Source organism: Protopterus annectens, chromosome 10.part0 (genome assembly GCF_019279795.1).
Source record: "Protopterus annectens isolate FY-2018-M chromosome 10.part0, PAN1.0, whole genome shotgun sequence".
In the NCBI taxonomy this organism is placed as follows: domain Eukaryota; kingdom Metazoa; phylum Chordata; order Ceratodontiformes; family Protopteridae; genus Protopterus; species Protopterus annectens.
Genome location: NC_056744.1, coordinates 77,156,937 through 77,229,025, shown reverse-complemented (window position 1 = coordinate 77,229,025; position 72,089 = coordinate 77,156,937).

The window sequence follows — 72,089 nt, the reverse complement described above, 5'->3', positions numbered from 1 at the left end:
GGAACTCTTATCTAACTAGTACATCACACTACGGCATTACACAGTTATAGCATGCTTCATATAGATTATTGGGCTATTTTTCCCCAGAGGTGTATTTCAAGGTGAGTGACATCAGCAGGCTTGACAAAGAAGGGCAATGGATGTTGTATTGACTGTGAATGGCCTCATAAACATTGCTCCCTACAAAGCCAAACATCAACACTTGCCATGTCTGGGAATAGAACTCCTACCTAACTAATATATCACACTATAGCATTACGCTGTTATAGGGCAGACCACAAAGATTCTTGGCCTACTTCTTCCCCAAAGGTGTATTTCAAAATGAATGACATCAGCAGGCTTGCCAAAGTAGGACAATGGAGGTTGTATTGATTGTAAATGGTCTCAAAAGCATTGCTCCCTACACAGACAAACACCCACACTTGCCATGTTTGGAAATAGAAACCCTACCGAACTAGTATATTACACTATAGCATTATGCCATTATAGGACACCCCACAGAGATTACTGGGCTACTCCTTCCCCAAAGGTGTATTTCAAAATGAATGACATCAGCAGGCTTTCAAAAGTAGGGCAATGAAGGTTGTAGTGAATGTGCATGGCCTCAAAATCATTGTTCCCTACACAGACAAACAAACACACAAACATCCACACTTGCCATGTCTGGGAATAACTCCTACCTAACAAGTTTATCACACTACAGCATTGTGCAGTTAGAGGACACAGCACAGAGATTATTGGGCTACTCCTTCCCCAAAGGTGTATTTCAAAGTGAATGACATCAGCAGGCTTGCAAAAGGGGGGCACTGGAGGTTGTAGTGACTATGAATGGCCTCAAAAGCATTGCTCCCTACACAGTTAAACTAACACACAAACATCCACACTTGCCATGTCTGGGAATAGAAATCCTACCTAACTAGTTTGTCACACTACAGCATTATGCAGTTATAGGATGTGCCACAGAGGTTACTGGGCTACTCTTTCCCCAAAGGTGTAGTTCAAAGTGAATGACATCAGCAGGCTTGCCACAGTAGGAAAATGAAGTGAATGTGCATGGCCTCAGAAGCATTGCTCCCTACTCAAACAGACACACACAAACTTGCCATGTCTGGTAATAGAACTCATACCTACCTAGTTTATCACACTACAGCATTATTCAGTTATCAGACAAGCCACAGAGATTAATGGGCTACTCCTTCTCCAAAGGTGTATTTCAAAGTGAATGACATCAGCAGGCTTGCCAAAGAAAGGCACTGGAGATTGTAGTGACTGTGAAAGGCCTCAAAAGCATTACTCCCTACACAAACAAACTAACAAACACACAAACATCCCAACTTGCCATGTCTGGGAATAGAACTCCTACCTAACTAGTTTACCACACTACAACATTATGCAGTTATAGGACACCACGGAACTCATTGGGCTACTCTTTCCCCAAAGGTATATTTCAAAGTGAATGACATCAGCAGGCATGTCAAATTAGGGCATTTGCAATTGTAATGAGTGTGACTAGCCTAAAAAGCATTGCTCCTTACACAGACAAACACACACAGTTGCCACGTCTGGGATTAGAACTCCTACCTAACTAGTTTATCACACTATAGCATTACGCAGTTATAGAATGCATCACAGAGATTACTGGGCTACTCTTTCCACAAAGGTGTATTTCAAAGTGAATTACATCAGCAAGTTTGCCATAGTAGGGCAATGGGGAGGGCAGTGTGTCTGCATGGGCCATAACCCATTCATCTAGAGGCAGACACACCACACACAGGTTTATATTCCACAGGTACGTGTATACAACTGCTAGATGACTACTGCCTTGTACAGTCATTTTGCACAGTTAGCACTTATACCACAGAGTCTATAATGCTGAGGGATTCCAGAGGCAAATGCTTACGCTGAGTGACATTTTACACATCATGTGGTTGTAGCCATTTGGCTATGTGCTGGGTGGGACAGGACTCATGATGGAAGGCTCTTTGTCACTGCCACTCTCTTCCACACATATATGTATGTGTACTTTTGGCATATTATAGTGTGTTGTCCTTGGATATATTTGTGTATTCCTATCCAATGTGTGTGCAAAGTATGACTGGTGCATACTGAGGAGTGTATGCACTAACATCTGCAACTGTCAGATATGTATGGTGTACTGTTGTTGCCAGACATGGGCTTCATTTCTTTGTGTGTGAGCATGCCTAGTATGATTTTTCAGTATTTTGTTGTCTGACATTGCCTTCATTTATCTAAGTGTGGGAGCATGCCCAATATGTCCTTCTGTATTGAATGTCTGAATCCATTCTAAGTAGATTGTACTCCACTGCAAACGTTTGTGTTCTACACCTACAGCTAGCAAACTGTTTCTACAGGATATCTTTAGATCAGTTGACAATATGGGTTCAAAATGGGCAAAGGATAGTGGATTACTGTAGGTAATTGTGTCTATGCTGCTTCTGCTACATGGTCTTGGTGTTAGCAGAGATATTCAGACACGTGTACTGTTATACAATGTGATATTTTATGTCATCAAGTACTGTCAGGTAGACATATTTGCTTGCAGTGATTTCCTGGGGAACACAGGGTGAATGCAGCTGTGTTCAGTATTGTGGTCAAATGCCTACATATTCTTGAAAACTCATGCCATTCTGGAGGGGGAGCTGCAGACACTTGCTGCTGGGTCTGTGTAACTGGTTCAGCACCTTGGTATAGTGGTGGCAGAGGATCCCGTACTTGAACATCCATCGACGTGACAGTATGGCCTTATCTTGCTGTGGCAATGCCTCACAGCTGTACAGATTCACACGTTACCCAGAGGGAGGGGTCATAAGTCAGGACATTACCCCTGCACACTGTAGCCACCCATTCTTGTGTTTGCAGCCAGGGATAGTATGTGCACACAGCTGTGTTTCAGACTTCACACACTCCATGCTGCCCATGCTCCCACCCCCCCATTATTCTATCCTCTTCCATACATTATGCAAACATTCTCTGATACTTTCCCTATAGTTATCAACTCATTACAGCAGTATATTGGTGTTGGTCCACAGTTCATGCAGTAGGACATGGTGGACATGTTACTGTGGTTTGTCCACATGGCCTTGCATATGGGTTCTGTGGACTGTGTTATGTTGTTATTTGGGAGTCCATGGCATAACATACATTGGCAGTACGGGTGAGACACAGGCCTTTGGCAGAGGACTGTAGGCCATTTGGTAGTGATGCAGGCCAGCTATAGCAGGCCGTTGCATTCTGTCAGTCCTACAGTCCCAGACTGCAATACAGTATATTCCCTGGGGTGACAGAGTAGGTGTGAAAGGTGTTCATGCCAATACTTTCTGTCAATATTGATCCAGTGGTATGGATACTGGCAGGGTGCTGCTTACAGTTAGGGACACACCTGCTCTGCGTGGTGCATTCTTTCGCTATTGCCATACACAGGTGGGGGTCATAGTGTACTAATTTCCAGCAGCAGGGATAAGACTGGAGAGGTACCTGTGGGTGGTGGTTGGGTGAGCTGGGTGCATGTGTGCTATGGACACTACTTACAGCTGACTCACAGATATGCATGGGGGCATTCCACTTATGCTGCCTTTTGCAGGGACATCAACTGTTTCTCAATACATCATTCCTATGATTGTTTGGCCAGATGACAATGGTATTCCCTACCCAGATAATGTGCTGCAAATTTGTATGTACAATTCCAAGGGTGTGTCCATTTGATAATTACATATTATACACTGTCCGTCTGGAGTACTTCCCTCTGTGTACTGCTTATATATCTGGCCTGACAGTCATGCCATGTCCATCTTTCAGATTGTGGCACATATTACTTCCATACATTTACAATGACTTACTGCTAGAATGTGTTATACTGGGAAGCATTGTGTTTGACACTGCAGTTGTGAGTACTTAGCCCTGTCATTGGCAGAACTGGGCAATGTCCACCAGGACAAACCTCATCATGTATACATACTGACCACTCTCACACAATATACAACACACACCAACCTAGCACACTCAGACCTGCATATTGTACACATACTACAATCTGTCCTGCTACCATGGCCAGCTCAGGTTATCTGTGTTCCACTGTTATTGCACCTACACATACATGTTACTACATTACTATAGGAGTGGGGGGCACACCTGTGTTACTACATGTCTACATAGGACTGGGGGCACACGTGACTGTTACTGCATTTTTACATAGGATTGGGGGCACACCTGACTGTTACTACGTGTCTACATCAGATTGGGGGGCACACCAGACTGTTGCTAGATTTCTACATAGGATTGTGGGGGGGCACACCTGTGTGTCACTACGTATCTAAATAGGAATGGGGAGCACACCTGACTGTTACTACATTTCTACATAAGATTTGGTGTGGGGCACACCTGACTATTACTACATTTCTTCATAGGATTAGGGGGGCACACCTGTGTGTTACTATGTGTCTACATAGTAATGGGTGGCACACCTGTCTGTTACTACATTTCTACATAGGATTGGGGGGCACACCAGACTGTTACTACATTTCTACATAGGATTGGGGGGGCACCCCTGTGTGTTACTATGAGTCGACATAGGAATGGGGGGCATACCTGACTGTTACTACATTTCTACATAGGACTGGGGGGCTCACCTGTGTGTTACTACATGTCTATATAGGAATGGGGGGCACACCTGATTATTAATACATTTCTACATAGGATTGTGGGGGGTACACGTGTGTCACTACGTGTCTACATAGGAATGGGGGGCACATCTGACTATTACTGCATTTCTACATAGGATTTGAGGCAGGGCACACCAGACTGTTACTACATTTCTACATAGGATTGTAGGGGCACACCTGTGTGTCACTACGTGTCTACATAGGAATGGGGGGCACACCTGACTGTTACTACATTTCTACATAGAATTTGGGGCAGGGCACACCTGACTGTTATTACATTTCTACATAGGATTTGGGGGGCACACCTGTGTGTTACTATGTGTCTACATAGGAATGGGGTGCACACCTGACTTGTTACCACCTTTCTACATAGGATTGTGGGGGGCACACCTGTGTATCACTACGTATCTACATAGGAATGGGGGCACACCTGACTGTTACTACATTTTTACATAGGATTTGGGGGGGGGCACACCTGATTATTACGACATTTTTACATAGGATTGCAGGGGCACACGTGTGTTACTATGTGTCTACATAGGGATGTATGGGGTGCACACCTGACTGTTACTACATTTCTACATAGGATTGGGGGGCACACCTGACACTTGTACACATTTGCTATGACTGTACTGGTATGTCAGGTATTTCTTTTCATTCTATATTCTAACCTATCATGCTGACTAGAGGCGTATCAGTGTACTACAAGTCTTAGGTTTGATTGACCTACATATCAGTTTCTGACTTCTTACTCTTCAGAACTAGCACCACACTGCCTGACCTGTTGTAGTCTGTCTGTGTAGGCTCGGGGGAGAGAGGCTGCCCATAGCCATCATTCAGTGGCCTTAGCACAGCCTTTGCTTGTGTTTGTCTGCACCTATCCTGCTGGCTGAGACTATTGTTGGGTATGTCAGCCTTCCTGACTGGCATGTGTGTTTCATATGGACACACGTGGCCCAGCACATTTCCTGCAGTGGGCGTTGTCACCATGTGTAGTACTGGCTACTATGGTGACACCAGTATTTGTTACAAATCTCATGCTGCCACTATAGGTGTCTACTATCTGCTGGCATCCCATTCAGCCACCGATTCCCTTGCATGCTCACATCCATACCATACATACAAGTAACAACACATTCTACTCCATTCGGTAATTGGTAGGAAGAGTGACTTACCCTGAGGCTGTGCCAATATTGAGGATGGTGCTGGAGGGCTGCCTATGTCGGATGCACATACTACACTCCCTATACATGGTTGAGCAGAGGTAGTATCATGTTTGGCATCCCTTTTACTGTATGTGCTAGTCAGAGAGAGGTGTCATTCCCTAGGTCCCTAATGTGTCAGTGTATAGTTTCATAGTTTCATAGTTTAGTACTAGGCTACCTGCCCTGGGGCATTTATAAGCCTAGCCATAGTGATGTGGCTTACGCCACCCCATGTAATGCTACAAAGTGTACAGAATAGATTTAGAATACTGTGCCTGTGTCTAGTAGTGACACAGTGAAGACCCCCTTACATAATAGAATTAGTTTACTGTGCCTCTGTCTAGTAGTGAAAAAGAGATGACCCCCGGGGTAAACCTACGATCTCCCATCCACTCGTCAAGATTTCTCTTGAAGAGAGTCAGTGAGGGGCTCTGCCTAACATGAACTGGGATTCTGTTCCAGAGTATGGGAAGCTTCTGAGTTATGAATCTGTCCCTCCAGCATATCCTATTCATATTTGTGCTGAGGTTTAAATCTTTAGCTCTCGTGGTTCTGATGGATTTGGATTTTTTGAGGTGGAGCATGTCCATCAATTCCTGATTGGACATGGCCTTGTACATCAGGCACAGATCACCTCTGAGTAGGCGGTATGCTACTGAATAGAGCTGGAGTTTCTTTAGTCTGGCAGCATATGACATATGTTGGAGACCCTTGATCCTCTTGGTGAGGTACTTTTGGGGTCTCTCCAGCTGTTGCAAGTGCCGGGTGAGGTACATACCAAATGGGGCATTGTACTCAATCATGGGCCTGATAAGGGAGGAGTACAGGGGTACAATGACCTCCTTTGATCTGGATGTGAATCCCTTCATGATAAGGTGGGCAAGGTAGAAAGTCTTTCTAACCACTTTGGCAATGTGGGTGCCAAATGAGAGGTCACTATCGACTTGGGTCCCCAGGTCTCTGATTACTTTTTCCGTACTCAGTGGGTTACTGTTTATGTGATAATTTGTGGGTACTTTGTTTTTCCCAAAGGTGATGACTATACATTTTTTGGCATTTAGTTTAAGGCCATGACTCCGGCACCAGTTGTCTGTTTCAGTGAGGCCTTTCTGTAGGATGTATGTGTCAGCTGGTGTATCGACTATGGCGCCTAGTTTGCAGTCATCTGCGAACTTTGTCAGCCACAACCCTCCCATGTTTGCTTTCACATCTGAGAAATAAATGCCGAACAAGTATGTGCCACGCATTGCCTCTTTTCCAAGGCCAGGGCATACTGGGCACACCTCATTCTGCCTACTGGGGCAGGCTCATGTTGTTCCTCCTCTGATTCACTCTGTGCCTGTGCAAGCTTTGGCAATGCTGGGGGGCTGTGTGGCCCCTCCCCATGCTGTTCCTTCTGCAGCTGTTTCCACAGGATCATATTGTGTAGCATGGCACATACGATGACAGTTTGAGCACATGTAGCTGGTGCATACTGCAAGACTCCACCGGATGTGTCCAGGCACCCGAACCATGACTTGAGCATCCCAAACACACACTCTATTATGTAAAACAACCAAGTACTGAGCAGGAGTGAGAGTGAGAAAATAACAGAAGATAACAATCCAAGATGTAAAATCCACGTAGTTTATTGCAGACAAGAACAAACGGATAAGCGCTTTCACTGTATCAGCTTCAGATCCATGAAACAAACCTCCTAACACAAACTTGTTATATATTAAAAGCACACTGAGACAATTAAATAATTAACCTATCAAGAAGATGATCCAACACAAACCTCTATTTAAAGGCATAGCAAATTGCAAAGGACAGAAAAAGAACAGAAAAAAAGCTCACTACAAGAATATAAATGCATAAAATAACTTAAAACATCCGTAAAATGACTTTAAACACTCCATAGAATATATAAAAGATTTTCCAAAACACATAAACTAATACATGAAATTTTTTTTTATATATAAATACATAAAAAACTTTGAGACATAAGGACATAATGTAGGCATACGCATATAAGTAATTACAAATAGTCACTTTACATGTCTGCGCTGCCTTAGGCAAGGTTTTATGGATGCCCTTTCATTTAAACCCAGTCCCCTATCAGCCCTTAAAAGTGTTATCCAGTCACTCTCTTTTCCTTCAGTGTATATCCTAACATCACCACCCCTCTGATTTGGGGTGATGACCTCTAACACTCTAAACAAAAACTTGTGGTCATGACCATGCGTGACCACGTGTTTAGCTAAAGCATTATGCAACGTACCCTTCCTAATGTGGTAATTATGCTCTCTCATCCTATCTCTGAGTGGGCGGTTGGTCTTACCTTACCTTACACTCTATTGTAATTCTGGTCTGTGCGTGTGCCTCATTATGGAGTTCTTGTTTGGGTGTGTGTGCATTTCTGATGGGTGTTATCAGCCACGGCTCCAGTGTATAACCAGCATCCCCCACTAGGTGACGGTAAGGGATGTCTCCATTGGCAAATGTCTGGTACAGCTGTGTCAGATGCCAGATGTGGGAGTTGTGATAGCTTCCAGGGCAGCCAGCATATACATTCATTATAATGCCCTGGGTTTGCACATGATCTAGCAGTTGATGGAGGGGAAGCCCTTGCAGTTGATGTAGACCCTATCCTATTCACTGGGTGGTGATTTGATGCATATGTGCATGCAGTCTATAACACCCACTACATCAGGGTATTCTGCTATTTGGTGGAAGAGATGCATATTGCTGGCCAATGCCTCAGGGGTGTTGGGGAAATATATGTGCTCACCGGCATGTGCTTACATGGCATCTGGGAACTGGTAGAGTACCCTGGATGCTGATGCCTGTGAGATCCCCATGATATCCATAGTTGGCCTTTGGAAGGTACCTGTGGCTAGTACTCTTAGGCCTACACATACCTTGATATCTACTGGGATGGGTTCCCCTCTGTTAGTTCTGTGTGTCAGTCATGGCCGACACAGCTCAAAAATTTGCTGTAGAAGGTCCCTGTCCACCCTATAGCGCTCCACTATCTCCAGCTCATGTAGCCCCTGATAGGTTACCCTGGGTCTGTACACTCTTCTCCATCTCCTCACTCTCGGTTGGTCAACAGCATTCTCATCCTCACCACCCTCAGCCTCTTCCACATGTTGATGTATGATAGCTGCTGCAGCCCCTATCATTTTGTTGTTTTTATTTGTTAAAATTTAGAGTATGTTGCAAAAACCAGAGGGGAAAGGTGTTTGCATAGTTTATAGTAGTGTTATGGGCTGGGCTGGACTGCTGCCTGTGTACTTGGCTGATTCTGATACATTTCACCTGCCAGCTATGCTAGTTCTCCTTGATTACCTTCCTACTGCTGTTTTCCCTTCCCATTGCCTTCCTATTTAAGCCCAGGGGCAAGCCGTGCAAACACAGTGCTCAAATATGCACAGAGTTGCTATTTCCTGGTTTACTTTTTTTTTTCATTTAAAACCCGGTGTGTGGCGCGTGCGCCCACTTAGGCAATGTAAAGAGTGCTAGGCAGCCTCAGACACACCCCCTTGCTTAACTCTGCTAAGCTAAGGGCAAACGCAAGCCACTGGACTCCAACCATCTTACAGTATGCTTGACACACACACCCCTATGATGTCAGCTAACTCTTAGGCTTGAACCATGCTATTCCTGCCCTTACACTGTTAGGTGCTGACTAGCATTGAGGGGAAATCTGGGATTCAGTATCATTCCCCTCATTTGCATAGGATTGCCTGCTAATGCATAGTTACAGATCCCACATTGAGCCTCCCCCCTTAGCAACCACTATTCACTGGCTGTGTTTTCTTCTGCTTGCCATTGAGTATAATGGCAAAATAGTGATTTTGGTTAGAATGCTTATTTCAGGTTATTTTTAATATTTTCGGCTCGATCCCATTTGCGCACAGCTGCCCTATGCTTAAACAGCTAAAATCGTCTAAAAAAAATAAAAATTATTTTTGCAACTGTTTTCCATGCCAATGGTCATTGGCATGGTTTCCATATAATATACACACTTTATTTGGAGCTGTCACGGCTCCATTTTGTAGTTTGCAGAAATATACTCGGTTACTAACCGAGTACATTTCTAGACACTACACTAGTCCTGCACGGCCAGCTGACAGCTTCCTGGATCACAAATTCACCTTATTTGCATTGTTTTTACCTGCAAATGGGATAAGTTGCATACAGGAACTGTGGCCATGCAGGAGCGCTCGTGCACGTCCCTGCAGTTTATTCCTGGATTGCATGGCAGCCATATTGCCTCCCGAGCTTCTACACTCTTCCTGCGCACCGGTCAGAGCTTGCTGAATCTGGGGGGAGTGTCTGTTTCTATAGAGGGTACCTAGTTTTTTATGCACTTTCTTAATGGTATGGGCAATGTGTATATCGAATCTCATGTTATTGTCAATCTCGACTCCAAGTAGTTTAGTGTCAGTTGTGGGAGAAATAATAGTTTTGTTAGTGGACAAGATATTAAAGGTGGGGTCGGTGGAGGTAGATCGAGTAGGTTTGAAGAGTAGTAGCTTTGTTTTGCTAAGATTTAGTATAAGTTGAATTTTGGCAAGCCATATTTTAACTGAGAGGAAAGATAGTTGTGTTAGTATGTGGTGTTCTTGTAATGAAGATGCGGCACAGATTACAGTTGAATCATCTGTATACTGAATGACAGATGCATAAGGAGTAGCAGTGTACATGTTATTAGTATAAAGCAAGAATAGTAGTAGACCTAGGATGGAGCCTTGAGGTACTGCAAGAGTGACTGGCAGAAGAGGAGACAGTTATTGCTGCCAGCCTGTTAAATAGCTTTGGAACCAGTTTAAGGAGGACTCACCCACACCTAGGCTGGAAAGTGTTTTGATCAGTTTACTATGTCTAACCACGTGAAAAGCCTTTGACATGTCCAGAAAGGTAGCTGATACAAATTTGCCATTATTTCTGTAGTAATTAACTATATTGGTGAAGAACATTAGAGTGGTGGTGGTGCTATGAGAGGTGTATTAACTATTTTATCACTAATAACATTATAGGTAGTTACAAAGAAAATATTACTCACACATTCAGCAGAAGTATTATAGAAATTATAGAAATTGTCATCAAGCCAAGAATTCATTCTACCCCTCATGTTTCCAATCCTCACATTATTTTGGGCATTGGGACACCTTAAATTCATAACCCTAACCTTAGCTTCTTTAACGATGTCCTATTATAACCTCTATTTAGGAACATATTTTCTGATTCCAAAATTTCTTGTATAAATATGTCATTCCTATTAAATAGTCTATGTATCCTTAAAAATTAATTATAAGTTAGAATCTTTATTAGATGGTCTGGATGCCAACTATTATATAAACAAATATTTTTATATGTAAACTTATGTAGCCCAGTGCTCAATTGGCTGAGCTTAATATCTAAAAAAATAACTTCTGCTCCAAACTGAATGCCATCAAATTTTGCTGAATGTGTACTTAATAAGGAAGAGAATTTGAGTAATATTTTCTTTGTAACTACCTATAATGTTATTAGTAATAAAATAGTTAATACAGCTCATCAATTTTGGCCCATGTTGCTTAGAGACAAGGAGTTAAATAAGTTGCTGCCACAAAGGTTAAAAAATTCTTATAAGAGGGCCAGAAACCTTAAAGAAATGGTTGTGCATAATCAATTTGAACTACCTATAATGAATGTTAGTGTTGAGATACCTATATTTAAAGGCACCATACCATGCAATAAATGCTCCATATGTAAAAATGTGATTAATAGCTTTAAGTATATTAATGGACATCAGTTCCTGGTCAGGGGGTAATTTTAATTGTAATACATGTGGGGTTATATATGCTCTTAGATGTAGTTGTAATAAATATTACATTGGTGAGACAAGCAGAAGCTTTAAAGTTCGCTTTCAAGAACACCTAAGAGATATAAAAAAATGCTAGAATTGATAGCCCCCTTGGTAGTCATTTTTCTGAATTTCATAATTGTAACCCTAATCATATTATTGGTTGTGTCCTAGAAAAGGTTGAGGTATCTTTGGGGGAATTAGTATGTTAAGTTATGTAAAAAGGAAACACTATATATTTTAAAGTTTAACACTTTGGAACCCTTAGGGTTAAATAAGGAATGTGACTGGAAGTATGTAATTTCATTTGATTTAACTTAATTGATTAATTGCAGTGGGTGTGACTTGTAAATTTTGTGTGTATATAATCTTGATGTTTTTTATGTTATTTTACTCTTTGAAGGCTGTATACCCGAGGCGCTAAGTAATAAAAGGTGGGACTGTTCGTTGTCTTGGTGGTATAGTTTTTTAGATACTTTATTTATTCTGGTAGGAGTTTGGATAGCTTATGCAAAACCATGAAGGTTAGTATCATTTGTGGGGATGTGTGAGTTACAAGTAAGCCAATCAATATTAAAATCTCCCAAGATAATGGTTTCTTGTTGGAGTGGTGTGCAGGACCAGTCGAGAAGGTTCTCAAGGGTGGTTATATTATTTCCTGGTGGCATTTAGCATCCCATAATATTTATAACCTTTTTGGAGTTGAGTTTAAGTTAAGCAGCAATTACTTCTGATTTGTCAAGATTAGGAAGTTTGATATTTGATGGCTCTACAGTAAGGTGACTTTTGAATAATATGGCTATACCTTGTACAAGGCATGTAATTTAATACAATCAGGAAGGTGAATCAAGGAACACATGCATGTCTTCATGGACCTAAAAATATGTGCAAGGGGCCTATAATTTGAAAACAGTCCAACGGTAAACTTTATCCACCACTGGCCAGATGCATTTTCTTTGAATGTGGGTTTCAATGCTGTTTCAATGATTGTGAATTTTAAGGGCAAATAAGTTTACTTTTAATGCTAAGCCTGTTTTCATTGTGAGACTGTATTGTTTTGTTTAGCAAATACCTATCAATTTTCCTGCTATAAAATTTGGAATGAACGCTTTAAATTAAATCTAAATATCTGTCATCATTGTAGAAGTAAAGAAAATAGTATGTACACTGACAGGTTTGAACAATGTTTATGGTAACTGGGGAGAAATAGCTAAGTAATGGGATACTGTAATGTCTGCGGTGGGGTGGGGGGCTGGTGTGTGTGTGTGTGTGTGTGTGTGTGTGTGTGTGTGTGTGTGTGTGTGTGTGTGTGTGTGTGTGTGTAGGATGCCCCGAACCATTACCCTGCCTAGGGCCCTATTTGATCAAGATCCAGCTCTGATTTCATTACAAACCATTCAAGCAATATAAGCAGGGCATTCAGCTACAAAACACATCTAAGACTAATTCTAAACTTAGAGCCTCTAGTGCAGTATACCTCTGAATCTTACTTTGCAGTTTTTTTTTTTTTGTTTTTTTTGTTTTTTAACCGGTGAAGAACACTGATCACAGCATTTTTTACCAGTGAAGAACACTGATCACAGCATGACTAATTGCAGGCTAACCCCAGGTTACATTCAAAACAGTAGCAACAAGATGTAATTAATACACTCAACAGTGGAACACATCAGTAATATAAACTGGTCAAAAAATAATGCTACGTACAAATTCTATATTATGTTCAATTACAATTTTATGAATTGACAGTTCAGTTCAGAATTATTTTATACCATTATCGCAGGCAGCATTTTGGCCAGAAGTTCAACACAGCACCCAAAATGATGACCATGCTTAATAAATACAATATGTCAAATTCCGACAATAAAGGTGCAAGAGCTAAAGCCACTGTGGCAAAGACCATTGTTGTCTATCCTCCAAAACTAGCATAAAAATAAAGTACTCTGGTAAAACACAACCCCATAACTGCAAATCTGTATATATATATATCAAATAACTAACACTTTGAATCCTGAGCTTAGTGTTTCTGGGGTTTCATTTCCCTGTAATCAATAGAATGGACCTGGATTGTTACCAGCAGTGACAATGAGACCTGATTTAAGGGTTCCTTCACCAGCGGAAGTTCCTGGCAGGATTTTATTGGGCAGCACCGATCCACAGGAGCAGCCAGTTAAGATCCAATGGCGTGAACAACGCTAAAAACAGCATTTCGAAGAGGGACTTTAATTTTGCATCATGGACAGAGAAGCAGTTCCTTTTTAAACAAGGTACTTTTGCTGTTAATAGCAATGTGGACAATTGTGCTGAGCATGACTTTAAATTTTTAAATGACAAGTTGTATGCATACAAAAGCACGCAACTTGAGATAGACTATTTAAAGGAATGCTTGCGAGTGCAGCATGTCCCGAAAGGGTTACGCTGCTACAAATTTCCCAACAATGCTGTGGCTGGCTCTTCCCTATACAACAATCTGGTAAAGATTTTTGACAAAGCAGGACTTGAAATGTTACAGTGTATGGTTAAGGATTATGAAGAGAAAGCTGCGGTTCTGCTTAAGGAACTAACATTACTTAACGACTCTGTGATTAAGAGCAATAATTTTTTGAGTGTTAAGAGAGAATATGATAGTGTTTTCAATTAAGTGGACCAATTTTGTTTGAAAATTGTGAACCGTAAAATTAGGAAGTTGGAGCGTGACCTTTTCGAATATAGTGAGGGCGCTACTTATCCACTGATTGGTAGAAACAGGCAGGACACTAGACAGAGCATTGACCAAAATAATGAGGCAAGCTTTAATGACAATGTTGCTAGTCCGGCCTTGGATTTGCCAAGAAGGAGTGAGAGGCTTGCTCAAAAAAATAATCAGAATGGTTAACTGGATTTTTATTATCCCCCGGGCAGACCAGGGGGGAGGAAGGTCACCTATCAACTGCAGGGTTGGAGCAGGACACACAGATAAAAGTTTTAAATTGTATGACTGATTGTAGTTCTTCTAATGATTTGTCTGAAGATGTTCATGACAATTGTGTGGTAGTAAAAAAGGATAATTTTATTATTTATAATAGGGTCACCAACCATTTTTTTGAACTTTTCACTAGAGGGTTTCAATTTGTGCCTGTACGCAGTGTCAATTTAAGCAATATTTTAGTAGATTTAAAATTATTTGTTAGACGTTTGTATCTTGCCTTGTATTTTAAAGGTCAAACTCAAGTCATTGACAGTCTTTCTAGATCTAGTACATTTAACGCGCCTTTAAATCCGTTGTTAAAAGTATTTGAAGACCTGGTTGAAGCCGATTTAAGGAATTATTGCTCTAGTACAACACACATCCCATGTCCAAATTTGAAGCAGGAGTTGAGTCAGTTAATAAAGAAGTTTAAGGAGGAAGATGTCCGGGTAATGAAACCAGATAAAGGTGGGGGTACTGTCTTAATGTACAATATGGTGTATGATACCTATATTTACAATTTGCTGCAGGACACTGAACGATACGAATTGATTTCTAGAAATGAGTTAAACTTAGCATACTCCAAGATCAGCTTTGTGCTTACGGATCATTTGTTGCAGGAGCTATAAATGAAAAATTATTTAATTACCTTTATGTTAAAAACCCAAGGATCCCTGTGATATTTGGGATCCCTAAGATGCACAAAGGTTTGGCTCCATTGAATTTTAGACCAATTGTTTCTGGGGCTGGTGGCATAACAGAAAAACTGGGCAAATTCATTGATTTTACCATCAACAAATTTGCATTTTCTTTACGGTATGTTTGCAAAGATTTGTGGAATTTTCTTAAAGGCATACAGCGAGGACTGTATAAGCCTGACCTACTAATGGTTACAATTGATATAGTTGAGTTATTTCCCAGTATTCTGCATGGCTTAGGTTTGGAATGGTTTAATGATATTCTAGTAGCTGACTCTGGCTTAGATTGTAACACCATTGGATTGTTAGTAGAATTCATGGAAATCGTATTAGAAAACAATTTTATTTATTTCAATGGTGAATTTTTTAAGCAAAAGAAAGGTGTAGCAATGGCCACTGCTTGTGCCTCCAGCTATGCCAACATTGTTTTGTACTACTGGGAAAGTAAATTTATTTTTTCCACACATTGGGTTCAGTACATTACCCACTATAAACGATACCAGGAGAATATTTGCCTATTTTGGGATAGCACTTTGGACCAATTTATGGATTTCATGAATTATATTAACGCCACCACCTCCTTTTTAACTTTCACTTACAATGTTAGCAATGATTCTTTGAATTATTTAGATGTGGCTCTTTTTAAGGATGTTAACAATGGCACTTTTCAATCTAGAGTATATAGGAAAACCTCTTTTTCTAATTCCTATTTACATTTTGATAGTGGCCACCCTTTCCACCAGAAAAAAGGCATAGTTAAGGGGCAGTTTATACGTGCATCGAGGATGTGTAGTACAAGGGAATACTTTTTGGAAGAGGTTAATTTCTTGAAGCAGCTTTTTAAAGAAAGGGGATACCCGGTGCACTTGGTTAATGACTTTGCTCAAGAGGTTATTGTTGGTAGGGAGGGTGTCTACTCCCCCTTGTTGGGTAAAGCCGCAACACAAGATAATCCAACAAAATCATTAGAGCAGCTTGATCTTCATAACAGTTTTGTTTACACTTTTTCTGAAGATTTTTTTGCGGGTGGAACAGTCAATTTTAAGACATTGGCCTATTTTAAAACAACATGATGAGTTTAAAAAGATTGTTAAGGAACGTCCCTATTTTGTTAGAAGAAGAGACACTAACCTCAAAGGCCTTTTTGAAGGAAGGCCTAGGGTTGGCAACAAGCAGGTTTGCTCCAGACTTGGAACTTACAAGTGTGGTGCATGCAAACAATGTTCCTATGTGCTTAATGACAGCTCACTATTCATTCCCTCTAGAAGGTTTAAATTTAGGGCTGAACATTATTACAATTGTGGGATGAAGGGTGTTGTTTATTTAGGTTTGTGCACCCAATGTTCCAGTTTTTACGTAGGCAAAACTGAAAGAACCCTTAGAAGAAGGATATATGAGCATCTCTACGACATTTCTAAGAAGAAAGACACTAATGCCTTTGTTAAACATCTTGGTTCATGCCCTAACATGCAACTTAAGTTTATGGTTTTGGAGCAGGTTTTACAGGATAATAGAGGAGGTGACTGGGAGGCTCGGCTTGAGTACAAAGAATTGTTGTGTCAGCTTAAACTGAATGCAAGTCCCCTGGTTTGAATGATGGTATTAGTATTACCAGTGTTTTGAGATTAAGAAGGGCTAAGCTATGATTTTATGTTTTTAGAGTTTAAACTGCATAGAGGCGGTTGTACTTTTATAAAATGTTCACAAAATGTCCTTGGAAGTTACAGAAAGCTTTTAAAAGGTTTTGTATTAACCTTTAAATTTCGTTAATGACATTTTTTAATATGGGACATTTTTAATACGGGTTATTTTCATGTCCTTTAAACACATTTCAAATGCATTTTATTTGGAATATCACCTATAATTTGTTTCATTGTTTAAGATTTGTTTTTATTTAGGCTGTAATTGGTACTTTAATAATTTATTAGCATATTTAATTAATTAATTAATTAATTAGTGTATTTGTCACATGATTTTATTCAGTGAAGTATTTAAACTTGTAATTTCTCAACTTGGTTATCTTGAAAAAGCCTGGTATTCACCCAGGCGAACACGCTTGATGATATTTTTATTTTCCGAATAAAGTCTTTAGTGAGCTACTTTTGAACTGGTCCATTTTTCTCCAAGCCTTTGGACTTATTGTGTTTATTGGTCTGGATTTTGTTTTTCCTGGTTACTTGGATATATATATATATATATATATATATATATATATATATATATATATATATATATATTTCTATGTATGTTTTGCTAGTGAAATACATAAAATTATTTCTGACATAAGCAAAATATATTACACATATTCTGGAATAGCTTTACCCCTGCTTTTTGTGCAAAGTCAGATTACATCTGATGAAAAAAATAATCAGTAAAATATTTTACTACCAAGATAACCAAAGACATCTCATAATAATCACATCAACAAATTGTAGCACACATCACAGATATAACACACACACACACACACACACACACACACACACACACACACATATATACACATGCACGTGCATAACCATCCAGACCCCAGCACACCTGCACACAGAGAAAGACAAAAATAAATATAAATTAGATGGGCTGATTTGGAAATGGAATTCACAATGACTCTAAACTGAATAGGGCTATACCATATTTTATGTTATGCTGTTACCCTTCAAAATTACAAAAGTATCTTTCCTGCAAAATATCCAGAGGAATTTCGATAATAATTATCTGATCAAGGAATTGCAGAAGATATAGATATATTACATAGACATACAAAACAAATATTATTGTACCTTCCAGCATAAATAACACAAGGAATCTCATAATAATCATCATCAACTCAACAAATTGCAGCATACTGACACACAATACGCAACAGAAATAAATTAGCATTATGAATTAGCTTCCAAAGCAGTCATTGAAATGAAGCTGAATTCAAGATGACTCTAACTTCAAGAGAGCTCTACAGTGGATTATAAGGTGACTCCTTCCCAACAAATATTACAAAAAGTGCTGGATTCCCAGCCAAATAGTCATTGATCAAATCAACAACAAACTGTAACACTCATCACAGATACAAGCATGCATACTGTACACCTATAAACATTATTATTGCCTCTCTACTGAATAACAGGTTAACAACTTTCACCAAGCAAGAACACTCATCAGAGGTGCTCCTATATGCCTAGGCAGGCTAATCTGCTTATCTCATGTTCCTTAACTAATTGGAACCTCTGAGCTATGGAATGTCATACCCCTAGCAGCTATACTCATCCATCCATTGCAGAACGTTGTTGAAAATTAAATTAAAAAAGCATAATAAACAAATGTAAATGTTTTGTGAACAATAACGTTATTAGAAATGTGCAAAGCAATGTTATCAGTAAAAAGCCTTATTTTCAATAGCAGACAGAACATTTGCAGTCTTTATACAAGTGCTGTAATATATTATAATACATACAAATTCGGAAAGCAATTTTTCTCTGAAGTTTCACAAATTGTCATATCATAGAAACTATATGTCTTACACTTATATTATCAGTGCAGTTTTGTTTGCCAGCTGTGAGTTCTCACATGACAGTAAGAAAGTCTTCTGTGGATGCTTGTTTATTGAGATATTTACAAATGTATGAGAAAATATACTTAATTGTATTATTATAAAGTATGCTTAATTGTATAATTAGCAATGCAAACATAAAATATCTTTACAGATGTAGCACTTATACTACAAATATCAGTAACAGCTTCCTTCACTCATCTTAGGATTCTCTAGATGTCATGTGATAGCTTGTAAGTTATTTGGTTTTGGAAGTATGAAGTCCAGATGGAAATATTTACGTCTTCACTACTAGCAAATAGCAATGTCTCTGGTATAATGCACTACAAGTGGACACTACTAGCAAATAGCACTGTCTCTAGTATAATGCACTACAAGTGGACACTACTAGCAAATAGCACTGTCTGTAGTATAATGCACTACAAGTGGACACTACTAGTAAACAGAACTGTCTGTAGTATAATGCACTATAAGTGGACACTACTAGCAAATAGAACTGTCTGTAGTATAATGCACTACAAGTGGACATTACTAGCAAATAGCAATGGCTATACTATAATGCACTACAAGTGCACACTGACAATACATTTGTCTGTCCCTCACCTTTGCATTTCACATACCACTCAACTGTCCCTGATTTTGACTCAAATTTTAGCTCTGTCCCTTTTAATCCCTTCTGAAATTGGTGACTTTTGAGGAAAAGGTTGTGATTTATATTTAATAAATAATGACACTAATTGGAGTTCTTTTTACTTTTGGAGAAAAGGTTGTGAATTACATGTAATGAATAATAACAATAATTTGAGTTCTTTTAGTCTTTAGACTTCTTTTACTTCAACCATTATAAATAAACATCCATTATCTTGTTATGTCAATGTCTAAAGCTAATAATATTTTAAAAGTGTCTGATTATTTTTGGATTTGTCCCTGATTCTATTGGGATTTGTCCCTGATCCTTTGAGAGCTATGTTTCACACCATAGCCCTCAATTAAATGTAGCTCACTCTCAGTTTTTAACATGTGAATAACAAGTAGCCAATAGCATGATGACATTTTCATTACAGGATATTCTAGAGTACGGATCTTTGTATCATTTTTGTCATTTATACTTTCGGTTCCGAATGCTGCCTGTTTTTAAATGATAGGTCTGCCAGTTAGGGAATCCAGCCTCCCCAATGTCAGTATGCCATAAGGATCTTTGAGTTCCAAACTGCCTCTGGCATTTGGGAACTGGGTACATTATCTGTGCAATCTACACAGAAAAAAAAAAAAATACTAATAAATAAATAAAATCTTGCCCCCCCCCCCCACAAGAAGAGCAGCAGCAGACAGACAGACAGAGCACCAAAATCTAGCAGAAACACCAGCATGGAGAACAGACCTAACAAACTTCAGAATGTATTGGTAAATGGCCTCTTCAATCAGTTACAAATGAGGTTTGGCAACAAACCAGGTTGTCCTGGGACATCTTCAAGAAGGGTTATACGGATATATTAGTGTGAGTTAAGTGGGTTTGGGAGGCGAAAGGGTTAAATGGAATAGGGATGATTGGGAAGAAATGAGATAAGGGTTGAGAGGGGCTTAAGGGGTTTAGACAAGTGTAGCTGGGTAAGTAATCACATTTTGGCATGAACTTGCTACAGCAGACTCTCATCCGTGACAACCTGAAGGTATGAGGGGTCTGGTAGGCCTTAGAGTTGTGGGATATGGAGGCGGTGAGTGAGGCTCAATTGCAGAGGTTGGTGGTAATGGTATGTGTTCAATCCAGTCCAGTCATGGGAGAGGGTAGGGGCTTGCTGTGTTTTCATTTGCACAGTTTAAAAAAAAAAAAAGCCTTGGGTTGGCAATGTGATTTCTATTATTGATTGCCGATGGTGTTCTTGTCTCGTTGGTGGTTGCGTGTTGTGGGTTTTCAGGACTGTGGTGGCTGCATTGGGCTCCCGGGAGTTGCAGGTGATGGGCGGTGCTGTTTCACGGACTTCTGGCATGTGGGGGACTCACTGTCTCATTGGGTGGAGTGTCATTTAAAAAAAAAACAAAAAAACAACAAAAAAAAAAACAACTTGAATTCTCGTTTTAGGAGTGTTGGCATGGTTGTAGGTCTGACTGTTGGTAAGGTTGCTGTTGGTGTCTGCACGCATGTTGTGGACATTCATGCTGGGGATATTTTGTATGGCTTCTTGCTTGCATAGGAGGAACAGTGGCAGCATTTGGGAACATATTGGCAGGGTATTGGGCCATGGGCTTTACCATGGTGGTTTGGAAGGGTGGCATTTTGGGTCTTGGGAGGCATGCTACTGCACATCCATTGATTGCTGCCTGGAGTGTTGGTCGTTGAGTTGATGGGTGTGCTGGGTCTGTGATGGGGATGCGGTTTTGGCTGGATAGCAAGTGAAAGAGAGACAATGTCACATCCAACTCTTAAGGCTGTGGTCCCAGTGGGTGATTTGCACTGCTTTAAGAGGTGACATTATCTTTGGTGGGTATTTTAGGTCATTTTGTGGAGAGGAGCACCACTTTCAGGTTCCCCACTAGGGTTTGGGACTTCGTTGGTGGTGGTGGGGGGGTGGGCTGCCTTGGCTGGATGGCTTTCCATGGGCTTGGGAGTGACGTAGTGTGATGCCGGTCATGGTACATGCGCTGTTGGAACTTGTGGTGCATTACTCATGGCAGGTTTGTATAATGGAAGGAAGGTGTTTCAGATTTGGAAATGGTGGTGGATAGGTTTGTGTTGCTGCAGTTTGCCACATGGTCCTGGTGGTTACGTGAACCCCAGTGGTTGCAATGGTGGCATTTTGATGAAGGGTGTGTTCTGCAAGCAAGTGCTTCTTGATTTCATGGAGGGTGGCATTTGCGGAGTTGAGTGGTTGGTGGTGAGCAATGTTGGTCCTCGGGCTTCTGTTTTTGTCTTCGTCAACGTTGTCAGCTGAGCACAGGCATGAGGTAAGTGGCACAGCATTTCTTTGGAAGCTTTGATCTGGTAGCTTGGCACTTGTTCGGACTTTGTGTGGAAGTCAGCCATGTTGACTATGGGTATCAGTGGAGGATTTTATTGAGATCTCAGTGTTCGGGGTAACATTTCTGGTGTCGAGGTAAGGATCGGTGGGGTTTACACCAAGAGCATTTTGTTTTGGGTTTTTTGAGGTCCCCACATAATATGACACTGTGGGAGCACAGAATTATGTCAGGAGAAATGAAAGGATTGCATTAATTGGGAAAGATGTGGGGGGCAAGGACAGTGCACAGGCATCAAACTATACTAATTCCTCCTGAGACCTAAGGAAGTATTTCTTTACAGAGAGGCACTTCAAGAATGGATAATGGATAAATAATACATTTAAATATTTTAAAAATCATGAGATTCATTAAACATTGGGTAGAGAACTAAGGGACAATTTCCTAAGAGCTTTTCTTTTGGTGGTTAGGGGGTAGGGACATGCCAGATCGACTAATTACCTTCTGCCAGCAACTGAAACAAAGTGAAATAGCAGGTATTCATTTGGTTAATTAAGTAGCTTTTCAGTGAACCTGTTGTGTGTCTGCTCCATTGATTTGGCTCAAAACTACTAATGCTATAACTTTTATCATTTGACCTATGAGCTAGTTATATTAAATAAAGGGATGCAGGAGGAAATACATCCTGCCTGGGGGTATAGTAAGCTTATCACATGTAAAATTTTGTTGAACTTTAAGTACATTTGTTAGACAGTAATTGCCTTTTTTGTGCTGGTACTATAGTTGAAACACTATTTTATTGGCATTATTAACAATAGCACAATTCAGGGTTTCTTTTCTCAGGTAAAATTACACATAATGAAAAGAAGAAAGTTTTATTGCAGTACATTTGTAGACAATACCAGTGCTTTTACATTGAAGTTACTTTTTTGTAGCAGAGTATGTACCTCACTCCCTTCCAATACATTACTACATGTGTGGCATGAGTCAATAAATTAAAAGCATTATTACTCTGAAGGGGAATGTTACTGTGTACCCTGAAAGGGAAAGGATTATTTGCAGAGTTTATGGTTGTACTGATTAGTGTTCAATTTTAGAACTAAAAGTATGACAATTAATATATTACTTAACTGGAAAGGCAGTTGATGAAAAAGGTGGATAGCACTCCAGGTTTAAATGATATTGGGTTGATAGTACTATTTTACAACTGAAGCAGCACATGTTATATCTGTTATCAATTGCTTCGTGTCCAGGAGGGAAGCATTTTCATTTTAGATGTTTAAGGTCGCACTCCATGTTGTATTTTGTTACATGTTCCCAGTAGCTAAGCATGGCGAGGGGAAGAGGTTTTCTGTAGGGTTCTACTTGGTTATACTTGTTTCTTTGCTGGTTGCTATTCCAGGGGTGGTGCTCGTTGCACTAGTTTGCTAGTTTGTTATGGGTACAGTGGTATGGAGGTGTTTAGGGGCTTGGGAATGGCCATTCATGGCTGTTAACACACAGTTGCCAACATTGGGGTTGACTGTTGGTGTCAGTGCTGTCATAAGGGGATGTGGCCTCTCAGTTTGTTTCTTAACCATACAGAAGTTTCCAGAAGGTCCAGACTTTTGCCTCATAATTTTGGCTGTTTTAATAACATTGTGATTTTCTGGCAATGAGTGTCTGGGGGAGTCTATTTTGAGACAGGACAGTCTCTGAGAGATAACCTTGTCTCCTCAGCAGTTGGGGGTTAATGTCATATAGGAGATTTAAGCCTTTTGTTACTATGAGAGGAGTTAGACTTGTGGATATGGAGCATATCTCTTAGTTTATATAAAAGGGGATTTTGGAGTTGAACAAAGGTAGGGATAAAGTGGTAATAGCTGAAGGGGATTGGGTTAACGATTAGCTAAGTGAGCTTTGGGGCAAGAGTGGGGGTCTTGTAACCTGTCACTTTCCGTTTGTAGTATAGACAGGTTTGAAATGGGAGTTTGTAATTCTGTATCAGTCAATTTGGTAGGCATCCTAGTTTAACAGAGGGAGTTGGGGGGTGGGGTTCATGTTCATTTGTTGATATGACAGTGGGTGCCAGGTTGGGTTAGTAGTATTACATGTATACTCCAGGGCCCTGAGGTAACCTATATAAGTGACGTGTGGTAGCGAGGTTGCATATGAGGCTAAGGAGACACTCACTTGTCTACACATCATCCTTTGGGATCTGCCATTTACGGCATAAGTACATAATAGGTTATGGGGTATGGGCAGAGCTTTTCAGTATTGGTTATCTATCAACATTTTCAGTTCGGGTTAGCATGCACTTTTATTTGGTAGGTATTGGCTGCTGGGGTGGAGGCCAGATTGAGGAATGGGAAACAGGACGTTAACAAGTTTTGCTTTAGTTTGTCAAGGTTGTAGATTGTGTACAGGGAATTAGGGGGTTTCACTGGGGGGGGGGGGGGGCTCAGGATAGCACTGATGGGTCTGGTTTTGTAATCGGCCGTGTCAACACAACTGTGGTCTGTTTATTATTCTTTGCCTTGATGATAGGTTAATAACTTTATCAAGGATGCTCATAGGATGGTTAAAGGATGATGTTTTATTATGAATAGGCTTTTTAAGGGAATGATTCTGTTTATTTCACACGTCATCAGTTGTAGCTTTAATTGGGATGCGTGTGAAACTTTAAGGGGAAGTATGTTAAGTCTTTTTATTTTCACCAGGGTTTCACTCTCTATTTTTGGGTGCATTTAGGGACTTTGTGCAAAAACTATGCTCTTGGTGGTGTATAATGTCATTAAGAAGTTTTGTTTTATGCATGGGTGGTGGAATTACAGTGCTCTCTTTTACAGATCACACTGAGGCCACAGATAGGGAGCTGCACAGTGTACAGTAGTTTGGGGCATGAAAGAATGTGGAATCAACAGGTGACAGAGGAGTTTGTAGGAATGTTGGGGGATAGAGCAATATGAAAATGTCAGTTTCCAACAGTGCAGCCGAATATGAATTTGTTGGTTTGTGGGGTTTTCCTTCCCTGCAGCGACAAGGTAATGTTTTGATTAGTAGATCTTGGGCTTGGAGCATCAGGCTTGAATGCTCACCACATTATTGGCAAGGGGGTGGGGGGGTCTTCAGAGTACTGGGCAAGTGGGCATATTACCAAGGGAATATACCATTTGGGTAAGGGTTGGGCATAATTATAGCAGTGAATAATGGGTAAGAGGTGATGGTTAGTGATGACATATACTATTATAACTAAGCTAGTGCACTCAAAGTCTTGGTGAGAGGCGAAAGATTGTGGTCTTTTCCTGGCTGGGAGTCCTGCAGCTTATGTGCACATTTTAGGTCATTCATTTAGTTGGTGGGATTGGGGACTACTACAGTTCACATAAATTGTTGTACATACTTCAATGGTTAGCTTGACATGTCAAGACAGGACATTAATATTGGTTTTCTTCCAAAGTACATGGCATCTGTGATAAACAGCCCCTGTTAACAGGGGCTTCACTAATCATGGGATAGTTGGTAGGGTGATTAGGTTGAGGTGGGGAGCTAGGGCATTTTAGCAGGGGTAGTTTAACAGCGGGATGTGCTTTGACATTGCTTAATGTTATTAAGAAAGTTTGATTGGTATATGCAGAAAATGTACATTGTTTTTCTTTTGCAGGTGGCAGTAGTTGGGCGCCTGACAGAAGTCGCATGGAAGGTGATGGAGTTGGCAGGGTGGTTGTTCCTGCTTTTGACTATATTGGTCACAGAACAGGTCCTGGTTACCTGAGTGATGCAATGCAGTCAGAGTGTTGGTGTGGTACAAGGGGGTCACAGGTAATGCTATTTTATTTAGGTTCATAAAGGCAAATTTCAGTACTGGTATGTTAGGGCTTTGGGGTTGATGATAGAGATCGGATTTGGTTTATAAATGGTTACACCAAATGATGTTTGGCTTAACCCCTCTTTTATGGGGGTAGTTGGTTAGAGATTTTGGTATGTGGGTTAGAGATTTTGGTATGTGGGAGGGGGAACAGCCTGGTCAGTCTGGTTGGTGGAGAAGAGGGACAGGTTTGCCCTCTTCTGTTTCCCTCTGGTGTCTGGAGGTTCATTTCAAGGATTTGGGGAAAGGAAATGAGCAGCTGGAGGAAGTTTGCTGAATAGATAAGCAAGCGGAGGTAAGGATGCTGCGTACTTGGTTGGAAGGTAATTCAATGGATGGTTTATGAAGTGAGAGGGGACACTGCTTCATAAATGGGATATGAAGTGAGTCTTGGACGCTGCTTCACAAGTAAAGTAAGTGAATAAAGGTATGGACGCTGCTTACCGGGGCAGGATGAGCAGGTACGCTGTCCTGATTAACATTACAAGGATGTTCATACTGTGTTTAGAAGCAAATATACTATGTTCAGTTGTAATTACTAAATGGTGATGATCAAAGCTATGTTATGGAAGCTTTAATAAAGGTCATCAAATGTCATTCAGTGTGATATGTTTATTGAAGGGGACTGGGACAATAGACAGGATTGTAATAAAACAAAACCTAACCTGCAACTCGGAAAGGTGATATCCATTTATAAGTACATAGAGGGATGATGTGTAAGCTGCAGTTGCATTTAAGGGAATTAAACAGCCCACCAATACTGCTGCAGCTAATAATAAATTTTTTTCTAAAACATTGGAGTCATACCCTGCTCCCCTGCATACAAATAGTAACACTAGCACTAGCCACTTGTGGTTCCATGTACTTTTTGCTTGCTGCCTGCCTCCAACTCACAACCACAAATAGGCCAAGCCTGCTTTACTGAGACAGTCTGCTCATACCATGCAGAAAAACGAATTACAAATAAAAGATATGTGAGTAGAGTTTGCTCAGTTATCTTTTCCCCTTAAACAAAAGTGTTAACTACCAATTGGAGGTGGGGGTGTGATTAGCTGACAAAATGTTTATATGAGGAGAGGAAGATTGAAAAGAACTTCAGTGTTCAGCAGACAGTATCCTTATGTGGGTGGTCAGGATTAAGGAGAAATATAATGCTTAAAGTTTTTTCTTGTTTATTTACTACCCCAGGCTAAGCAAAAGTACTCTGTGATGTACATAGTGTATGCCTGCTGGCGTCCTTGCTTGTAAGGGGCTCATTTCAGTTAAAGTACCACAGATTTTTTTTTTTTTGTAAAACCTCTTGTTCTAAGTAGAAAGTCTAAAATTCAGAAACAATAATATGATAAAATGATACAACAAAAATAAAGATAAAAACCTTGGGCTCAAAAGAGAAAGTCGAATCAGATCTTTTAGTACAGCTGACTTGCCCTCAGAAGTAAATCTGCATTCTAGATGAAACCAGTAAAAAAACATGGGCTTAAGTGGCTTTCTGGTGTGGTATCAGTGTACCAAACCAAAAGGGCAAAATAACTTTAGAAAGGCACAGGGACATGGCTAATAGAAAACCCAGGGCCTTAATACCACTGTCTATAGAGTGGACTAAGCTTACAACCTTTTGGACAAAATACTAAGTTGGGTTGGACTTATAATTTGGGTTAGGAGGGCTCCCTTAGAAAGCCTGAGGTCTCAGGGAAGCATGGTGCTTCAGTGGCTTGTTTTCAGGTCTTTAAGCTTTTCCACCCTGTCCTCATTCCAGTTTTCCAGGGTCTGATGTCAAGATCAGTTGAAAGTAAAAGGGACAGATTATTCAGGCCTTGGGTAGACAAAGGGTACTCTCTACCCAAGAATTCTATGCTTTTGGGTATCCCCAAACCAAATAAGAATCTCCTAAATCTCCCCTTACAGGCCAGTAGTGCCCATGGAAGTTTCATTACAGAGACTATCAACATATAACTGGATGCCCAAATAAAACCACTTACTGAAGCTAACAAATCTTTTATTCTGGGTTTTAGATTTTTTTGGAAAAATCAGAAATATCCCTCTGGCAATCCACAAGCAACTGAAATGAGAAGCACTCCTTGGGCTGCATGAAATATTCCAATAAGGGTCTCGACCCCAGGCCCTGGGATTAGTCCACTTATTTCCTTACCTTTTTCTTTGCCACCACTCAGCATCTTTGGACCCTCCCATCTATGGTCTCAGAATGACTTTAAATAACAGAACTTTAACTGGTATAACATCAGAACGAGAACACTTGTCCATCAGCTCATTTAACTGGCTTGAATAAACTTAAAAAAAAAAAAAACTTTTAAAAATCATCTTCAAAGCATCTCATTCATCCTGTTGGGAGAAGCATTCACCTAGCTCTATGAGCTAAAGTGGTATCTTCTGGGCATAACCTTGGTGCTTTTTTTTACCATCAGAAAAGGTCTGTATACCTTGTTGCACATCTAAGGGGGAGACGTAATGAACTAAGATTAAAGTTAAGCACTTTTTTTAAATTTTGGCCAACAACTTAACTCCCAGGTTTGTGGTCTCATTCTTAACAGGCACGAAAAAGCCATCAATGTGTTCTAGTTCCAAGCTAGTATGAGCATTTAAGAGTATATCCAGATATTTATTCTGGCTAACTGTTACCCTGAGAGATTCCAAAATTGCTTTAAGGCGGACAGCAGTGGAATGATAGTCAACGACAATTCTGGTAACCTCACCAAGTAGTTGTCCATGAACCAAGAGGAAATTTCTTGCCTTAATTCTTATTTGCCAACAACATTGCCTTTCAGTATTTCCTAGAGTGCAAAGCCAGCTACTATGGTCACCAAAATAAATAACAGGGGAGAGACAAGACACCCTAAAATCTTTGTGAAAGGATGTTGTTTGAATTTCTAACTGATAAAGTGAGAACATATAAGAGCTTACATACATCTATATATTTCTTTGGAATACCAATTGGCCTCATTGTTTACCATAAAATAAGCCATTGAACTAAGCCAAAAGCCTTGTTGAAATCAACCCATACCTTTAATTATTAATGAGACTACATAGAAGGATTTCTTAACTATTGCTGCTACATCTTGGTCATAGAGTAGGACTTGTTAATGAAGATCTATGACAACCACTTCATTTTTGTGTGTATGCACTATGTACCTAATCATGGTACTTTACCAGCTGTCTTACTTTTCAAGCAAGGAAATGGTGCTAGTCTGTTTCTAGCCACACAAAGTAATTTATTGAAGACGACAACCTTCCCAGTAACAGATGTTTAGAAAAATAATATCGACCACTGTAAGTTCACTACATGCAGATTCTTTTTTTTTCAGTGTTTGAAACTTCTCAATAGCTTATTTTGATATTTTGTATCAATAAAGTTATAATACTACCAAACTACAAATGGTAATGCTGTCATTTATAATATTGAATCCTACAGGGTATAAACTCTCACAATACATTTTTTTTTCTTTATTAAGACATGATTCAGTAATCACAAGACCATTAAAAGCCTTGGTTGTAGCCAAGCTAAAAACATTTCAGTCTTTGTCTACAAACTCTGAATGGTTAATATAACATATGCATTTAACCCACTGACTAGTAACATTACGGAACACTTATCTTTCTTCAGTTTTGCCTACTATTAGGAATTTTTAGAACTGAGTGGAAATGTGCCACTCATGCATACATCACAAAAGAGCATGCTCTACGGAATATGTTGTGTACACCCAAGTGAAAAAAGCACTGTCCAATGAGACACAAGCTGTGACCCTGGATAACAGCTGAATGTAATTAAAGAAAATACAGAAGGTTGTCATCTCTGACCAGTATGTATTCCTTTGTAGTTTTAAACATAGTCTCAGGCAATAATAAGATGTTTTAGTGTAGACTGCAAAAACAATAGAATTACTGGATTAAAATGCAAGTAAATATAAGTGATGTAGTGAGCTCATTGTATGTATGCAAACAGAAAACCCTATCTCCAGTTCAAAACAAGATTTAAGCTGCAACCTTGAACACCAACAGAGACGGGGTCTATATTAAATCATTGAAATGGCAGAATTTTGAATGATCTAATATCGAATCCAATATCGCGAATGCTGAAAACAGCGAAGCTGCACAAAACCAAGTTCTTTCCCTAGAAAAGAATTTGGTTTTGTGCAGCTTCGCTGTTTTCAGCGATGCTGTGGAAAGTTATGGGTTGGGTTAAGGTAAGTGTGTGATTGTGCGGATGTTCGGGTTAGGGCGCAGGATGGATGACTTAGGGTTAGGGTGCAGGTCAGGTGAGTGTGCGATAGTGAGAATTTGGTGTTAGGGGTGGGTTAAGTGAGTTAGGGTTAGAGCACTGGTGAGGTGAGTGTCCGAAAGTGAGAATTTGGGGTTAGGGGCGGGTTAAGTGAGTTAGGGTTAGGGCGCGGGTGAGATGAGTGTGTGATAGTGACAGACCTTAGGGTTAGGATCTGGATTAAGGTAAGTAGATAGATAGTAGTGTAGTGTAGGGTTAGATGTAACTTTTAAATGTATGTGTGTGGATTGTTGCTTTTTAGTGTGCTTGTGGTGTGTGTGTGTGTGTGTATGTGTGTGTGTGTGTGTGTGTGTGTGTGTGTGTGTGTTTGTTTCTCAGAACAGCAAATTTTTTTCCTGGGAAAAACTTTGCTGTTTTGAGGTTTCAATATTGTTAGGGTTCGGGTTTTGCAGTTCGACGTTAAGGCATTAGATAATGAGCTGTTTCAGTGATCTGATATAGACCCGCAGAGAAGAACTGAAGAAACAGTGAAGGATATAAAACGCATATGAATGATGTAAAAATATTTTCAAACAAATAATCAGAAGCAGATCTGTCTGCTTTAGAAAAGCAGAGTGTAACCTGCCTGATAAGTTGGTTGCATGAGTAACACAGAAACCTGAATACTCCGAGCAAGTAGCTTTTACTCTTAGGGGGGCCTCTTATAAGCCTGAAGTTTGCTAAACAAAATAATTTGCACTGTATAAGTAATAAATGTGCTAATAATGTTTTATAATGTGAATTCTAGTAGTCCATGCATGCAAGTAACATGAATGCAGTGTTAAAATTCTTTCAACACATGAAGGCAAACCTTTTGTTAAAAAGTAATAATACAGAAACCTATCCCAAGTTTGCATGAAAAATCCTTTGGCAGGCCATTTGGATCTGCAGTTCTGATAGAGAAATTCCATTGAGTGGTAAAACAACTCTTTCAAATGAGGTATAGTGCAAAAATAAAATGTTACAGAGGTTGAAGCCTGAATGAGTCTTCCTGATGTGTATGGGTTAAATAGCTAAACATTCTTAAATATGCATGAGTTAGGCATCCATTTATTCAGCCAACAGCAACATTTGACTACATGAACTTTAAGAAGATCTGCATCCCAACGGAATATGATTTGGTAACTCTAGCATCACAGCACCAATGCTACTGGCTCGCATAGCTTTTGAGATTGACCGGCATTTTAATACACAATTTAGGTAAAGGTACATGACAATTCAATAGCTTATTTTGATATTTTGTATCAGCAAAGTTATAATACTACTGAACTACAAATGGTAATGCTGTCACCAGATAAAGGTGAGAAGGATTGTTTTTGTTTCTACCAGATATGATCCCAAAAGAAAGGCTTGTAAGAGCAGCCAGTTAAATAAACATTTTAATTTATTTCAGTGCCCTTATTTTTGTTTCTGTACACTGTCTGTATGTCCTTTCATTTTCAATACTAAGTCTATCACAACAGTCGCTAAACTTAAAATCCAACTGTCTGATTATTTATGCTACAATATCCAGCTGGAATATGCCTATCAGTTATAAAATCTAACAAAAAAGGAAAAAGAAAAAAGTATCAGAGCATTTTGCTCAACCCTTCATTCTGCTTCATAAATAAACAAGTAAAATGAAGATGAACTTCATTTCTCAATATCAAGACATATTAAGAGCCATAAGTTTAAAAATAATTCAAAAAATTATCATTATTTCAAAAATGGCTTAAATGTTCAAGGTAACTAGTAAACTGTGAGCAGTCTCCCTTGATTAATAATAAGAAAATCTTAATATATTTTGTTAACTGTAAGATTTAACACAAAACAAAAGCTTGCTATGCAACATAACAGTTCATTTTGAATTAATTTTAAATTTTATGGATCTGAATGAGTCCTGCTATTGATTTTTTTTATTAGATGCTTTTTGGAAGGAATGAATAGACTTTAAACAAAACTCCAGCATATTTTTGTTTTATTTTTAGTTGCTAAACTTAAATGGGCACACCACTTAAGGGAAATTGTTATTTGTTATAGATAAATATATATGTATCTACAGTAAACTCTCAGTTAACCAGCACCATGAAGATTGGTAGATGCTAGATAACTGTAGTTTCCAGTTGCTTGAGAGTTACTATTAAAAGTAGGCCTGAATAATACTGTACCCTATACTATTTGTTTGGTTTGACTTGTTCTCAGTTTGGGGAGAGTGGGAATTTATTCCTATCTTCCTTTTTAAAACTCTAAAACTCTAAAAATGTAAAGTATGTTTCTGCAGGGAGAAAACAGAATGTGCAACACATGAAAAGTGTACTGTATTTCTTCATTTTTTTTTTTTTTTTTTTTTGCTGGTTGCTTCATTTCTGGTTAATTGAGAGTTTACTGTATATATATATATATATATATATATATATATATATATATATATATATATATATATATATATATATATATAAAATCTATAATATGACTGATCTATTCCTTACTGACACTACAAATACACATATTTTATGCCACATATGTCTTTACTCGCATTAGAAAACTTTCAGCATTTCCTTCAGCCTCTCTATCTCCCCACTAAGGATGTGTAATGATTCACATAAGTACCACTAACACTAGCATTTGGCATTTGTAGCTGTCACCACTATTCTGCATCCTTTATGACTAGTTTTCACGTAAAGCAAAATAAACATAATCTCAACTGGCAGGAGGTGATTGAGGGCAGCACCCTCTGTTAAAAATTCAAATCTAACAGTAAAGTTGTACTCCACTCTGTACCAGCACAAATGATCTATTCCACCTTACTATATTCCTTTCTATAATAACACATATGGTCCATTCCATCTGACTAAACAGATGAGTATGCAGGAATCGCCCAATCTCCTGTCACTCAATTAATTTGACACAGAGATATAATGATATTCAAAGATTAAATGTTGCTTGCCAAAGACTTAAAACAGATCTAGTATAAAGTTCAGGTGCAAACAAAAACAGTATGAATTATTTGTGGAATTAACTTGCAGGAAAACATCTGGTATCTCTGAGGCACACAGAGAATACATTGTGTGTTGAAGAGTGTAAAGTTGGTTCTGCATCCAAAGTTATTCCAATAAATGTGTTGCAGGTGGTCAGACAGGTATAGTCAGAGACAAAGCCTCTAATGTAGGCAGCTTATTTGTTGACTGTATATGAAACATGGCAGTAATTGTGTGCGCAACCAGTACATCTTCCACATGTTAAATCAGAATTCAGACGTTTTCCTTGGTAATATTCTAGTTGTAAATAACTTTCTCACTTGATTCAATAAAATGATAAAGAGGACTAAAACCATATAACTTATGCTGTATTTTCTTTTGTTTTAAGTTGTATATTGACACCTGAGTTGTCAATATATTTCCTGTAGAATTAAGCAGTGTTTTATACCGAGAACATGTTGAGTTAATGGATGCTATTTATGATTCGCAGTCAGTGGTTATTAAGTGGTTTCTTGTGCATCGCCTACATATTCATTATGTTAATTTACATCTACACTCCACAAGCCATTTTACTAACAGCATAATTATTTTGTATTATTCAGAAACTGCATACAACTGATTAGTTACTTCAGAGGTTACTTCACATGAACTCTTATGGCTCTGAGTAGAGGTTAAAATGTAAAACTGTATGATGATACCAATTTCTTAACAAGTAAGAAATAATTACCTGTGAAAGTATGATATGTGATGCTCATTTATGAGAATGATTCAGAACAATAACGAGTTTTGAAATTGTAGTGACAAGAGTAATTAAAAAGGACTTTTCAGACTGACTAGAGATTCACTTAAATATCATTTAGGACATGTTTATGGGAAAGAACACAGGTCTGTAAAAATGAGTACCTGATTTTCTATGTGTATTAGTAACAAAATTGCTGTCAGTGTCAGTAAGCCCACTTTAAACCCAGCCTTTGTGACTCAGTGAAAACATAAGAAGCATGGTAGTGAGTTGGGTTCCTTTCTTATCAGAAGCTCTTTCAATCCCTTATGTCAGTATAACTCAGTGAAAGCTTTATTTATGACCAAGAAAAAAAGCATGCAGTATCAACTTCATTCATTTACTCCAGTGAGTCACTGCAAAAATGTCTTTAGATTTTGTGACCAAGCTTCACACTTTGTCCAAAGTAAACCTTTCAGTTTCTGCAAAACAGTGTTAATCCACATGAAACAGTGTTGCACAATATTCATATACAGCTCTAATGCAAAAGGAAAATAAATCAAACACAGACGTTAATATAGGCCATCATTAGACAAACAAGTTAGATTAGACTGAAACTGACAGCTGTGCTTGACTAATTTTAATCCCATGCCAGTGAACGTTTTGTGGCAAAATGGTGAATATTAGATATGCACAATATAATGGCTGCCAGAAAAAAAGTTATAGTACAATTTTAACTAATTCTGAAATTCAGTAACTGCTTATATCAGTATAGTCTTATACGTAGTACACATTTACCTGGAGCAAACAGCTTAATGAGAGAGCTAGTATCTTGCAATGGTGATAAAGAAGTTAATCCAGGCTCTCACAGAAAGAACAAGATTGGCATTGCCTGCCAGTCATCACCCCTCACCCTGAGATGCAATGATGTTTTCATGACAATAACAAAACATTGGGTTTCTGAGAGTTTACCCACCTATAGAAGGCAATGGTCCTGATTCTCAGTGTAAGCAACCACTTAAACTGACAGCAGGTGTTTTGGAATCTGGCCCCCATTGTAAGCCTCTTTATTGATAGGCCTTACACAGAAGTAAGCCAATTATGCTGAGAGCAAGTCATTTGGAATCAGAGCAGAATTACACTGAGGGCAAATCTTTTTGAATCTGGTCCAGTTTCTTGTGCATTTTCCTTGCATTACTCATAAGCTCAAGTACATTTTATACAAGTTTCCAAATAGATGCACTCATGTGATATGAACACATGTCATTGAACATTTCTGATCTAAGCACAGATGTCTCAAGGAGATAAAAGTGGAACTTGTTATGCTAATGACATATCAAATAATAAGTGACGTGAATAACACAGCATTTCATGGAGTATGTCAAATGGTCCTTGATCCATCTATAAACAGGCACACTTACAGATTTAGAAGAAAGCTGGCTAGGCAGAGGGATGTGAGCAAAACAATTTTAATAGATTTGTAAAAATATAAAACTCATAAAAACAGGATAAGCATTTTCATACACACAGGTACTTCATCAGATCCAAAATTAAAAGAAGTTCTACATCAGGCAGCACTCTTAATCAGTGTCTGAAGTCACGTAACCTTAACATTGGCTTAATACGGATGACATCAAAAGTTTTTATGTGGGGAAGACGAACCAGTGTTTAAGAGACCGGATAAGGGAGCATGTATATAGTATTGCAAAAGGTGATGAAAGGAATGCACTGTCAAAACACATTAGAATAGCAGGGAGCAGTCATTGGTTTAAGTTTCTGGTACTGGAACTGAACAGACCATGGCTTAGAGGTGGTGATATTAAAACACAACCAGAATGGGTAGAAATTAAGTGGATCCACTTGTTTAGGGCAAACGAAGGTAAAGGGTTAAATTATGTCATCCTTATTAAGCCAATATTAAGGTCACGTGACCTCAGACACTGATTAAAAGTGCTACCTGATGTAGAATTTCTTTTAATTTTGGATTTGATGAAGTACCTGTGTGTATGAAAGCGCTTATCCTGTTTTTATGAGTTTTATATTTTTACAAGTCTATTAAAATTGTTTTGCTCACATCTCTCTGCCTAGCCAGCTTTCTTTTTCATTTTAGTTTTTGTATTTTGCTGGTTCCTATTTATTTTACATTGTTGGACTAACTTACAGATGTGTTTTGAGATTATCACAATGCAGTTCTGTGAAATACATATACAATTCCAGTACTACAGGGTTCTTATAGTGCCAAAACTGATGTTGTCAGGGTGCAAAAGGACATATGTACTGGTAAGTACCTGCCAAGACAGGTGACTGGTACTTTCATCAGTTTTGCAAATACATTGCACTATTTATTGCACACTGCATTGCATTGTAAAGTTTCTGAAAACATTTTTGTTTAAAACATGCATTTAATAATTTTTACTGTCTAATGAAACACTAGTTTGAGTCTGATCCTAAACTGTATCTCACAATCTACATACCAGTAATACAGTTAATACCATGCTTTTTTCACAGACATGGTTGCTATATTTGCATTACATCACCTCCAATTAGTCACCGAAATAACACTTCATTAGACAGTAAATAACATTAATTCATCATTATTGAAAGCCTGTGGCACATTATTTTATGCATAATTTTCCATACATAAAGGAAGAAAAATAATATTTATAATTTCTGAGATAGCAGTTTATTGGTTGATAATGACAAAGTTAGACTTTGCTATTAACTTGGTCATCTGGTATATCCCCTGTGCCATCCCTGACAGTTACATGATTTCCATGGTTTTGTTCAAAAATACCATACCTGGATAAAAACAAGGCAATGATAGTAGTCCTAGAAGTGATGCCTTCATGGCCTAAGAATGGTGTTGGAAAATCCATGTTACATTGTGGATGGTAGCAGAGAAAATAAAACATTTATTGTGTACATTTTTCCTTAGGAAAAAAGGACATCTTATTTTTATCACAAAAACAAGAGAATACTTTTCGTATTTGGCAATATTTATTTTCTGGATGTAATATACATAAAAATGTGTAGACTGCAGAATGAAAAACACACAGGGAAATACTGTAGAGAGATAGTACAGAGCAATCACGCCTTAAAGATGGAGCTTATTGTTATTTTTATACATGCACAAGGGAAACATTTTCCAAGAAAATTTATCACAATAAAAAATAGCTGACTCTGGAGGTGGTTACAAAGTCAGGAAGAAAAAACTGTGCTACAAAAGATAATTATTACAAACTAATATAAGGAACATTGATCAGTTTTTCCTATCCAGACAGCTAGTCAATGAGTTCTCACACATAGGACATCCAATAATGTTTCTCCATAAGAGTAATTGTATAAATAGTTCTAATGTCTATTGACCACATAGGTTTGTAAACAGTGATATTTACAATAGCTGTTGAAAGGATTATCATTGTCTGACTTTCGTGGTTGTATTCTGCTATGACTGAACTTGTTTGGCTATCTTTATTCCATTCATTATGAGCAATGTACTATATAATTGCTGTTATTTGCTATGCAGTTCTCATAATACACTGATACAGAATGTAAACGTATCCTTGGCTTGCAGCCCAGTTTGTGACTGAAAGGCGTCTAAGGTAATAATACATTATGGGCCTCATGGGCTTGGAAATTAAAATTTTAAGAGGCTTAATAATTTGGTGTAGCAATTGCAGAGGATGCACACAAAACTGGAAGTGATGCAGTAGAACCTATTTCAGACACTTCGGCCTGAAGGCCCATGGGAAGACTAGTGTAGTCTCTCTATTAAGAAGTACTTACTTAACAACTGAATTAAAAGGTTTTCTTTTCAGAAAAAACACCACTTAAAAAAGGCTAAAACACACCTCTAATGAGATGGTAACAAATGTCTCCTGACTCATACAGTCTATCTATCTACAAACACACACACACACACACACATATATATATATATATATATATATATATTTACACAGACACACAGACACACACACATATATATATATATATATGTGTGTGTGTGTGTATTATATATATATATATATATATATATATATATATATATATATATATATATATATATACACACACACACACACACACACACATATATCTGCAGTTTATACAAGTGAATGTTCAGAAGAGTGAACATTGTTTTTTTTTCCTTGTTTTTCAGCCTGCTGGTTGCTGTGCATATGTGATCACATTTCATCTAAGTCTGGAAATTTGACCCTTCCCTGCTGTGGTGTGATCAGGGAGTTGGAATATATAATTAGAAGGGGTGTGGGGACACTCTGAAAGATTACCTTTTGTCACTTACTCTTTCAAACATTCGATACTTGATGAGACAATATGGTATACATCTGAGGAAGCAGTGGGACACACTGCAAAAGCGCTTACGTTTTATTTTCTGTTCTTTGTCGAACAAATAGTATTTCTGTTGAAGCCATTGGTTAGACTTGCATCCTACTTTGTTGTTGATAAATATATATATATATATATATATATATATATATATATATATATATATTAATAAATGTAAATACTTTACTTTTCAGTATACCATATTATGCAATTCCGATGCATGTTGCACTTGTTATTTCAGCACTGACTGCTTATACAATTATTTTCTAATCATATACATACACAAACACAATACTAAGAAACAGACAAATGATGTTCTTTCATGGGGTCTTTCTAGCATTTTCTTGGATCAATGCACAACCTATAACTACAGTTCATCTAGAAATGTATAATCAGTATTGAGAATTTCAGCACAGTAAAAATGATATTTGATAACTACCAATTCAGTTTTGGTGACTTTGGCCTGAGCAACAACACTGACAATGCAATGTGCTTCCAATTTGATATGATCATTATCCTGAGGCACTGTTGATACACCTAAAAATTGTGCAGTTTCACCTGCTTAAGTGAAGTCTGCATAACTTTAATGCCACAGCAGGCTAATATCCATTGGGGGGGGTCTTCTCAATGGCTGACAGCCATGAAACACCCTTATACTTTGTTGAAACATGAAACAAAAAGGGGCTAAACCTGGCACAAAGTGTTCACAAATCTTGTGTAACACTATATGGACTTTTATTCATGGTACGTAAAGGTCCCCAACAATTTGTTGTAAACCTAACAAATTTCTCCACTTTCAATGAGTGTTCTTTTAAATATTGTTGAGATACTAACATGTTGGTAGATAATATTTAATATAAAAACATAAGGAGACACAAACTCAAAACTTGAAACTAGTAACTGCTGTTGTAAAATGAAACAATCACAACTGCCCCAAATTGTAGATCCAAAAAGCAGAGACACAGAATCTTAGCGCTTTCATTTACTTTATTGCATGTGAACTTCCTCAAAAACAATGAAACCACCCTTAAAGACAATTTATATAATTAGAAAATCACATGATTAATGATGTCATTCATTCATACCATTTCAACTGTTTTTAAATACAAAATGTAAAAAATAAATAAAAACTTATTCATTAATCATAAAACTTTTTTTGTTAAATTGTAAAAATATCAATTTTTATACTCATAACTAATATAGTTACTTATATTGTAAAAAAACATTTGATATTGATATAATCATTTAACCTGGTGCTTGATCTGCACCCAAACTTATTTTCCATAAACGGGTACCTCTAATAACATAGGTCCTTTTTTAGTGGATCAGAAAGGGAACAAAAGGGGCCCAACATGGTCCAAGTTTGTTTAGAACAAGAGGAAAGAGAGGAGCAAGACAAGGAAGAGATGGTAGGCAGTTTTGATTCATCAAAATATGCTATAGAAATATTGAACCTTTCCCATTTCAACTTGTCTGAACACATGATTTCAGTTTTGAAAAAAGGACTTTCATTTATACCTGAGAACTCTATAAAATTAGCACAAGTCATTGTAGACTTTAGGTTATTTTTGAGGAAACTAAACTTGAGCTATATAATGCATTATATAAACACAGGTGATGAAATATTGAATGACCAAAGACCAAAAAAAAAACCCAGTATGTACAATCCACCTTTAATAGGTACTTTACAGTTTTTTCAAAAGATATGTGAAACAAGTTTCAGAAACATCAAGCCTGATAGGAATGTACATAATTTGAGTGAAGTTGAATATGGAGCACTCAGTACTATTATTAACAACAAAGATGTAAGAATTATGAGAGCAGACAAAGGTGGCAAATTGATTTTCAAGTGAAGGTCACTTTTCATGGTTATGGACACTATATAGATTACATTAGGTCTATAGAAAATATGTTGGAAGACAATATTACATACAAGAAAGTTGATTTAACATGTATACAAAATTGTTATTCCAAGGTAGAAACAGTTCTTTTTGACATGTTTTGTCAGGGTGAAATAGATCTCCAAAGTTATACTTATTTACAAGTAGAATTTCCAAAAATGGCAGTTATGTTTGGAATCTGTAAAGTAGAAAAAGATGGTAGAAATCCTCCCTTTAGTGCATAAGTTATATCTGCAGGCAAGTCGAAGACAAAAACAATGTCTATTTGGTTGGATTATGTCTTAAATCCTATAGTGCAGGCTTCTAAGTATTATTTAAGGGATTCCTGGTATCTGTTAGAAATATTGAGGGATCACAAACTGCAAGTAGAGAATTTTGTTTTTGCATCTTTAGATATAACATCCCTCTATACTTGTATTTATCAGGAAGTAGGAATAGACTTTCTAAGGCAATATTTGGTTGAAAACACTAGTTTTGAGAATTCTAAGATCAACACCATTTGTACACTTATAGAAATGGTATTAGACAACAATTTTTTCAAATTTCACAAACAAATGTACAAATAGACGGCAGGGGTGGCGATGGGGGGCAAGAGTAGCCCCTGCTTTCACTAACCTAGTAATGGCACACTGGGAAAGTAAGTACATCAAGAATTACCCAGGTTTTGAAAAGGTTTTGATGTATCATCTTTACATACATGATTTGTTTTTTTTTCTATGGGACGGAAATTATGAAGAGTTTAAGTTGTTTGTTAAGTATTTGAACAACACTACAAACTTCCTTAACTTTACAATCAGTGGGTTTAATGAAAGATTGGATTTTCTTGATCTTAGTATGACATATGATAGAGAGTCAAAGGACTTTATTAGTAGTATTTTTAGAAAATCAGTTTTTGTAAACCAATACCTACACAAAGACAGTCTACACCCAGTTCATATGAAAAAAGGAGTAGTCAAAGGACAGCTTATCAGACTTAGTAGACTAACTTCCAATGACACCACTTTTTCAAGTGAAGGTCACTTTTCATGGCAAGAGGGTATGATAAAATGTGGCTAGAGAAAATAGAAAAATAAGTTGTTCTGTTGAGAAATGGAAGTGTGTGTCCCATTTTGAAAGGTCAAATTCAGACAGTGGTTTCTAATATTAGTAATGGGAGAAGTGATTTAGAGAACAATGGTTTTCTTTCCTTTACCAATCAGCAATGAGATGTGGTCCATCAAAGAAATTATAGTGGACAATTGGAAAGTCTTGTTGGGGAGCATTGATTTGATCAAGGTTGTAGGTGCACGACCAAAATTCACTTTTAAGAAAAACTTAAACATGAAAAGTTTATTGGAACAAGAGAGTAGTTATAACAACAACACTAAGAAAAGTGTTATTCAGACCAAAGGCACTTTTTCTTGCAACAATTGTAGACAATGCAGGTATATTAGTAATTCATCCTCAGTCAAAATTGGTCAAAGGAGAAAAACTTTTGGTCGAAGGGCTATTTCACTTGTAATAGTGAGATGGTAGTGTACTTTGCACAATGTGAATCATGTCCCAATTATTATGTTGGGAAGAACAGTAGGTTTCTTAAAAGGAGGATTTACGAACATGTGTTGGCCATAAAGAAAAAAGAACAAACTAATGCTTTGGCAAGACATTCTATCACATGTAGTGACTTCAAAAAGTTCACTTATTTGTCATAGACAGTGTTGGCCAGAATTTAAACACGTGGGGGGGGGGTTATAAAACACAGAGTGTAAGGAATCTGTGACAAATACATTTGGGTGCAGATCAAGCACCAGGTTTAAATGATTATATCAATATCAAATGTTTTTCACAATATAAGTAACTATATTAGTTACGAGTATAAAAATTGATACTTTTACAATATAACAAAAAAGTTTTATGAGTAATGAATAATAAGTTTTTATTTATTTTTTTACATTTTGTATTTAAAAACAGTTGAAATGGTATGAATGAATGGCATCATTAATCATGTGATTTTCTAATTATATAAATTGTCTTTAGGGGTGGTTTCATTGTTTCTGAGGAAGTTCACATGCAATAAAGTGAATGAAAGCACCAAGAGTCTGTGTCTGTGCTTTTTGGATCTGCAGTTTGGGGCAGTTGTGATTGTTTTGTAATATAAAAACATGTTTTGCATTATTTCCTAAAAATGGGATAGAGTATATATGCATATTCAAATTTTGCACAAACAATGGGAATGTGTATTTAGTTCTACAGTATAAAAATAATTCAAATAAAATATATAACAAGTACATGCACATGGTGAGCATAATCTACATTGTTTTTAATAATGAAACACTGCAATGAGGTATTTGTAAGGTAATTTAAGTATAAAACTAGATGGAGAAGTTAGAAGTCTAGGATGTGACAAGTGACTTTGTGAAATGGAAAGAAGAGAAGGTATCTTTTGCACAATGTGGTAGCTATATGGTAATGTTAAGTCACAGCTAAACACTTCTACATTCTGAATGCTAAAGAGAAATATGAAGGGCCAAAATGAGGTAACTGATGCTTTCTCTCCTTTGGGAATATTTCAAAAGGTGTTCCCCTCTATATGCTTGCACACACAGGTGCACTGATTATATCAAACAACACTGCATTTGTTCCTTTAGGTTAAAACCCTGGCAAGTAATTGTTTTAGTATATTTCAATGTTAAGACTTGATTATAGTAGAAAGGTAAATGCTTATATGCAGACATAAATGGCTCTTATAAGATTTAGATATTATACTAAATGCTATTAGTATTATAAATAGTATAAGTTAAATGCTAAATTGTAGTAATACAGAGTATTACCATTTAAGTACTGAGTAATTTAGTTGTGCTCCTTAACTCAGAATCACTGTTTAAAGATAGGGTTATCTATAATGTCATTTATCTTTTCATAGGACACGTGTGTTTTTTTTTTTTTGTAATCGCTAACATAGCTTTTACTTTAAGTTCTCATTGCTGCTTTCATGTTGTAACACATAATCTTTGTATCTATTGGAGTGTGTTCAGTGTAGGTAAATAGTATCTCTGGGGCTCTATTTGTTTTGAGGCTGCAGCTGGCATCAGAACATTGTGTTACTCTACTTGTATACTGCATTTTTCTTTCTAGTCTCTTTGGAATCCTCACGGAAATCTTCCTCTCATGGGGAGTGGTGGTGGTCTCCACTCATTGGTGTGATACATAATCCTATCATCTTTTTTAAGAGTATGAAAGGAGTTATGAACTATGACTTTTAACATCTAGTCATAGATCATAGGTGATAGATCCTTCATTAAGTGTACACTTTGAATTTTAATCTGCGGTATCTCACTATTTGTTACTTTCTATATCAGTTGTATACATCTATGGCCCTTGACATAGTGCATTTGAACTGCAATAGTTGCAAATGTAGGGTGCAATCAGTGTCAATTTAGTGTCATCCTTCTGCAACCACATTGTAAATCTTGAAGGAGACTGGATCATTTTTTATGCCTGAAGTCCTCTGTCACTTGTAATTGTTCTCATTCTGTAACGTGTGTGTCCATAAGGTAAATGGTGCTGCATATTCTTCTGTCTTCTCGTGTAGCAAATATGACAGCCAATCAGATTTAACAGGCTGCTTTGCTCGACTGTATTCCATGTAATCAGAATGCATTCCTTAGCAGCAGCTCTCACCAGTACTGTGGGTGTGCTGCTCTCATTTATCATATACTCTTACTTATATAAAAATGGACATGAAAGGATGATGATCTGTACTAGTCTGAATTTCTTTTCCTAGCAATACCTGAGACAGGATTTCACTTTCCAGATAGGGTTGCCACCTTTTCAAATACCCAAAGTGGGACATGTTTTGTAGAAATGTGAGATTTTGCAGGACAAAATATACCAACAGCCAGTGCAAAGGACAGAACTTCACTTGTTTGCTAAAATAAAAGCTTATTCTTGTAGCATTTGAGTTGCTTATGCTATTTCTTATAACATTTAGGTATTTTTTATGAAAAATAACTGTTTTATGCAACTATTAAAAAAACTTCTGAAATATTTTTTGCCCTAAAATCTCAGGACATTTGTCAATTTTTAGTTTTTCTCGCAGGATACAACTGCCCAAAGAGGGACTGTCCCTCACAAAGTGGAACAGGTGGTAACCCTATTTCCAGACCAAGCTAAAGGTTCCATTGTCATTTTGGGCATAATTATCCTCAGCTGTTATCAGTGAGCTTGAACAAAAATGCATAAGCATTTCTCTGGAGATGCTGAAACTCAATAGAAGCCACTAGCATAGGTCAAAGCCTCACATGCCAGTCTAATACCCATAGAGGGATCAAAGTGGTTAATAACCTCTTCTGATGGAATTGCCTTTCTGGTTGCCATAGAAGTGTTTTTATAGCTGTCCATCCTCATCAAGCTAGATCCCTTCTTAAAAAACAAATTGATGAATATTGTCTGATCATGGTGACAGGTAATAAACAATATGCAGTACCATTTGTGTAGTCATTTTAAGATCTCTGTTCTGTACACACATCTCCTGATTTTTCTCTCTTTTTACAGACACTGTGGGCATGGCATTTCAGTACATCCCATTTAGATAGTACTCCTCTGCACTCCAGCCTTTGCGTTTCTAACTCTGCCATAGGCCTAAATGCATATGGTAAATAAATAAATAAATGCAGTTCTACAGTTTAAAAGTTTATTCTTGCAGTTTGGCACCTTGGTGTATCAACTCAACCTTCAAGGAAATAAAATAAATGAAAAATGCAAGCAATATATTTATATATAACACTATAAGACCAATAAACCATGTATCACTTATAATAAGCACTTTAAATAAAAATCCAATAAAATAGTTACAAAAAAAATGCCACAAAGTACAGTATAATAAACTTCTCTGGCCCAGCTCTGCATGCAGCCCTCTACAGGGTAGTGCATGTAACATCATAATCACAGTAGTCTCTTTATATTCCGGTATTTGTTGTATATCTGAATATCTGCAATTATTATGACTCATTTTACATAAATTAGTAACCAGTAATCCCTGTGGGGACCCATTATGACAATTAAAGTAAAAAAAAAAAAATAAAGGCTATTCACATCCATACTAACAGTATTCATGAGATGTTCTTGAATTCAAATGTTATGGGCCAGATTCATTAACGCCCTACACTATCTGTATCCAAGAAAATCCCTACCAAATGTTTGTGCTTTCTAGTCACTCAGAAAGATTACACTAAGTGTACATGTAGTCTACACTTTGTGGTAACCTTTATGAATTCCCCTTGATATTTAAGGCTTCCAGAAAATCGGTAGGAAAGCTAAAGTTTGGAGGAAGAAAGTATGAGTTATGCTTGTGTTGTCTGTTCACTCAGAATGATGTACACTGAGCATAAGTGTTAATGAATCCAAAGGCTACAGTAAGTGCAGCTATCGTGCATGCGGTGTGCTTCACACATGATAGCATGCAATTTTGTATTCATTAATTGGCTCTACTCTTAGTGTAGAGCCACAAAACAAGGATAAATAGGAAAATATGCTAATGAAAGCATAAGTAACCAAAGTACATGCTAATTAACAACTACAGCATGGTGGAGCTATTCAGGAAGTTTGCTTAATGTAGCCATTTGCTCTGAAATCCCAAACTTTTTGTATTAAAATCATTTTTACACTTAGAAATAAAAATGTTAGGGGTTGCTGCTACCATCATTAACCTGTTTATCTTACCATGAACTGCATGACAGAGACATTGCAGAGTGATACTGGGTGGACAGAGAAACACTAGACAAAATAAACAGCCTCTGCTGCCTTCACTTGAGGCCCCAGGGAAATTGTAAGAATTCATTCCAATGTAAACAAAGGTATGTGTAGCTTTATATATATTAGCTATGGGCACTTTCCAGAGACCCACAGCAGACATATTAGGGGTGTCACAGGCCTCAGATTTTACAATATTACATCAGTTTCTGAACACAAGGTTACAACATGCAAGGGAGTCTATCTGTTTCATACACACTCCAGAAGACAGAGCAAGAACCATACAGGAATTTTATGCAATAACACATTTCCCTCAAGTTTTGAGGGCCACAGATATCATACACATAGAAATAAAAGCCCCGCCCGATGAACAGTGAATGAGGTACATTAACAGGAAAGCATACCACTCTATAAATTGTCAGTTTATCTGTAATGCCCAAAGGATCATCTGCAATATCTGTGCAGGTAAACCAGGCAGTTTTCACAACTCACATATATGACATACCTGTGAGCTATTCACAGGGTTTGTTAGGAGTTACTTTCCAAAAGGGCGTCTAATAGTGGGTGCAGGTTATGTACTGGAGCCTTGTGGTCACCCACACAGCCCCAATGAGCAAGGATGCAGCCATGCCCATGCTAAAACTAGGAATATCATGGAACATGTATTTGGCTAGCTCAATTCAAGATTCTGGTGTCAGATATGCTCTGCAGTATGACACAGCCACCGCTGCTGAAATAATGACAGTCTGCTCCATATTGCATAATATAATTCTCAGGAAACAGCTTTAACAAAGACAGCTAAGGGTAGGACCACAGTTTCCAGGACCACAGGCAGGGCCATCAAATCCAGCAGATACAGATGAGAAGTCCAAGGGCGAACCACCATCTGCAGATGCTGCCAGCAGACATAGGTGTGTATAATATGCCATGGCTCTAGCTAAGAAGCAAAGGACAGCACACACACTGACTACCTAAGTGAAAACCTATGACTCTACTAAATAAAAATGTTAAAAATAATGCCCACAAAAATGCACAACTTTTACTTGACCATGTGATGGTTGTGTTCTGTTAGCATCAAACATAGACAGTCCTCAAAAACACATTTTGCTGCAGTATTAACAAGGTAAGTCTGGAACCTATATGGAAAAAAAGTTATATAACTGATTACTGTCCTATGCAAATTCTTGTATACTCATAAGGTGGAACATGTCCCAGGTGTACATTAATGTCAGTAACAGCTTATGAGTGATGATTGCAATACACAGCTATGGATTTTGCCCAATACTGTGCATCAATAATTTCTACTGACCACTGTATATAAACCAATGAGGTCAATGTTAGCATTTGCACAAGTCAACCAATAAGCAATACTTAAATATCTTCTTTGACTGTATTACTAAGAATACTAAAAGAAATACAATGAGGATCAACAATTATATAAGCAAGCATTCACAAATGATTATGAACAAGAACATATTATGTGTATGTGTCTGTGGCAAGTACTGATAATCTCAAGTGTGTGTTGTTAATGCCCTGGTGTCATGATGTTCATATCCAGAGAGGATGCTGTTTGTGCAAACATACTGATCTTTAAGAAGCATATGTTCGTGTTGCAAGACAACAAAGTTGAGAAATATCAGAACTGTACATTTTAACTATTTTTTTGTTTCCTCTAGTTAATTCATTATTTTCTTTTCTTTTCACTGTTTGCATGCTATTTGGCATTGCACTCTCTTCACTAGCATTGGTCTCTAGCACTGAGCAACTGTTCAATTTCTAAGTAAAAAAGTGAACAATCATATCTGAGCCACCTTCTGTACTGCAAACTAGTCTGGCACTGGTGTGCAGCCATCAACACTCTGGATACTACTCAGTGAATAAATTCCACCTGTCAGCTAACTATGTCTGTGGTGCAAGGTGTAAGTGAAGTGAGCTAAAAGAAAGATGCTACATGATGAAGAACTGAAATCCAGTTTACAGATATTTACAGCCAGTTTTGTATATGTAAGGAATGGGCTAAAGTCTGTGATGCATAATAAAAATATTACCTGCAGTCCATGTGAATTGATGTTACAAAGGTGTTATTGTAAACTGACCTCTTCTCATTATTCATAATTTATACTATGGATATTGTGACATATGACATTTTGAAGACTGCTTCTAGACAAAAGCAGTAACATGAGCAATATGGACATATATGCTGGAGAACATATCCATATCTCACAATTACTCATCATGACAGTTATATAATATAGTGTAAACATTAATGTAATAGGTAATTGTATATACTGTGGCAAGAATGTCCCCCTGTCATTCTCTGTATGCCCTCTTTCAGAGCAATTGCCATTACATGGAATCCTGATATGTGTAACCTAAATGCTACTTGTGATGTTGCAAGTAGATGTGAACAGAATGAATATGTCATTCTAATTCTATAACAGCTATGTTCCTTTCTACACATATCCACTAAATGTGTTACTCTGCAATACAATGTCATTTTTTAAATGCCTTTTGCATTTGCACTCCACTTGGCAGTGCACAAACATGGCTCACCTCCTAAGGAGAAAAAGTGAAAATTTTAATTTGGGCTGCCTTCTGTAGTGAAAACGAGACTGGCACTGGTGCATAACTATCAATGCTCTGGATAGTACTCCATGAAGAAAATGCAACCCTCAGGTAACTTTCTCTGTAAAACAACATGTAAGTGCAGTGAGCTTAGAGAAGTAGGACAGCCAACACAGGGTTCAAATCCAATTTTCTCATAGTTTTACAGAAGGAATGTGACTATATATTGATGCACATGTTATATCACACATCGTAACATGGAATCATGAAAAATCTGGACAAAGGCCCATGAAAATAGGTACATCTGACCAAATTCTGTACATTGATTAACATAAAATTTGCATACATAATTATATAGCCCTGCCCACTCCAATGGAATTGTGGGATGCTAACTTTAAACACAAACTAAAGAACAGACAGAATATGAAACACAAAAAAACCCCTAGAGAATTGTGCCACCTCTTATCACAAGCATTTCTCTCATTTTGGATCTGTTAATGTTACTGAAATGCTAACCTCCCCCTGTGCTTATGTTTCTGTTGCAAAATGTATTTATTCTAGACCCTGTAGTCATTGGTAAATTCCTTTCATGAGTATTTACAAAAGGTTCATGGAAAGGAGCAACAGGTAACATACCTTGACTTAAGTTTCTACAATTGATTCCAGCAGGCTTTCCATTTCATATCATCATTAGTATTATTGTTATGTTACAGCTCAGCCTTTTCTGAATCTAAAAATGTTCACTATAGTTCTTCCTCTACTTGTGATACAGCTAGACAGATGTCATAAAAATTTTGTAAACAAATGCCTAGTTGAATAGCAGTTGTACAGCAGAGCGTATTATTTATACTAATGGGATTTTTATGACCCTTATGCAAGTAATGTTCCAAATGCATATCTAATTCTAAATTTGTCTCAGACATCAGGATTATAAAACTCAGTCTGGAAAAGCCCCAAAGCCTTTGACTAAAACTCAGCAAAACAGAGTATATGTGGAATCCAGGTAAACAAAGCACATCTAACAGGCTAAGAAATGAATGAATGAATAAATAAGTAAAATCCACCTACACTAAAATGCATGCATGTCTAAGAAGTCATTCACCTGCTCATTACAACATTAAATGTCATAGAACTAATGTACACACACACCTTGACTATTTATGTACTTCAGGAATGTGGAAAATGTTAACAACATGCACAAAAATCCACATGCAAATAATTAACTACCAATATACTCTTATTTATGCACTTTACACCTGCAGTCTCTCTATTTCCATCTTAGTTATTTCCAATTTCTTTTAAAATGTGAAACAGATAGGCTTCCTGTAATTTACTAGTCCAGTATCCACTTTATCCTGCAATCCACCAACCTTCCTATGGTCCTTACCCTACCCAATCCCACGTCTTTGCTTATTCCTGAATCCTGCAATAATATGTTGCTTCATTTGCAGCTCTCAACTGCAATATTATTTAAACTAAAGGACTGAGACAATGCCTGTTCTATTTTTTTAAAAATTATTCTTACCTGGAGGAACGGAGGAAGTCGTCGAGTCACTGGAGAAAAATTTTCTCATATGTCCTGTTTGTTGTACAGTACTGTTTCTGTCCCTCCTGATCCTTAGTCTGGGTGTCTGGGGTCTGGGATGTGATTCCTGGAGTTGCAGGTACTTGCTCCTTCTTGGCTGACCCTTGCAGTCAAATACAGACAGAAGTTTTACTTTACTTAAGTTATTAAATAGCAAATGAAATTAAGAAAACAGCTGAGTTTTATAGCTACTCCTCTCTCCACTGTGCTGCTGCAAATGGATAGAATGTTCATTCTGTCTATGTAGTATGGGTCTGACTTCACTACAAACATATGTAAAAAAAGTAAATAGACTTAAACACAGTCTAAGCCCTGTTCTGACAGGCTGGCAGTCTCCCTCACAGAGCTGATATCATCACAAACACCCTGCACATGATGACATCAACAACAGCTTCAAAAAAAATAAATAAATAAATAAAATAAAAAAAGGGAATTAAAGAGACCATGACAAACACAAAACATTTGCACAATTAATGAAAAAAACAAAAATAAAACCGAAGCCTTGAAGCACCAGCTCACAAAGCTTTAATGAATACAGCAACCACTGGTACCTCAGCTTTTCACCTTCAAAGGATACATAAACACAAAAACAGCTCCTTTATATACAGGTGAACCCCTACCAAATTAAATCCAATCAACCTTTTTCAAATTATGTTTAAATTATATTTAAAGTACCCAACGACCTTAACATATCTGAATACTACTAAAACTGCATAAATATTTGTACAAAAAATGAAATACATATAAATACATATTCAAATTTGTATACATTTTATAAGTATTTTTTTCATAAATAATTTTTTCCTTATTAAATAACAAAACATATTACTACCAAATTCATTTATCAAGTTAACATCAAGATTGAGGCCCCTGGTATGTAAAGTTCTAAAATTCAAAATGAAGTTACCTTCCAACTCATTCAATTTTTTACCAAACATCCCGCTCTATATAAAGCAGCTTGTGCTAACACACTGAAAAAGAAAGAACCATCATTCCCTGCATGTACATTGTTAAAATGTTCACCAACTGGACTTTTCACATTTTTATTGTGGATGTCCTCCAAATGCTCCATTATTCTCACTTTTACAGCTCTCTTTGTTTGCCCAATATACCATTTAATACTGCTGCACACACACCCCACAACATACACCACCCCATATGAACTACAATTAAACCTTCCTTTACAAATTTCCGCCCATTAATACTAGTGTCTGAAATGTGTCTGATCTAATTACATACTTTGTATGTAAAAAGTGAGAATAATGGAGCAATAAAAATGTGAAAGGTCCATCTAAACCTTCATGGGTTCACTCAACTCAGCCAGGTACCAACTAGAATTAACAAAAATTTAGATAGACAATCCACCTTAGACTGGATGTTAACAAACAAACTCTCACTCTACCCCCTCTCAGGCTGTCTATCTGACAGCCTCAGTGATCATACACCAACTTACCTAAGTCTAAAGGAATCAATGCTAACGAAGCAACCCATGCTGCTACAAATAAGAAACAAGAAACAACTTAACACCAATAAACTTCTAAACACTCTGAAGCATTGTAACTGGTCACCCCTAAAAACCCTACCCATACAAAATGCAATAAGGCATTTCAACACCACTTTTCTCTCCATTCTTGATGCTCTAGTACCAACCAGGATTATATGTGTTAAGTCCAACTATGCCCTTTGGTTAAGAAAAGAAACACCAAATCTCCTCAGGCCAAGGGACAAGGCATAGTCTTCCTGGAAAACAAATACATCCCAACTCACATTACAATCTTACTGTGAACTAAGGAATAAAGCAAAGAAACAAACAAAAGAAGATAAAATTTACTACACCAATATACAGGACACATATCACAAAAACCCACAAAAATTCTGGTCCTCAATAAATAACATCCTTAACCCAGGCAAAATTGGAACCCCTCCCCTCACTACCAATAATAATAATAATGCAGAAAATATAGCCACTCAGTTTAACAAATATTTCACAGAAACCATCCTGGAACTAGCTAAAAAACAAACCCCATCAACAAACAAGTCCTCACTCCCCTCACCTGCTATCACTTCTACCTTCTCACTCCAACCAGTTCCCACAGATACTATTAAAAAGCTCCTGAAAAAATTAAAGCCAACAACACTCACAGCTGACAATCTACTGACAGAATACTAAAATTGTACAGCAGATGTCATTGCATACCCTATATCCATATTGATCAACAGATCAATAGCTGAAAAACAGGTCCCTCCCATTTGGAAAACAGCCTATATCATTCCCCTCCATAAAGGCGGCCCATCTAAAGAATTAAACAACTAGCGGCCAATAGCAATTCTATCCCTATTTTCTAAAATTCTAGAAGGAGTAATTCATAAGCAATTATTTACTTATCTGCTTAATAACAATCTCCTCGGGTCTATATTAGAGTATCGAAGTTTCAAAACTGTTGAATGTTCTAATATCGAACCCTATTCAGCGAAAGCTGAAAATATCGAAGCAACAGAAAACCAATTTTTTTCCTAGGGAAAGAATTTGCTTGTCCGTTTCTGTTGCTTCGGTATTTTCAGTGCTGTGGTGGAAAGTTACAGGTCGGGTTCAGGTAAGTGTATGATTGAGTGCAGGTTAGGTTAGTTAGGGTTAGGGTGTGGGTTAGGTATGTGTGCAATTGTGTGGATGTGAGGGTTAGGGCATGGGTCACATAAGTGTGCGATTGTGTGGACATGAGGGTTAGGGCAGGGTAGGTGAGTTAGCACGTGGGTGAGGTGAGTGTGTGATAGTGACGGACCTTAGGGTTAGGGTTTGGGTTAAGGTAAGTGGATAGTTAGTGGTTTGTCTATAGTTTAGTGTAGGGTTAGGTGTAAGATTTTAGGTCTATATGTGTGGATTGCTGTTTGTTTGGTGTACTTGTGTTGTGTGTATGTGTTTTGGAACAGCAAATCTTTTCCCTAGGAAAAAATTTGCTGTTCTGTATGTTCGATATTTTCAGCTTTCGCTGAATAGGGTTCGATATTAGAACATTCGAAGTTTTGAAAGTTCGATGTTCTAATATAGACCCAATCACCTCACCGACACGCAGCATGATTTTAGGCCTTACCATAGTACTACAACTGCACTATTATCATTTACAAACACCATAAATCTTCACAAGAGCAATACTCTTTACACCTCTACCATCTTCCTGGACCTTTCTAAAGCATTCAGTAATGTCTCCCATTTCCATCTTTTTAACATCCTATCAGACATTAACTTCAATAAATCCTCATTAGCATGGTTCAAAGACTATCTTACAGGTAGACAACAAGCAGTGTCAATGCAACAGACCCTATCACCCTTATTACCTGTTGAACTAGAGGTCCCACAAGGCTCTATATTAGGTCTACTCCTGTTCTCTCTATTTACCAACAATCTCCATCTTGCCACCAATCACGCATCTCTTATCCAATATGCAGATGATTCTACTGTGATCTGTTCTGCATCATCCCTACCCGAGTTAGAAATTCTCACCCAGAAAGCATTTCAAAAAGTTGAGTCCTGGCTAACAAACGCTAAATTAATCTTAAACCTTAAAAAAAAAAAAAACTATTAGTATTCTACCCCAACAAATCCCCTCCCTCTCCTTACACTTTCCAAATCACCTCACACAATAACACCTGCATAACCCCCTATCAACACACTAAACTACTAGGAATAGAAATTGACAATAAACTTAGATTAGATATTCACATATCTCAGACATTTAAAAAAGTACACAAAAAACTGGGCACACTACACAGAAATAAACACTTTTCACTAAAAACACCAGAATAGCAGTAGCCCAAACTCATCTTCTTTCCACCATATTATATGCAGCACCCATTCTTAGTAACCTTAGAAAACTGGACTTCAAAAACTTGAAGTCTGCTACAATAAAAGAGCAAGGTTTGCCACAAACTCACCTGCTAGGTCTCATCACTGCTTAGCACTCAGGCAACTCAACTGGTTGGAATTCCCACATCTGTTAAACTACACACAACTATTAATGGCCCACAAAATCCACTCTGACCCTGAAAAAATACCTGCCTTACTAACACTTCTGCAATCCTATACTCCAGACTTATTCGCTCATCAAAAAGAAACCTTATTCAAACTAGCACCACTAAAAATCAAGTGGGGGATTCCCTTTTTTCTAACTCATAGCTAAACTCTGGAATGCCCAACCACACACTCTCACCTCCCTATCATCCCATACATTATTTAAACCTTCATTAAAAAAAATCTGATTAGCAAATGGAAATGTCCATGCTGTACACCCGGCTAATAAAGTAGCTAGGCTTCAATTCACTTCCCCTAGTTAAATTCACTTCTTACATCTCCACTGATGACATCTCTCTTTTATTCATCCTTCTGACTCTATACAAAGCTACAGTTACCACAAACGGTAATAAAATATATCTGTCCCTATATTTCTACACAGAGATATAGTGTTGACATTTGTTAATCCATCACAGTTGAATTATTTATTGTAATTTTTTCAAACAGTTTTAAAATATGCTGCTAATTCATTCTCTATTGTCTCCACAGAATTGTAAGCTTACAGACTTATATCCCAACAGTTTTATTAAAAAAAAAAAAAAAAAAATATATATATATATATATATATATATATATATATATATATATATATATATATACCGACACGAAATCACCCAAGCGACGCACGACCCGGCAACACGAATCCCGACAGACAAGACCCGACAAGGGAAATGTGACCGACGAAGTAATGTGTGTATCGATAGTGAGGATTTAGGACAGGTAAGTGTGCAATACTCAGGGATGTAGGGTTAGTGTGTAAGGTTTGTGTGATAGTGAGTGTGGTGTAAGTTCGTGGGGTGGGTTGGGTTAGGTGTGTGGTAGTGAGAAGTTACAGGTAGGAAGAGTAGGGAGAGTGTGCCATAAGTGGGGGTGAGGGGTTGAGTGGGTGAGGGTGGTGTAGGGGGGAGTGGCAGGTGGAGGTAGTGTGTTAGGGTGGTTTAGGTTGGGGTTGGGTGTATAAGTGAGTTTGAGTTGTAGGGTTAATGGTTTGAGAGTGTCGGACCTTTAGGTTACCTTTTTGGTTAGGTTTGGGATATGTGTTGTATGTTAGGGTTTGGTCGGGTTTCTTCGGTGTGTAAGGCACTCGGGGGTTAGGGCGTTCGGGAGGGTGTGTGTTGAAGTAGACCCATATATATATATATATATATATATTTACTCCTAGGGCATCTTAATGCATACTTAGAGTCTCTTGTGTGATTTATATGTTACATTGTATATCTGTTTTTTTATTATATGTATACATATTGTTCCTTGTGTGTATTCTGTTAAATGGAGCTTTTCTCCCCGCGCCCCAGCTGAAAAAGGACATGTCCCTTTCGGTTAAACAAATATAGAGGAGGATGCTGCTAAAAAATTGAACAATTTGGAAAGTAAATTAATTTTGAATTTTAGAACTTTACATCCCAGGGGGCCCCAGTCTTGAGGTTAACTTGGTGATTTAGCCTGGTAAATTAATTTGTCATTAATATGTTTTTGTTATTTAATAAAAAAAAATGAAAATGTTTTTATGAAAGTTATATAAATTTGTATATGTATTTATAAGCATTTAATTTTTTGTATAAATATTTATGTAGTTTTAGTAGTATTTAGATATGATAAGGCTGTTGGGTACTTTAAATCTAATTTTAACATAATTTGAAAAAGGTTAATTGGATTTAATTTGGTAGGGGCTCACATGTATATAAAGGAGCTGTTTTTGTAATTATGTATGGTTTGAAGGTGAAAGGTCATGGTACCAGTGATTGCTGTATTCAGTAAAGCTTTTTGAACTAGTGTTTCAATGCTTCTGTCTTATTTCTGTTTTTTTTTCATTAATTTTGCGAATTACATTAATTTTGTAATTTTTTGTGTTTGTCATGTCTTTGGACAGAGCAGATGTGATTCCGGTAGTATTTTGAATCCCAGTGGATGCTAATGGGTCTATATTATGTGAAAAATGAGTAAATTCATGTGGCCATAAAATAAAAAACAAACTTTAAAACAGTAATCAAGTGGTGGGCTTCACCCCTCATACCCCCTTAACTAAATATACCAACTCCAAGATCACTCTACATTGAAGAAAGGGGTGATTCCCTATAACAGCCTACTGAATTTTTTCCCAAGGAAAAAATATGAGGATGTGGCCATTCACGGTTTACAGCATTCGCTCTATATGTGTTGATTATTATATGCTCAAAGAAGAGATTCTTCGATCACATAATATAGACCCAGTGCTAACAAGTTGCTTTTTGCTGAGTTACTCAAGGAACATGAGACCAAGCTGGCAGACTAGGACTTGTGGCTAATTAATGGTGAGATTGATCATAATTTTCATTTTGACCAGCTTGAGAGACTGATGATTAAAGAGCTTAATTTGTATTTTGATACTAAGCTCTTAGAAAAATATCTCAGTCTAAATATTATCCTGAAGGGATTGAGGGTTGACAAGCTTCCTGCTTGAAATTTTAATGAAGAAGAGCAGGATTTGTTGGATGAATGGAAGCAGGTTTCCTTGGAATGCACTTTGGGTTGTATTCATAGTTTGGTGAAAGGAAATATGTGGAGTAGTGAAAGATTGCAGTGTCAGATGTGGAGCTGCAACATAACTTGACTAATGAGTTACCAGAAGTTTTATTTTCTGGTAAAATGAGTGATATTAAGCTCAATCTTGAGAAATTGGAGTCAGAAATGGTTGATCATAAAAAAGAAGAAACTGTTCCATGATCTGAATGATTTCCATAGTGGTTTGGTGTATGCCCGGCAGCACAAACCACATCATGGGTGGTCCAAGAATGTTTTCAGGAAGCTGGGTGAAGGTTTGGCAGCTGTGCAAGATTTGTCAGCTTCTTTTGTGGATACTATGTCTAAAAAGAGTGTTTCCTTTGAAACCTTTGCGGGTTAGGTATCATCGGATTCCTCACAACAACAGGAAGGCAAAGAAAATACTTCTCCTTGGGCCATCAGGGAAACGGCAGGAAAAATCATGTCAAAGGAAGAAAGGACTAGGAGAGTCCATGGTTTCTGCTGGTGATGGATATATGAAGAATCCTTGCCATGCAGTTGAACTGTGTGTTGAACTGGACTTTAATTTGTGTTTGCCATATCCATGTGGTTCATGTAAGCCTGATTTTATTTTGAAAAGTCAGAAAGGTCTTCAGATTGTGAACTTGTCCGATGTTTGTCTTACTAAATCTGCTTTAAAGCTTCTATGTAAAGGAACAAAATTTGTTCCTACTAAGACTCCAACACTAGCAGATGTATCACTGGAAGTTAAAAAAATTGTAGGAAATTGCATTTAATTGTTTACTTTCATAGAAAAAGATGTGTTAATGATTCAGTTGTCACTTGTGATATAGCGGATGATGACCCCTTCTTAAATGTTTCCATTTATGATTGTGAATTGCTTGAGGAAGAAAAAGAGGGGTTGAATGATGCAGGTTTTAATATTGGCTATGGCAGACTCATGGTTCCTCCATTTTCTTAAAGTAATTTTATACTCCCTAAATTATCTTCTGCAGTTTATTTGTTTGAGCACACGATTTGTAAAAAGGTTGAATGTGAATACTGGAGGTGTGTGAAAACAAAAAAAGCAATATAATATTACCAAAGGTGAATGGGAGGCCCTGCATGAGTTAAGGGAGAAGTTAAAGGAATGTGTCTTCAAACTGGCCGACAAGGGTGGCAATTGGGTTTTGATGTCCAAAGTTAAATATAATTGAATGACTTACAAGTTGTTAACATTTGAAGAGGATTATGTCAAATTAGATCACAAACCTGTTGTTGCCTTTAATAAAATACATCTGGAGTTATTGGAAAGGGGTGAAAGATTGGGTTTTCTAACAAAGGAAGATGTTAGAAAACTGTTTATTTCAAAGTCTTGTGACCCTATATTATATGTGTTACCTAAGCTGCATAAAGATTTGTTAGACCCACCCAGGAGGCCTATTGTCTCTGGGGTGGGTTCATATTTGCAGAATGTAAGGATATTTTGGGATTCATTGTTGAAGAAATATCTGCTTAGGGTACAAGCACATGTTACCAATACATAGCAGTTATGTGAAACAGTTAGTCAAATACAATGGAAGAAAGGTCATTATTGGGTTGCTGTGGATGTTAATTCATTATACACCAACATTCAGTTGAGATGAGGTTTGGAGGCTATTTGGGATATAATGGGTGAGGGTCCCTAGACTGCTTTTGTAGTTAGGCTGCTTCAGTTTTGTTTGACAGATAATTATTCTAAGTTTGGTAATGAGATATTTCTTCAACATAAAGGAACTGCAATGGGTGCCGCATATGCTCCTACATATGCGATCATATATATGGGTTATTTTGAAAAAGAGTTTATTTACGGTACTGAATTTTATACAAATCATGTAGTTATGTTTAAACGTTACAGTGATTATCTAATTATTTTATGTAAAAGGCATCCTTCAAATTTTGATGATTTTTTTCTGAGTTGAACATGAATGATCAAGGGTTAAATTTTTCTATGTTGAAGGGTGGTTCTTCCATTCAGTTTTTAGATGTAGAGCTTTATTTGGATGTTGTGAGCAGGGTTCAATTTAAACCATTTAGGAAGAGCACTGCGGTTAATTTTCTGCATGCTGATAGTATGCACCCCCCCCCCCATTTAGTGGACTCATTGCCTCTTGGTGTATTTAAGAGAATTGCCCAAAATACTTCAAAGGACAGTTGTTGGGCTAAATTTTTGCTAGAGGCAAAAGAGAGGTCATTAGAAAGAGGTTATAAGGAAGAAAATTTGGATCAGGCCCTCGTGAAAGTAGATGGAGGTAGAATTTTACCCAAGAATGCTATGTCTGAAAGAAGGGATGTTGGTACAGTTGGTGTTGGGTTTTGTGATGGTAGTGAGAGGGATTTATACTTTGTCTCCAGATGTTCTATGTTTTCAAAGGTAATGAGAAAGGCAGTTTTGGACTTGTGGTATATTGTGAGCAGGACTGAGTTAGTGGGACATTTGTTCCCTAGATTTGTAAAATGTTTCTTATGGGAGATATGTGAATCTAAAAGAACTATTAAATATGTCCCTAACCAATGTCCTACAAGAGTCTGTTGATACATTTGCCTGTGAACACTGTAAAGTATGTAATTGGATCAGAAACATTTCAGGCACTAGTATTCATGGGCAGAACTTTGTAAAGGAAGGTTTAATTGTAGTTCATGTGAGGTGGTGTATGTTGTAGGGTGTGGGTGCAACAATATTAAATGGTATATTGGACAAACAAAGAAAGCTGTAAAAGTGAAAATAATGGAGCATTTGGGGGACATCAGCAATAAAAATGTGAAAAGTCCAGTTGGCGAACATTTTAACAATGTACATGCAGAGAATGATGGATCTTTCTTTTTCAGTGTGTTAGCACAACCTGGTTTGTATAGGGAGTGATGTTGGTAAAAAAAATTGAATGAGTTAGAAAGTAAATTCCTTTTGAATTTTAGAACTTTACGTCCCAGGGGCCTTAACCTTGATGTTAACTTGGTGAGTTAACCTGGCAAATTAAGTTGGTATTGATGTGCTTTTTTATTTAATAAGGAAAAAATATTTATGAAAAAAATATTTATGAAAGTTATACAAATTTGTATATGTATTTATATGTATATTTATGTAGTTTTAGTAGTATTTAGATATGTTAAAGTTGTTGGGCACTTTAAATATAATTTAAACATAATTTGAAAAAGGTTGATTGGATTTAATTTGGTAGGGGTTCACCTGTATATAAAGGAGCTGTTTTTGTGATTATGTATTCTTTGAAGTGGTTGCTGTATTCAGTAAAGCTTTTTGAACCGGTGCTTCAAGGCTTCTGTCATATTTTTGTTTAATTACAGGGGCCACTCAGGAATTTGTGGCACCCCATTATTTGCACCTCAAAACCAGTAAATACCAAGGGATTTGGTACATTTGAGTGGTATGTGTTATATCATTGTGTTGTTTGAAACTCAAATATCCACAGTATTGCTAACAACATGTGAGCACTGAGCTATTGTCTGTACTTTTCCCATTGTTTGGTCTTATTGAAAGTCCTAATAATATGTGCCAGAAATTAAAGTTCAGATGTGGCAAGGAGATGTGAGAAAAATGAATGTGTCATTGTAAATTACTTCTTGCTCTGGTCATTGACAGATATACACTTTGACTGATTTCACTTTCCTTTCAGTTTTATTCCATTTTTATAATTTTTTTTTTGTATTTGCACTCCACTCATCAGGGTGCAACCACAGTTCACTTCCTGAAGAAAAAAGTGAAACATTTAATTTGTGCCACCTTCTGTAGTGTAAACTAGTCTGGCACTGGTATGTGGCAGTCAGCAGTCTGGATAGTAAGCAGTGAAAAAATTACACCTGTCAGCTAGGTATCTATATGGTACAAGGTATAAGTGAAGAGAGCTTCATGAAAGAGAACAGCTGCTGCAGGTTTCAAATCTAGCTGACTGATAATTTTTACATAGGGGTCAGAATACCATTTGTCACACAATTTTGAATAGGAATGTGACAATAAATACAAATGAGTATCATAACTTTGTTTATTGCAGCAATGTATCATTACTGCTCGCTATAGAATCCCAATGTAATGTGTAAATTGTTATATATGACAATGATGATATTTAATGTATACTGCACATGCATAGGTATGATGTGCACAGTATGTTATAATTATTATGAATTATCAGATATCATAAGTATGTGTTTATGACAGTATGCCCTGTGAAGTGTGTATTTAACCTAGCCCCCCATGTATTGCTCAGGTTATGCAGCTGCATGCATCTGAAATGTATTTACAAACACAAATACCCCCTTTTATATAGAAATGCAGTCCCATAACCATTGTTACAGACCTACAGACATGTCTGAAGTATATCTGTGTTAATTCTTAAGTCCACATGCCTCTAATTATGATGTTAAAAAGTTAAGTTCTCCTGCGGTACTGACAGTTAATTAGCAAAGTTTGACATTTTATCCTTTTTTACCTCACAGATTTGATTCCCAAGTGGTAATAATCTTATTAGTGCGTAAGTCCCAGCAGCTCAACATGTCACAAGCCATACTGTTTTAATCCTAACAACCATGATTATAACAAAAACACCATAAAGCATTTCAATGTTTAACACTGGAACACCTGTCAATAGTTTGAGCATTACACATGGCCAAATTTTACTGACAAATTTCACGCCTTTTGTGCTTTTTGGTATACTCAGTGCCAATGTGTCTGCCAAGCTACTTGGCTTTCAGTTGTGCAAATGTAGCAGACAAGGCTGTGCATCTTTGTGCACAAGCTATTACATATGTGATCTGAATTAGGCACCAATTCCAATAAACATTTTTAGCTTTCGTTAGACTTGGCTGGTGATGGAAGGATGATGGTGTTACATTTAGAGCTCAAAAGTGGGGTGTTGAGGAGTCCAGGATTTTTGTGGCAATCCCTGTGAGGCACTACATCTAGATGATCCTGCAAGGAGATTATACTGGGTCTCAGTATAATGCTGAGGATTGTAATAGATTGTCCTAGGCTGTCTCCAGTGCATCTGGCATCCCTTGAACTGGGAAGTTCTGTCTGTAGTGTAAACTAGTCTGGCACTGGTATGTGGCAGTCAGCAGTCTGGATAGTAAGCAGTGAAAAAATTACACCTGTCAGCTAGGTATCTATATGGCACAAGGTATAAGTGAAGTGAGCTTAATGAAAGAGAACAGCTGCTGCAGGTTTCAAATCTAGTTGACTGATAATTTTTACATAGGGGTCAGAATGCCATTTGTCACACAATTTTGAATAGGAATGTGACAATAAATACAAATGAGTATCATAACTTTGTTTATTGCAGCAATGTATCATTACTGCGCGCTATAGAAGCCCAATGTAATGTGTAAATTGTTATATATGACAATGATGATATTTAATGCATACTGCACATGCATAGGTATGATGTGCACAGTATGTTATAATTATTATGAATTATCAGATATCATAAGTATATGTTTATGACAGTATGCCCTGTGAAGTATGTATTTAACCTAGCCCGCCATGTATTGCTCAGGTTATGCAGCTGCATGCATCTGAAATGTATTTACAAACACAAATACCCCCTTTTATATAGAAATGTAGTCCCATAACCAATGTTACAGACCTACAGACATGTCTGAAGTATATCTGTGTTAATTCTTAAGTCCACATGCCTCTAATTATGATGTTAAAAAGTTAAGTTATCCTGCGGTACTGACAGTTAATTAGCAAAGTTTGACATTTTATCCTTTTTTACCTCACAGATTTGATTCCCAAGTGGTAATAATCTTATTAGTGCGTAAGTCCCAGCAGCTCAACATGTCACAAGCCATACTGTTTTAATCCTAACAACCATGATTATAACAAAAACACCATAAAGCATTTCAATGTTTAACACTGGAACACCTGTCAATAGTTTGAGCATTACACATGGCCAAACTTTACTGACAAATGTCACGCCTTTTGTGCTTTTTGGTATACTCAGTGCCAATGTGTCTGCCAAGCTACTTCTGGGCTTTCAGTTGTGCAAATGCAGCAGACAAGGCTGTGCATCTTTGTGCACAAGCTATTACATATGTGATCTGAATTAGGCACCAATTCCAATAAACATTTTTAGCTTTCGTTAGACTTGGCTGGTGATGGAAGGGATGGTGTTACATTTAGAGCTCAAAAGTGGGGTGTTGAGGAGTCCAGGATTTTTGTGGCAATCCCTGTGAGGCACTACATCTAGATGATCCTGCAAGGAGATTATACTGGGTCTCAGTATAATGCTGAGGATTGTAATAGATTGTCCTAGGCTGTCTCCAGTGCATCTGGCATCCCTTGAACTGGGAAGTTCTGTTATTACCACTACAGTGACATGAAAAGGCAGAAGCAGAACCTCCTCAGCTGATGGGAGAATGAATTTAAGACTGCAACCAAACCTCAGTTGTGTAAGTATAATTACCCATCACTTGTCTCAGGTGTAGCATTAATTTGCCAGCCAACTGAGTTACTTATTATGCTGTCAAATATATTTTCCTTTCCTCTACTGTGCAGCTGGAGGGGAGGTAACAGAAAACCATGCAGTTCATCATGAGGGGCTAACTCATCTCAGAGAGGCATGGGGTAAGTATGTATCATGTAAAGGCAGTGAATTATTCTCAGTATATCACTGTATATCATCTTCAGCAGGCATACCTTGCATTTTATATCAAGCCTTCATGTCTGCTCCAATAGCTCATGGTTATTGCATTAGGCAAGGACTGCATCAGTTTAATTTTGTGGGGTTCAATACCCAGAAACATACATTAGATTTCTTTTACAGAATAGTAGTTATAAGATATCAATTGCAATACTGTATGACATTAACAATCAATTTTTGCAAATGAAATTATTAAATTTGAAAGTATATATCTGATATGGCATAGCCAAGGATATGATTAAATTTGTCATATCCTGCTATTGTGACAGATTGATTTTATGGCACATTAATGCATTCCCATCATATCTTGATGTGACAAAGCTGTATATATTTATCATTTTTATGTATTGAAATAATAAAATAATGTGACATGCCATTTAGTTAATTCTCTTTTTGTCTCCCCTCACTGTATCTCTCTTTTTTCATATATATGTGCATATCTCTCTCTCTCTCTCTCAATATATATATATATATATATATATATATATATATATATATATATATATATTTATACACACACACACTGTATACAGATAGATAGATGTATATTTAATACATAGCTGCTGAAAACAAACTGGCTATCAGAACAGGGATGCCTCCCTCTACCCATTTTCACCACTGTCCTATCAACCCATTTTTCATATGTTTAATCTGCTCAAAAATTAGAATCATGCACAACACACATGGACAGAAATGGCTTCACTTTTTGTCCTCGGTATTTGTGCAGAGGTTGGCATCATACACCAATGTTAATTTATAGTGAATGGCATTTAACATCCTATGACAAAAGCTGAAGATTTTAATTTCATTTGCAATAGCAACATCCACTTTGCACAAACTGTGCTATAGGAACACAGAGCAAAGGCAGAGTTGTTGTGTCTTTCAGTTTTTCCTGTTTAGGGGTCGCCACAGCGGAACTCCGGTCCGCTAATGATTGGCAGTAGATTTTTACATGACGAGTTGCCAGCCCTGATGCACAACCTTCAACGAAGGTATGCGCATTCACGCATGTCTCCACACACAAGACGCTCTAGCTGAGAATCGAACAGGACAATGTCTTACTGTGAGGCGAGAACACTACCAGAGTAAAGATACTAATCTGAAACACTTACTCAACAGTTCTTAGACTGCTATATATAATGAATTAGAAGTTCCTATGTAGTGTGTTGAGATAATTCTCCTGTCTGTGAAAAGATGTTTTAGCATAGTGTTAAGGATTTGAATAAAAAATGTGTGAGTCATATTTAATTTTTATTTATATTACTATTATGAATGCAACTGCCCACCATTCTCCAGGTTGTGTTTCAATTATGTCTCTACTTTTTGACCCTGCATGCTCCCTATTGGAAACACTTGTTTGTAGCATGACAGATTACTCATCATGAAAAACATGACAGTAACTCACCACAAAGATGTTAAAAATGGCCAGAAAACTATAACATTCTTTGTATATATTTTTCCACAAGTCCATCTGTTCCCATTTGTGTATAATCACTTTTTACTATTTCATATTTATTATGCTATGGAATAGAATGTACAGATTATGGGATTTTACAATTGATTGCAATGAAGACTAATACATGCATTCTCCCTTGCTTCAACCTGTTTTCAGCTTTGAACTTGGTGAAGTAGAAACTCCTATGTGGTGTGGTTAGATAATATGCAGGTCTGTAGATTTGTTTTAGAATACTGTCATGTTTCAAATCCAGATGTATGACAAAGTGTTGTTGAATGTTTTGTTTAAATCCTTTGTGTGTAAGTGTTGGCTGCACTTTTATGAACACACAAATATTCTACTGCTATATTAATGTGTTTGCTCCCTTTTGGGAACACTGTCTTGTACAGACCTGGCCTAAATAATTATGATGACAAACCAAAGAGTAACACACTACAAATATGTGAAGAAATGAACCATAAGCTAACCTCTTAGTATGTCTGTATGTCTATCCCTCTCTGCAAATGTCCACATCTTCCCACCCCTTCTGTGTCATCAAATAACATCTTTGATTCAAAAATACTTCCATAAGCTATGCTTACACAGTTAATAACATGCTCTGGCCATCATTTGTTTCATAATACATCTGTATCATACATACAAGGACTGAAGTACTGCAACTGTCATGACAAATGTGTAAATCATGACACATGAAACATGACAATGACACATATCTGTATTTCATCAGATACAGACATGGCCGTCTGTGTATACTGCATATTTGCAAAAGGTTAGACTACTGTTAATTCCTGTTCCAAGTTCAATACCTCAATATATGATTATGCATGTGCTACTACTTTGCTATCAGCTGCTGAAATGAGCTTGCCAATGCTGGGTTTCATGGAGAGAGTTAAAAAAAAAATAAACAAAACACTTATGTGAATAGGTTGCACAACCTTTGTATACATTAATGGAATTTTGAAACAAAAGTCCTGGTTTTCAAAGTGATGCTGATTCGTCAGTGTACATCTGCACTCCAACAGTTACTCTTGCAACTTTGTTATAATTGTGTATAGCCTTTTCACACATAATTCATCACTGATAATCAGAAGTGCACTGTCATATCTAGTAAGTGTCTTCTTGTATTGTCAATGCACATTGTGCAAGCATGAGCCAAGACAGCTGACAGTGACACAATAAATGGTTACTATTTGCATGTAATCATCCCAGCACAAGCTGTCATGAATGACTGGTTGACAATCCACTGTTTCACAATTGTGATTTTCATTGACATAACATATAGTGAAACAGGTACATCACTCAGTAACACAGTGTGCATAAATGACAACAAACAGATATTGCAGAAAATTATGTAATTTCATGGACCAAGCACAGTACTCTGATACATTGGCCTATCCACATACATGCATGTGTCCGAAAACATGTGATGCACAGTGGCTGATGTTCCAGCAGTGAAGTTATACTACTTACAAATGTGCATTTTCACACTAACAGTCAAACTTCTCCTATGGTGCTTGTGATTCATACTGTGTTCTCTAGACTGTGTAACTTGTTAAGTAATTGGTTTGAATCTGACAGTGGTGAACTTGTATACGTATGTAGTTCTAGTAATATGTAAGTAAAGCCTCAACAACAGATGTGCTGTTCCCACTTTCATTCAGGAGAAGAATTTTTCTTCAGACTTTTGGACACATCTCCCTCTGTGCTTATTATTTATTTACTTATTTACTGACATTTAATTACTGGGAATGTCTGGCTGAGTAGGAGTCCGTTTTCAGTGGAGGTCTAGGGAGAACAGTTCCAAAGTATTACAAAACATTTTAAGAATAATACTTTTATGGTCCTTGAAAAATGCAAAAAACAAATGCAGCTTAAATAATTATACAAAATTAGATGTAATATGGAAACATTTGTTAAGAATAGATACAAGTTATATGACAGTGATTTAATAGTTAGTGAATACTTAGCCAGTTTATAGAGAAATTAAAGGTAACTTAGTGCAATACAAATAAGAAATGCAGTACAAAGTGAGAGGAAAGAAGGCTTATGGTATATTTAGAGAGAAAGCCAGGGGAGGGAAATTGATAGTGGTAAGGGAGTGAGTGAAGAAGGAAGAGTAAGGAGATGTAAGGTTTGAACAGATATTTGTCCACATTTAGGAATATAGTTTATCCTGGTGTTGAGTAAGAACAGAGACAGCTTTAGGCTAGGAAGTCTTTGAGAATGGTTTTGAAGGATTTGAGAGAGGCTATTGACTTGATGGATAGAGATGAGTTACAGGCATTAGCAAACTGGTATAGTACAGACAATGCCCAGGAAATTTGATAGGTTTGTGGACAGACAGGAGTTTTTAGTCACTGGATCATAATGACCAACTAGGAACATAGTTGTGTAAAATGTTATTTAGTGCTGGACAATGGATTCTGGATAATTTTATAGGTGGTAAGAAGCTGTGTATATGTTAGTTGATGGGATAGTTCTAAACAATTTAGGCTTTTAGCATTACACAGTAGTGGGTTCTGAAAGGGGTCTTTGCTGCAAATTTAGTAACTTTGTTGTAACATTGTTCAGGTTTTGATTTTTGTGATGGCTGAAGGTTAGTAAGGATTGCATCACCATAATGAAGTGTGGGGAGAAGATAAGAAGTGGCAACTTTAAGTGCGCCTCTGAGAAAGTTTTTGGCTCTATAAATCATCCCAAGTGTTTGATGAGTTTTTGTTATAAAATTTGTACATGCAGATCGAGTCTAATATTATCATTCAATATCAGCCCTAGTAATTTGCTATGAGAAGTGACTTCAATAATTATATTGTCAAGAGAGAAAACTGTAAATTTAGTTTTTTCATGGGAGAGGGATTTAGGAAAAAAACATTTTTCTTAGGTTTAGGGTACCCCTGTCCCCCTTTTTAGGGACAGTCCCTCTTGGGCAGTTGTGTGTCAAAATAATGTGAGAAAATGAAAAATGTCTGTGTTTGGATTTTTTATTACAGATATATTTTATATTATATGTAATATAAAAAACAGTTATTCTGTAACTGAAACACCTAAAATGTGATAAATAATAATAAACACAAACAAAAGAATAAAAAAACTTTTATTCAGGCAAACAACTGAAGTTCTGTCCTTTGTACTGGAGTTGGGTATGTTTTGCCCTGCAAAATCTGATGTTTGTAGCACAAATGTCCCACTTTGGCCATTTGGAAAGGTGGCAACCTTATCTTAGGTTGAGCATGAGTTGTGAGTTACAAAGCCATGTTTCAGTTGCTGTTAAAGTTTCCTGAGTAATTTTTCAGAGGTATGCCACAGTGTCAGATGTGCAAATAAGTATGGAGTCATCTGTGTACTGCATTAGGGAGGTCTGTTGTGTGGATGTGTAGAGGGTATTGTTGAGAATATTAAAGAGGAGGGAACCAATGACAGAGCCTTATGGTACATAAGTGGTTACTGGTAGATATGGAGAGAGGGTGGATTGCCATTTTACTGACTGATATTTATTGGACAGGTAGCTTTTAAACCAGGTTTGGCTGAACAAGGTTAGGTTGAGAGAGACCTAATGAGGATATTTTTAAGTAGAAGTTTGCTGTGACCGACTAGAAAAAAGGAGGAGACTAGTTTGCTGTTATCTCTTGTGCTATTGACAGCAACTATATGGGAAGGATGGAAGTCATCTTTTGTGGGTGATAGGAGTTCTTCCTCCAGGAGATAATTTAGCAATTGTTTTTGAATATATTTTTCAAGTATTTTGGAGATGCATAAAATTGCTATAGGTCTAGTAATGTCTATTGAGTTTCCTCCTTTGGGCGGAGGGATAATGAGTGACTTTTTTCAGAAAGAGGGAATGTGGGATTCCTGGATTGACCTCCTTATACATATTGAGACAGGGTAGGCAATGCTACTGGCTGCTGTTTTAAGGTAGTCACTTGGAAAGTCATCAGTTGAAGAAGACCCTAAGGTCAAACCATAACAGAAAGTAATCAGTTTATAGCTAAAACAAAGCAGAGGTACCAAGTAGAACAGCTTTTCTTTCATTTCCTGAATATAGAACCCTGTTATCCAGGAAAACTAAAACTAAGTAAACTGGCATATACAGTTTCATCTATTGGTCCAGAGAAAGGACAGTGGCCAATGTATTAAGTGGTCCTTAAAGTGCTAGGATTACTCTGTTGGATAGGAGGTGTTAAAAATTAATTTCCAGCAAAGTCAGACAGGTATTTGACTAGATGAAGAACCTAAGTGAGTATTAACTTCAAGTTAAATTTGCTTACATTGTACAAAGACAAAATTCTCTGTGAAAATGTTTGAGAGATGGCCCCTGTGGCAGTGCTTCTGCAGTACCAGGTTCAGATGTAGCGATCACATGCTCTAAAAGGAAAGAAAAGTGAAAAGCTGCACTAAACTGTCATGTTATATTGAGGCAGTAAAGATAATACTAATTATAAAAAGAGATGGTGGAAGGACCACAGTGAGTCAGAGCAAGAAAATGTGGGGAAAGAATAAGAATAGAGAGGCTGTGAAAAAGGTTTTAATGTAAGCTGAAAGTAGGTTAGCAGGAGATATACTAATTAATAGGGAACCACAGTACTACAGTGTATATAGAGAGCTTTATAGAACAAGTTGTTATGAAATAGTACTAAACTAATAAATGCAACATGAAACCATCACTTACTAACACTGTAACATTCCTGGGATTAGCCTGTGTACCAAAACAGTATTTTTGTGTGTGTGTGTGTGTGTGTGTGTGTGTGTGTGTAAATGCCAGAAATTGACATTACATACTTGCTAAAGGGCAAAGGCTCAACATACATATAGCCGATACGATTTGAATTAAATTGATACAAATACAACACATTATCAAGGTTTGCTCTATGCAGTCTTAGAACAAGTAGAACTGTAATAACATATGACACATATTTGCACTGTGAGGTAATTGGTGACTGAGTGAAACAGCAGAGAATAGTGAGGGGGTATTTAGCAATATATTCTAGGAGAGGAACCCTCCCACCCTTTGGTAAAGTTATAACAGAGAGTAATCAGTTTATGGTCAATACAAAGCAATTAGCTAAAAGGTACAGGGTAGTACAGGTTTTCTCTCATTTCCTGAATGCAGAAACATGTTAGCCAGGAAGACTAAATAACTGTCATACACAGTGTAATCTAATGGTCAAGGAAAGGACAGTGGTCAGCTTAGTAAGTGGTCCATATAGTCAAAAGATAACTCTGTCAGATGGGGGGTATTAAAAGGTAATTTCCAGCATAGACAGACATGTGATTGACTGGATGAAGTTAATACACAACAAGGCTCTTCAAGTTAAATTTGCTTACATTGTACAAAGACAAAATTCTCAGTGAAAATGTTTGGGATTTAGCCATTGTGGCAGAGCCACACTTTTAGCAACACTTGTACTGTGGTGTTTTTATGCTTCACAATATCATGTAGTTTCTGTTGTCACATAGTTGAGTGTTCAAAACCAATATTTTGTGACTGCAAACAGTGTCTGTCCTTACGCTGCTATGCATGAATGCCATCCACAACTGTTATCATTTGTACAATTACAGTAAGAGAAGCTTCCCCCATCCTTTTATCCCTTTTATCTCATACAAACAGCTTGCAATACAATCATATGATGTAATGATTTTACAGATGTGGACTCTCACAGATTCCACTGTGTTGTATGTGATTCATACACATGTTTAATCAGTGGACTTGCATAGTATGGTGTTTAATTCCAGCACAGGGCAACATTATATGAATGCACTAACATTACACAAATGAGACTGCATGAAGTTATCATTCTCAATTTTTATTTTGGAAAAAGAAATATAAACTCATTTTGTAATTTCCTGGCAGTGAAACAGTTGTTCTGTAAATGTTGTGGTGTGAGCGCTCCTTTAGCACATGCATTCAGTGATGACTTGTATAGCATATCTACACAGACAGAATGCAGTTCAATTATGGGATAATGCTGTTGTACAGAACAACAGAAACAGTTTACTTGGCCAAGAAGCATTGATATTGCTCTGCTCACAGTTATGTGAACTTTAACGTAGTTACATCCTTGTCATCATTCTGACATTATTGTACAAATTATAATCAAATGTCCTGTCTTACTCCATGCATTAATTTATTTGCATCAAGCTTTATTGTTATGTCCTGCGGCAGACATAGTCAATACACAGCTCTGTAGAGTGCCTAGTATGAATGGCAGGGGTTTGAATCTGGTAAAATCTGTCTGTTAGATAAGTGTGTCACACAGGAATGAGTGGCTTATGCAAAGAAAGTATTCATGGTAGAGTCAGATGGCCACAATTTTAAGGCATAACCCTCCCCTATCTATTACAATAGGAAATTGCTGTAAGCCCTTCAAGTGTGTTCATCATGACACACATACTACGCCTATTTCTGTGGTGTCAAAAGTTGATATGCAGTTTTGGCATGTGTTCAAGTCTGGCAAGATGCAAATATTGAATATTTCAGTGATTGTTCACAGTCATTACTTAATTTACAGATAATAATGCTCTGTATTGCGTAACTTCATCCAGACATGACAGCAACACTGTAATTATTTTCTTAACACTGTAGTGCTTTATAGCACATGAAGACCTACTTAACATGTACACTATGTCATGATGTAAAATCATCATAAAGTGTGAGTGGGTCTGTGTCAGGACACTTTCTTGTGTGTTTATGTCGTTTACATGTTGTTATGACAGTGTTCACTGTAAGTTCTTATGAACACGCCCAGTATAATCATGTAGTAGATGTTCTCCATTTATAAATGGAGACCTTGAACTATTGAAATGTCATCAGATCTGCGTTGCTATTTGTCACTTGTATATTTTGCGTGTTACTACATTACTGTTTAGGATGTAGTTGAGTACACAACACATGCTAGTCTAATACATGTTTCAAGGTAATTTACCCCCTTTCTGTGGTTGCCAAATGACAACATATGGCAAAAAATGTTCCTTTCTGATATGTATGACACAATAGCTGTAGAGCTCATTTCTTGTTTAAACATGATGAGGAGGAGAGTAGAGCAGTATTGCAGATTATTACACATACATTCCTTGTATATACATGTATACTGCAGTCTACATGAATACCACCTAATGTATCCACTGTCATTGCTAACTGATATCTTGTCTCAGATTATCAATATTAATATCACATTTACTCCCCATACCTCCCAACCATGCCAAAGTATGCATTTTTACTGTGTTTTGGGGTTCAAATGAAGGGGGGCTACGATTCCCAAGTGGCGCCCCTTCATTTCTGATTTTTTTCTTTTGTTTTTAATTTTTGCATTCATTTGGAAACTTGAAGACTCCAAATAAGGGTGTGTGTGTGTGTGTGTGTGTGTGTGTGTGTGTGTGTGTGTGTGTGTGTAAATACCCCCATTTAATACACCAGGTGGCACTCGAGCTCAAACCCTGTACCTTGAGTACAGGGTAAAAAAAACCTAAAGTCCCTAGCCACCACCACTTGTAAGCTTTGCCCAGGTTTTTTATGCTAAGAGTTGAGAGCTATAGTGAGAACTGAATTTGTATTCCCCCACTATTGGCTTTGTTTGTCCAGGTTTTTTGTGCTAGGAGGTTGAGAGCTGTGGTGA